The sequence below is a fragment of the Lynx canadensis genome, chromosome C2 (assembly GCF_007474595.2).
Source record: "Lynx canadensis isolate LIC74 chromosome C2, mLynCan4.pri.v2, whole genome shotgun sequence".
Taxonomy (NCBI): domain Eukaryota; kingdom Metazoa; phylum Chordata; class Mammalia; order Carnivora; family Felidae; genus Lynx; species Lynx canadensis.
The window spans coordinates 142,977,326-143,049,414 of record NC_044311.2 but is presented as its reverse complement, the minus strand read 5'-3'; positions in this window follow the sequence as shown (position 1 = coordinate 143,049,414).

The window sequence follows — 72,089 nt, the reverse complement described above, 5'->3', positions numbered from 1 at the left end:
TATCATACTATATGTTATTATTTAATATGTGTGTTAAATATAATATTTATTATAGGGAATTAGCTCACACGGTTATGGAGACTGGCAAATCAAAATCTGCAGAGCCGATTTCCCATCCTTAAAAGAGTTTTTTTTTTTAATTTTTTTTTTCAATGTTTATTTATTTTTGGGACAGAGAGAGACAGAGCATGAACGGGGGAGGGGCAGAGAGAGAGGGAGACACAGAATCGGAAACAGGCTCCAGGCTCTGAGCCATCAGCCCAGAGCCCGACGCGGGGCTCCAACTCCCGGACCGCGAGATCGTGACCTGGCTGAAGTCGGAGGCTTAACCTACTGCGCCACCTAGGCGCCCCTATTTTTTTTTTTTATTTTTTTTTTTCAAAAGAGTTTTTAAGAGTGTTACTGTTTTTGTTTTTGGGTTTTTTTAATGTTTATTTATTTTTGAGAGAGAGAGTGTGATACGGAGATGGGCAGAGAGAAGACAGAATCTCAATTGGGCTCCACGCTGACTAGGGAGCCTGACGTGGGGCTCGAACTCAGGAACTGTGAGCTCATGACCTGAGCCGAAGTCCGACGCTTAACTGACTGAGCCACCTAGGCACCCCAAAAGAGTTTTTAAATATAAGAACTAAAATATTACAGCTGAAGTGGATGTTCGCCTTCAGTTCCATTTTGTAACCCTTCCTCCAACGTAACTGCTGTCATGAATTTAGCAAGTATCTCTCTAGTCAATGTTTTTATGCTTTTACATTCAGATAATCATGAGCAGCATATGGTTTGTATGTTACCAGATTTGTTTCACTGGTAATGGGTTGGACATACGGTTCTTCACATTTTTTTTCACTCAAAATTTTCACTCTATGTTTTCATATATATAAAGTTAGTTTATTCCTTTTAATTGCCAGAGAGAGTATTACATGAAAATATAAATATCCTATCTGGAATGGATAAATATCTATTGGTAAACATTTAATCCTTTCCAGATTTTCACTATTATAAACAACACTGTAATTAACTTTCTCAAACATGGTTTTTTTCTGGGCCTGTACGAAAGTTTCCTAGGATTGAAGCCAGAGTGGATCAATCGTGTTGTATACACATTGTCAATTTTACTAAACATTTTCAAGTTTCCAGATTTCTCTCCAAACTAATTGTGCTTAGTTGGTGGCAGATTTAGTATTTGATTTAATATTATTAGACTTACTTATTTATTTATTTTAAATGGAAATGGTCTAATTGCTAATTAAGTTTAGGCATGTGTTCTATATGTTGTTCATTTGAGTTTCTTTCTGAATTGTCTGTTCATTTTTGCTTATTTTTCCTTCTTAATTTTGTTTTTATTTTCATCAAAGTTGATACATGTGTAATTTAACAGGCCAAATAATTCTACATGATTTCTTACAAAAACCAGTCCACTCTCGTACACCAGTATCCAGTTTCTCATGTGTCTTGCTCCAGTGGTGACCATTTTCAACTTTTAGCTCTTTCTTTGGCTATTTATCCATGTCTATGCATACCAAGCTTATAATGATATTACTTCATTTCTCAATTTTTGCATTTATCTGTTGAGTTCCCGTGATAGAAGGTAAAGTTTGCATGATAGAAGGCAGACATTTGATTCTCCTGCCTCCAGTAAACAAATGTAATTGCCAGGTCCCCTCTCCCTATCTGCCCAATAAGTTTATATCATGATTTATTTATTTGTTTGTTTGTTTAATTTATTTTTACATTATTCTGTCTGTAGAAATGCTCCCTGGAACAGAAATGCTCTCTGGAACTGATATCTGTATGACACCAGTTACTTTTGTCCTTGCGCAACTTTTTGCTTTCCTTAAGGCTAATAATCATCTGGTATATGAATCTCCGTGGTCTGCCATAACAAATGACCACAAACTGGATGGCTTAAAACAACAGAAATTATTCTCTCACTTCTGGAGGACAGAAGTCTGAAATCATGGTGGCGGGAGGGCCATACTCCCTATGAAGGCTCTAGGGAAGAATCCTTCCTTGCCTCTTCTATCTTCGGGTGGTTGGCCGTAATCCTTGTCATTTCGTGGCTTGAGGCATTTTTACCCTGGTCTTCAAGTAGACTTTTTTATTGTATGTCTGTCTGTCTCCAAGCCTCTTTCTTTATAAGAGACACCAGTCATTGGATTTAGGACCCACCTCATTTTAACTTGATTACGTCTGCCAAGACGCTACTTGCAAATAAGACACATGTATGTATATAGGGGCAGGGTGGGGGAGAGTTTAGGATTTCAGCGTATCTTTTTGAGGAATGTGACTTAACCCGCAACACCTAGTAGTAACTATGCCGTCATTTGCGTAGGTTTTTCTAATTGATCACCCCCTGTCTGCCCTCTACCCCATCCCAATACATTTAAAGATGTTGAGGGGCACCTGGGCACTCAGTCTGTTGAGCGTCCGACTTCAGCTCAGGTCATGATCTCACAGTTCATGGATTTGAGCCCCACATTGGGCTCTGAGCTGACAGCTTGGAGCCTGCTTGGGATTCTCTCTCTCCCTCTCTTTCTGCCCGTGTCCAGTTCATGAGTGCTCTCTCTCTCTCAAAATAAACACTTTTTTAAAAAAGAAAAGTTTACTGGACTTTGGGAATGACTCAAAATTCTTAAGGACATAACCCTGGGCAAAGTAGCTCTCTTTCCCAAGGGCAATTCCTGGAGAGAGACTTGCCTGTGAGCTGCCAGCAGCCAACAGGTGGCAGCACTGGTGCCTTGGCCCCCAGGGGGAATCTGGGTAGTGCACTACAGTACCCATTATACCATTCTGCCATTTTGAGAGAAATTCAGGCTTCCAACTAGCATATCCTCTCTTCAGTTGAATATATTCTGCTTTTTGGCTTATCTATTGAGATTTTTATTTGGTAAGCATTTTTTTTCTAATATGGGTTTTGTTTTGTTTTGTTAAGTAGGCTTCACATCCTGTGCAGAGCCCAACACACGGCTTGAACTCATGACCCTGAGATCAAGACCTGAGCTAAGATCAAGAATCGGATGCTCAACCGGCTGAGCCACCCAGGCGCCCCTCTAATTTCTTACAATTAATCTTTTGTTTTATGAATGCAGCATCGGTTCTCCTCCCTCTGAGGTTTTCAGTTATACTCTTTTCAAAGTTTCCATGTGTTTGAAGTATAAATTCTAATCTGGTGACCTTTCCTTTGTTCCTTAGCTTGCACGTTACTCTTTCATGGTATTTGCTTACTTCAGATGTTTACTTTCTGGTTGCGTGCCCATCTTTGTAGTTGAGATTGGGTTAGCCTATGTGTGAAGGTGGTATGTACACCACAGCCAGCCACAGGGATTGTAGAAGACGGCGCGTTTAGCTGCCAGATAGTGCTATACGGCAGCTTCTCTTTGGAAACTGGAGCTCTCCCCTCCTCCGGAGCTTGGCCCAGCCCAACATTCACACCCAGTGCTCCAGTCCCTGCTCTGGTTGTGGGTTGATGAAATCAGCCACCCTGGTAGTTACTGCAGCATTCCTTCCAATAACTTGCGTCCACAGCCTCTACACGTGGAGTTCTTCTGGAATCCCTCCCAGCTTTCCTTTGACAATCACATGCCTTGTACTCTCTTTGCAAGATAGATGGGACACTGTATCACCTCACTGAATATCCTTTCCATCTTTCTTTTAGTATGCCTTCCTGAAATACTGAGGCCGGAACCTTCAGAACTACATTTTTTAGATTTCCTTGAAGCTCTAGTTTTGGATGTGATTTAGGTCCCACTAATCATTTACAACATAGGAGTTTTAGATTTTATTTATTTATTTTGAGAGAGAGAGATTGAGAGAGAGAGAGAGAGAGAGAGAGAGAGAGAGAGAGAATGCATGCACTAGTGGGTGAGGGGCAGAGAGAGAGGGAGACAGAAGAACTGAAGCAGGCTCTTTGGACATCAGAGAGTCCAACACGGGGCTCGAACCTGTGAACTGTGAGATCATGACCTGGGCCAAAGTCAAGAGCCGGACACTTAACCAACTGGGTTTTAAGCATTGCATGAGTTTTAGAAGGCACACAGGCAACACGCTGAGGTAGAGGTTGACTTCTGTTGCCTCTGTTATTTCAACTGGCAAGACAGGTTGTAGAGGAGCTTGATTTTCCTGCAATGACTGTGGCAGGGCTCTCAAAGCTCTAGCTTCATAGGCGAGAGGCAGGGCATAGCTTCTTTATTTTGATGCCGTGGATGGTGTCATAGGTGGCCTGGGTCTGGAGCTAACAGCTGCAGCAGCCAATTGCTTCTGGCACGGCCACAAGCTCAGTTCTATAACGTGGCTTTAAGAGGTATTCCCTGAAGCTCAGCCGAGAGCTGATCTTCTTCAGACCTCCCAATGACTATGATACCCATTAGATATCCTGTAATAAATTCCTTTTAGCTTAACCAAACTGGAGTGGATTTTGTATGCAATAAAACCCTCACTGATACATGAGGATTCGTGGCATTTTCTGGTATATTACAGTACTGCTTTCTTATTTCAGAGATGTTTTAGATTTTAGGGGTATTGCTAGTGGTTTTGGCGGTATGGTATTAGGATCACATGTTTAGGCATTTTGATTTCATCTTCCTAGTGAGGATTCACTTTACTCCGAGACAACAGAGTTTAATAGCATATTGTAACAAGAGATGTTTACTCTTAAAAAGATTTTGGTCCAAGGCTCTTGCAGTATAAAAGGTAATATCTTTCTCCTCCTCCTCCTCCTCCTCCTCCTCCTCCTCCTCCTCCTCCTTCTTCTTCTTCTTCTTCCTCTTCTTCCCCTTCCCCTTCCCCTTCTCCCTTTTTTTGGCAAGAGTTATTTAGCAGGTTCTTATTACACCTAAGCCTGGCTTGCATTTTTAAAAATTTTAGAGAGAGAGAGTGTGTGTGAATGGGGGAGAGGGGCAGAGAGAGAGAGAGAGAGAGAGAGAGAGAGAGAGAGAATCTTAAGCAGGCTCCATGCTCAATGCAGAGACCAATGTGGGGCTTGATCCCACAACCCTGGGATCATGACCTGAGTTGAAATCAAGAGTCAGATACTCAACCGACCGAGCAACCCAAGCATCCCATGGCTTGTCTTTTAGTAGAAACCACAAGTTGCAGCTGGAGCTCTCCATGAATCCAAGAGTGGCCCAAATCTTAACTTGATTACAAGTCTCCTCTTGATATAAGGGGACTTTGTAGGGGGTGTTAGTTAATTCTACCATAGTCTAGTAGTTAGTGAAATAATTCATGAGCCTAAAATGGCTAATATTAAGTACATCTTTAAAAATTATTCTAAATTTTTACAACCAAAGAATTCTTTCTAAATTTTTTTTTTTAATTTCCATAAAGCATCAATCCTTCAAGGTTGATCATTACACTTACAAAACACTATTAACACAGGAGTGCCTGGGTAGCTCAGTTGGTTGACCATCTGACTCTTGATTTTGGTTCAGGTCATGATCCCAAGGTTGTGAGAGCAAGCCCTGCTTTGGGCTCCATGCTGAGTGTGAAACCTACTTAAGATACTCTCTCTCTTTCCCTCTGCACCTCTCTCCCACTTGTGCTTTCTGTCTAAAAACAAAAAAGCAAACAAACAAAAAAACCAAAAACACACTGTGAGACAAATTGGGAGAAAATATTTGCAAAAGACCCAACTGATAAAGGATTCTTACCCAACATATACAGAGAATCTGAAAACTTAGCAATAAGAAAAAAAAAACATATTAAGAAAAAGGGCAAAAGATCTGAACAGACACCTCACCAGGAAATTATACAGATTCCAAATAAGCATATGAAGCTATGTTCAACATTATATGTTATTAGGAAATCTCAAGTTAACAATGGGAGCAATAGGAACTCTCATAGACTGCTGGTGGAAATGCAAAATGACAGTCACTTTGGAAGACAGTTTGGTGGTTTCTTACAAAATTAAACATACTCTTACCATACAATCCAGTAATTACACTCCTTGGTATTTATTTACCCAACTGAGTGGAAAACTTCTGTCTACACAACAACCTGCACACAGATGTTTATAGCAGCTTTGTTCATAATGCCCGAAGTTGGAAGCAACTAAGATTATTTGGTCCTTCAGTAGATAAATGGATGCGTAAAACAGTGATACATCCAGACAATAGACTATTTTTTAGCCCTAAAAAGAAGTGAACTATCGAGTCAAGAAAAGATATGGAGAAAACTTACATGTGTATTAATAAGTACAAGAAGCCAATCTGAAAAGGTTATATATATCGTATGATTCTAATTGTATGACATTCCAGAAAAGGCAAAACTATAGAGACAGTAAAAAGATCGGTAGTTGCTACGGGTTAATGAGGAGAAAGGGATGAAGGTGAGGCACAGAAGATTTTTAAGGCTGTGAAATTATCCTGTATGATACTATAATGGTGAAACATACATACATTTGGTAAAACCTTTAGAATGTACACTAAGTGTGAGCCTTAATGTAACCGATGGACTTCAGGTGATAACAATGTATCAGTGTAAGTTCACTGATGGTAACAAATGTTGCGCGCGCGCACACACGTGTGTGTGTGTGTGTGTGTGTGTGTGTAGGAGGTATATGAGAACTCTTTATTTTACAGTCAATTTTGCTGTAAATCTAAAACTGCTTTAAAATATAAAGTCTATTTAAAGGAAACATTAGGACAAATTAAAAATATATTTTTTAGGGGCACCTGACTGGCACAGTCGGTACAGCATGCATCCATTTGTGGGTTTGGCTTTTGGCTTTGTCCAGCAGACAGCAGAAGAGATTACTCAAGACTCCATGCAAGTTAAGCGAGGTGAGAGGGAGGCTAAGGGAGGTCTCCCCCCGTTGCTCTCAAGCTCCCTTAATTATTAAGCATACATTCAGGGAAACAATGTGCAGTAGGTCAGTGGGCTATGTGCCAGAAAGAGTATTGAAAACGTGCAGAAAAACAAGTTAAGACAGGATAAAATATTCCATGCGATAACGTGGTCTAAGGAATTTATGAGCACAAGCAGTACCTAACCCCTAGATATATATTAACTAGATAAGTGAAACATGACCCACTGTTTTCAGCAAGGCCAGAAAGCAGTATTCTGCTTTGCAATGTGTTCCCTATAATCTCCTAACCCAGGACATAGCTTTTTGATTTTCCACAACTATTGATCTTGGGGTTATGAATTTGAGCCCCTTGTTGGGTGTAGAGGTTTCTTTTAAAAAAATCTTTAAAATTTTTTTTTTTAATTTTTTTTTTTTTACATTTTATTCTTATTTATTTTTGAGACAGAGAGAGACAGAGCATGAATGGGGGAGGGTCAGAGAGAGAGGGAGACACAGAATCTGAAACAGGCTCCAGGCTCTGAGCTGTCAGCACAGAGCCCAATGCGGGGCTTGAACTCACGGACTGCAAGATCATGACCTGAGCCAAAGTCGGACGCCCAACCGACTGAGCCACCCAGGGGCCCCAAGAAAATTTTTTTTAAAGTTTATTTATTTATTTTGAGAGAGAGAGAGAGCAGGGCAGGGGCAGAGAGAGAGAGGGAGAGAGAGAATCCCAAGCAGGCTCCATGCTGTCAGTGCAGAGCCCGATGTGGGGCTCGAATTCACAAACTATAAGACCATGACCTGAACTGAAATCAAGAGGTGGATGCTTAACTGACTAAGGCACCCAGGTGCCCCCAAAATAAAATCTTTAGCATATATAACATATATTGTTGTTTGTTTTTGTTATATGGTTAGACTTACAGGGTAATTTTAAGCATTTTTATTCAAATTATACTTAAAGGTAGAGTTAAAAGATAAGCATGTTAGTTGATAAAATGCCTCTTACTATCACTATTATCATAATAGTTACTATTTTACTTAAAAAAATCCTCAATAGGCTTTAGAAACTTAGAGATCAGTGATGTTCATGTTGAGAAAAAACATATCTATACTTGAAAACATTGCTTTTTGTCTTCTGATGTTGCTATTATTAATATTTTCATGCTATAATGACCTCAGTTAAAAGTGTGGAAAAGAATCCCTCTAATCCAGCATTGGCCAGTACAGTAAAGCTGTATTTACAGCCAGTCGAATTGTCAAGAGGGTTACTCACCCACTGGGTAATTTCACAACCCTCTTCTTAAATTTGGTTGCTTTGGACACATCTTGTCCTGGAAACAAAATCTAGGCTCCATAATACATTCAGAAATAGTGGATTCATGTCTTTTTTCCAGCTGGTCCTGGTAGGGTTTACACATTTACTCCTACACCATAGGAACAGCTGTTCGAAGAGCTGAAGGGTGCATTCAATTCCATTACTTTGGCACAATAGAAGGTCACATAAAAGAGAGACTCTCTCAGCCTGTCCATAGTTGGAAAATTAATTCTTTTAAGTGCTTTTAAAAAATCTCTACAGGTGGTCAGATCTTATGAACTTAGGACCAGCAATGACCTCATCACCTTCAGCTGGTCTAAAAGTTATCTTTGGCTGCTGAGTACTTTATGAAATCTTGTTAATTATGATTGTTTTTCCTAGTTATAAGTCCTTCTGGATAAATTTTTATAAAACATTTATTTTTATTGCTTACATAACTACATAAAATATTTTCATTGGTGTCAAAATGTCATGTTATTGCCAAACAGATTCCATTTCAATTTCTAGAAATTATTGGAAAGTTAATATTCACATTTTAATGGCACCCTTGCTATAGTATTAAATCATGCTTTACTGAAATTTACAACAGAAGTCATAATTACATTCTGTTTATACAGAATAAAGCACAGAATAGACAACCATTCCAGTTAATCTCTATGGTTAATAATTATATTTTCCTTTCTCTTAAAGATAAATCATGAATGAAATTCAGTGTCTTTTTGAAACTGAGTTTTCACGGAAATGATTTTCATGGACACTCATCCTTCACTACTCTTTACAGCACAGTGGTGTTTTAGTTTAGGAATCATAAATTAAATCTTTCTCCTGGTTTGGGAAACCGTACCCTATCCATTTCTACGTCAAGAAAAGAGAAAATATTTTTTTTTATTTTTTTTTAACGTTTATTTATTTTTGAGACAGAGAGAGACAGAGCATGAACAGGGGAGGGGCAGAGAGAGAGGGAGACACAGAATCTGAAACAGGCTCCAGGCTCTGAGCTGTCAGCACAGAGCCTGACGCGGGGCTCGAACTCACAGACTGTGAGATCATGACCTGAGCTGAAGTCAGACGCTTAACCGACCAAGCCACCCAGGCGCCCAGAAAAGAGAAAATATTTTAAAGAGTAAGATTAGGTAGGAAAGTCATAGTGCTACCTAGGCATTTGGTTTCTCCTTAGAGATGTCATTTCAAGAAAACTCAACCTCCATATAGACATCATTTCAGGATGTAACAGTTTGGTTTTTTTTTAATGTTTATTTTTGAGAGGGAGAGTGAGCACGAGTGGAGGAGAGGCAGAAAGAAAAGGGGACAGAGGATCCAAAGAGGGCTCTGCACTGACTGCCTGAGGTGGGGCTTGAACTCGAGAACTATGAGACCGTGACCAGAGGTCAGATGCTTAACCGACTGAGCCACCCATGCGCCCCCAGGATGTAACTGTTCAAGTGCAGAGCTACACTTTTGGGTGGAAACGTCCTTTGGAGTTACACATTGAGGCTCGTTTAGTCATCCTGAGTAATGAGCTTTCAGCAGTAATCATGTTCACTCTTGGTTCCCAGTCTGGGGGAATCCCCAGCAGAGCTGGAGAATAACTAAGGGGTGGACTTGAATCAGGTCTGCCGGAGCACCTGCCGTCATTCTGCAGGTCTTCTTTGCCTGGATCTTGCGTCTCTTCTCCTGTGGACTGAATTGTGCAACCTCCCTGCTTCCCCCTTCATTTGTTGAAAACCTAAACCCCAATGTGATGGCGTTTGGAGGTGTGGCTTTTGGGAGATAAGTAGGTGTATATTATGTCACAAGAGGGCATGCCTTCATGATGGGATTAGTGTCTTGTAAGAGGCGACTTCAGAGAGCCTGCTGCTTCTCTCTCTCTCTGCCATGTGAGCACACAGTGAGAGGTCAGCCGTCTGCAAGCCAAGAGGGAAGCTCTCAACAGAACTCAACCATGCCGGTCCCCTGATCTTGAGTTTCCAGGCTCCAGAACTGTGAGAAACAAATGTCTGCTGTTTAAGCCACCCAATCTACCATGTTTTGTTATGGAAGCGGCTGACTTATCCATCCTCCAAAGACAGGAGATTTGAAGCCTGAGTACACGGGAAAGGTGCAGTGGGGAATTCAGATGGTGGTCTACACAGTTCAGGAACACAATGTTTTAAAAGTTTAGCTATTGGTTCAGTATTCTCTTCTAGTGTATCAATAGAACCACAGAAGAAGATTCAGTTGAAGAGATGGCATTAGAAGGACAGCATTCTGGTGGGATCCATTAAGAGTTTGTAAGTCAATTACCTTTCTGCCTGTACTGATTTTTGATAATGAAAGGAAATTGAAAAAGTAGACGTTATTTATGGGGTGCCTGGGGGCTCAGTCGGTTGAGTTTCCGACTCTTGATTTCAGCTCAGGTCATGATCTCACAGTTCATGACATTCAGCCCCTGACAGCACGGAGCCTGCTTGGGATTCTCTCTCCCTTTCTCCCTCTGCTCCCCCAACCCGGCGGCTCATGCTCTCTCTCAGTTGGTTAAGTGACCGACTTGAGCCACGGTCTCCCGGTTCATGAGTTTGAGCCCTGCATTAGGCTCACCACTGTCAGCACAGCCTGCTTCAGGCTATGTCTTGGTATCTCAGAGCCTGGAGCCTGCTTCAGATTGTGTCTCCTCCTCTCTCTGCCCCTCCTCCACTCACACTCTCTCTCTCCCTCTCAAAAATAAATAAACCTTAAAAAATTTGAAGAAAGTTGAATTTATAAGTTAAGTTATGGAATATTCTGAACTGGATACCATGCCTTCCTGATAATATTCTTATTAAATATTTGTTGATTTGACATAAGTATTTGTTGATCTACTTTATGGCATAAATTTAGCAAAGAATAGGAGTCCTAAAAAAATCTTTATTACATTTTTGTGAGAAAGTATACCTTTATGACTCACTCATACTAGATGTGACACTAATTACTTGGGAGTGAGAGTGAAGATTTGCCCTGGCAAATTTGGAAACACAGCTTAAAAGTAGGTAATACACACCTGGAGACCCTTTCTCTCCAGCCTTGACTCAGGTACCTATTATCTTGACTTTCCCTAAGTCATCAGAGCATATATTTAGTTTGCTTCTCCCCCCTCCCCTTTTTGAGATTTAATTGCCATATAACCCTGCAGTGATCACCACAACGTTGTTAGTGAATGTCCATCACCTCACATAGTCACAATTTTTTTTCTTGTGATAAGAACTTTTAAAATCTACCCTTGTAGCAACTTCTTTATTTATTTATTTATTTAAAAAAATTTTTTTTTTCAACGTTTATTTATTTTTGGGACAGAGAGAGACAGAGCATGAACGGGGGAGGGGCAGAGAGAGAGGGAGACACAGAATTGGAAAGAGGCTCCAGGCTCCGAGCCATCAGCCCAGAGCCTGACGCAGGGCTCGAACTCACGGACCGCGAGTTCGTGACCTGGCTGAAGTCGGACGCTTAACCGACTCTGCCACCCAGGTGCCCCTACCCTTGTAGCAACTTCTAAATATACACGTCAGTATTATTAACTATAATCATTATGTTGTATGTTACATTCCCAGAACATATTTATCTTACAAATAAAAGTTTGTATCCTTCAACATTTTTGCACCTTTTGAATTGGGTGAGGCTGACCAAAGGTACAAACTTCCAGCTTAAATTGCTTCTAGAAAATGCCAAATCCTACTGAATAAAAACAAATGCATATGTTTAATATTTGTCATACTACATTTTTATTTTTATGGAATATTGCTTCAAATAAGCAGGGATTCATCTAGGACATAGCTCTTTTTTTTTTTTTTTTTGGTCATATGCAGATCTGTGTTGTAACTAAATGTTACTAAATGTGACAGAATTCTGCCTATAGACCTGAGTAGGACATATTCCATTGTGATAGAATAAAGGTCCCCAAAGATATCCACATCCTAATCCCCAGAATGGGTGACTATGTTACCTTATCTGGCAAAAGGGACTTTGCATATGTGATTAAATTAATAATTTTGATAGGGGAAGATTATGCTGGATTCTCCAGGTGGGTTCAATATCATCATAAGTCTCCTAAGACAGAAGAAGCAGAGTCAGAGTAGAAGATGTGATGAAAACAGAAGTCAGACTGAGAGGGAGAGAGAGAAAAAGAGAGAAGGGGGGAGAGAAACAAAGATATTGAGATAAAAAATGTTTATTTTTTTATTTTATTTTATTTGTTAAATATCTTTTTAATGTTTGTTTATTTCTGAGACAGAGACAGAGCATGAGTGGGGGAGGGGCAGAGAGAGAGGGAGACACAGAATCGGAAGCAGGCTCCGGGCTCGAGCTGTCAGCACAGAGCCGGACGCGGGGCTTGAACCCACAGACCGCAAGATAGTGACCTGAGCCGAAGTTGGTCGCTCAACCGTCTGAGCCACCCAGGCGCCAAAAAAATGTTTATTTTTGAGAGACAGAGGCACACACGTGTGAGCTGGGAACTGACCCTGCTGACAGTAGTGAGTCGATACGATGCGGGGCTCAAAAGTCACAAACTGTGAGATCATGACTTGAGCCAAAGTCAGATGCTTAACTAACAGAGCCACCCAGGCTCCCAAAGATGTTGAGATTTGAAAATGCTAGGCTGCTGGTTTTGAAGCTGGAGGAAGAGGACAAGTTAAAGAATGTAGGAGACTTTAGAAGCTGGAAAAGGCAAAGAAATGGATTCTTCCCTGGGGCCTCCAGAAGGAACACAGCCTTGCCAACTCATTTTAGACTTCTGACTTCCTGAATTAGAAGAAAATAAATGTGAGGGGTTTTTGTTTTCAAGTAATGTCAACACCCAACATTGGGCTTGAACTCACAGCCCTGAGATCAAGAGTCACATGCTGTGTGGACTAAGCCAGTCAGGCACTCCTGTTTTGTTTCAAGCCACTAAGTTTGTAATTTGTGACAGCAGCAACAGGGAAATAGTGCATCAATCACCACTGATTTCATTTTCTTCACATGGTACAGCTAACACCAATTAAAAGCAATTTACACGTTAGACACTAGTTTTAAAGTCTCTAAAGAAACAGGCATGCTGGACATAAGACTGGCTAATTTACCCTTCTGACATGTACTCGAACATCGAAAGCTGGGAGAGCTGGTAGTGAGCACACAGTACCTGTCCATTACTGCTCAACACGCTTCAGATTCACACTGTTCACCCACCTGGGGCTACTGAGTGCTGGAAATGTGGCCAGTGTGAAAGGAGGTTTGTGCTGCACGCCTAAAATACACCATGGATTTTATGAAGAGGAATGTAAAATAGCTCACTAATAATTTTTTAATATTGACCACATTATCATTGAAATGATACTATTTTGGATAAATTGGGTTAAATAAAATGCATTACTAAATTAAATTTCAATTTCTTTTTACTTTTTGAATGTGAAATGAAAACATTTAAATTACAACTGTGGGTTACATTATGTTTCTATTGGCCAGTGCTGCTCTAAACAGGTAATTCTAGGGGCGCCTGGGTGGCTCAGTTCATTGAGTGTCTGACTCTTGATTTTGGCTCAGGCTATGATCCCAGGGTCATGGGATGGAGCCCTGCATTGGGTTCCACGCTGAGCATAGAGCCTGCTTAAGATTCTCTCTCTCTCTCTCTCTCTCTCTCTCTCTCTCTCTGTCTCTCTCTCTCCCTTTCCCTTCATCATGCTCTCTCTGTCTAAAAAAAAAAAAATTAAGCAGATAATTCTATGTAGCAATGTAATTAACATAATATAGATTATTTACCATGTTGATTAATATATTATTGAATAATGGGGCACCTGGGTGGCTCAGTTGGTTAAGCATCTGACTTCAGCTCAGGTCATGATCTTGAGGTTCATGGGTTAGAACCTCGAGTCAGGCTCTGGGCTGACAGCTCAAAGCCTGGAGCCTGCTTTGGATTCTGTGTCTCCCTCTCTCTCTCTGCCCCTCCCCCTGCTCATGCTCTGTCTCTCTGTCTGTCTCTCCCTCCCTCTCTCTAAAAAATAAACAAACATTAAAAAATTTAAAAAAATGTATATTATTGAGTAATGAGTATAACAATGCAGCTGAGTTAATGGATTTATTTTCATACATTTTACACATTTTAAAACTAATTATCTACATTTTTTATAGTCCCATCCTCCTAGAATCTGATCTCCACAATCTCAAGTTAAATTGTGGTGAGTTAAGTCAGACTTTAAAGAAAATCTAGACGGAGAACCTGAGGGATGTGGGAAATACTATTAGCAGTTCAAAGTAGCATTTTTGCATGAGGAAAGGCATTCTTTTCTGTGATGGATGAAAGTGATCTTTGCACATGTTTTGTTGTTGTTGTTTTTCCAAGAAAGGAAAGGTGTGTGTTAAATTGAAGACATTGTTACTAGGAAAGCCTCAATTTTAGGTGATGTTTCTTGTAACAGCCGAAACATGTTTTTCCTCTGATATAGGAATACTCACAGCGAAGGTTTAGAATTAAAAAGAAGAGGCAGGTTGCCTGGATAAAATAATCCAATTGAAGCCATTCAGAAAAAGCTAAATCCTCTGGGCTCAGGAACACAGACGTGTCTGGATGAAAACAGAACAGGCTGTCAAATGAGTGATTAGGTTAGAGATGCCTAGACCATTGGTTGATTTCTATATAGTTTAGGAATATGGAGAAAGCCAGTATAACAGCTTCAACATTTGGGATACATATGCCTTTTTACCTGCAGATAGTATGAGTATTTCTGTCTTCATGGACATCACATCTTTCTCTTCCTGAAGAAATACAATTTCTTTTGAAATCCAGTTAATGTTTCATGAAGGCATCTAGCCAGTGTAATTTCCTGGAACAGATTAATGTTTGTAAGATCAAGAAATCTTAGGAAACTAGACAGAATCTGTAAGCAATTATATTTGGGGTGATGATTACCTTAGAGTTCAGAGAGGAAAAAACTATATATGTGTATTAGGAATATATATATATATATATATATATATATATATATATATACATATATATATATGGAATATATATGCTTGTATATATAGAATATGCGTATGTTTTAGAATTAAATATACATATATCAATGCATATATATCATGTATATGTACAATATATGGGTATGCGTATATATGTGTGCACTTGCATATGTATATGTATGTATATATATATATGTATATATATATAATATATATGTTCCTAACACATACATATATACGGTTATATAAGTTCAAAAGCAAAGTGATGAACATTTGGTAAAAGACAAAGACAGATTTTGCCTCCTGGGTCCTTCGTGCCATATTCAGAATGCCAAATATCATGTAGGATATGAGGATCATGCTTTGACCTTCAGCATGAGCAAATCGATATATTAAATTATTCCAACTTTAAAATTTCAATAAGTGAGTAAATGTTATAAGTCATTCTCAGTGGGAGGATTTCTCTGTAATTTCTTGGATCAACCTCCCTCATCCCCATTTCACTGCCTTATTGTGTAAGGGCTGCCTCACCCAGTATCTCCCATGTGGTGTAGGTATCGACCATCTCAAGTGGCCTATTATGAAGCGGTAGCCTTGGAAAAGCTTTCCCTACTTCCTGATAATATCCCTGTGTATATATGTCATTGTGATACATGTACAGGAAAATTATCAGGGAATAGGAAAAGCTTTTCCAAAGACTACTGGCATTGGATGGAAGTCAGCTATCAGAGGCTTATATCCAAGCGGACTTCCATCGGCAAATGTCCTTGTTTTTTCCCTCGTTGGGAGTGGAGTGTAAATTTCCTGGCTTGCCAAGGATATTAAAACAGCCCATTCATTAAAATAACTTAGTTTTCAGACTTGAAAGAAATAATTTTTCTGATTTCTTAGATAAGATACCGACTAGATATAAATGCCCTTAGGCAGGACCTCTTGCCAGTTGTTATGCCAAATCCAGAACTGTTTATGTTTGCAAAGCAGGCACTTCAAAACCTGAGTACTGTTGTTTAAAATTGTCAAGTTATGAGGCTGAGTGAGGACATACCAGATTTACCTGCCTTGGGGCCCTACTAAGACCGGTTGGCTCTCTCTGAGCCATAAAACTTTTTATTATTTTTTCTGCATATATTATGCCATGGAACCGTGTAGCCTTCTGGGACTTCTGCTGCTTGTAAAATGGCCCAACATTTTTGTTGGCTCAAGTGCAGGGTGAGAATTGCTCATCACCCTTGCAGAGCAACTGGAGACCTCTTTCGGAGTTCATTGGTTAACCTGCACTGGAGAGCAGTTAATAAGCCAGGGAAGGAAATGTTAACATTAAATTAAAATATGTGAAGGAGGATCCCTGTAAGCGTCAGATAGGCTAGATGCAGTAGGTGCACTGAAAGTCAGAATTCAGGGAAAGAACCAAGTACTTTGTTCTTTTTTTTTTTTTTTTAATGTTTTTATTTATTTTTGAAGGAGAGAGAGAGAGAGAGAGACAGAGCATGAGCGGGGGAGGAGCAGAGAGAGAGGGAGACACAGAATCAGAAGCAGGCTCCAGGCTCTGAGCTGTCAGCCCAGAGCCCGATGTGGGGCTCGAACCCACAAACTGTGAGATCATGACCTGAGCCGAAGCCGGATGCTCAACCGACTGAGCCACCCAGGCGCCCCCCAAGTGCTTTGTTCTTTTCCAAGGCATGCAGAAGTCATTATTGTTGATGGAAATGAAATCCACAAGGCTGAGTGCCTCAAATAAGTCAGGGGTTGGAAATCTTTGGCTCAACTTTTTTGGCCAAAGAGTTTCTCTAAAGAGAAGCTTGCTTACCCTACTGCGAGAACATTCATTATAAATCATATATAAATAAATAATATTTAATAAATATTATTATAATTATTTCATAAACAATCACCACACATCTTTCTATATATGGTTTTATCACATTTTCCCAAATCTGGCTTCTTAATGGTGAAGGTATGGATGGATTAAAACCAAATGCTTCAAACTTACTCCCAGAGAATATGGAATTGGTCTTAGAAGGAAGTAATCTTTGGGCTGATAGGTAAGTCATGGACTAGACGTCTCCTCTTGGTAGATCCTATTGAATTCTTAAGATTCTCAATGGTTATAATCGAGCCAGTTGGAGTAGCCAAAAGGGTGACAGAAAGTATAATATAGCAATGATGAATCAGGCCTTGTAATCTGCAGACCATGTGCCAAATCCCCATTAACTTCAGTCTTATTTGAAAAATAAAATTTAGTGGTATATAGTATAACAAAATGATTGTGCAGAGTTTTATTTAGCTGTTTGTGTTGTAAAGACTAGAGTCACGTATCCCAAAAATTTTTTAAAGGCTTAATGTAGCAGTAGCCATATATTGCTTGGGAAGATAGTGTCTCAGAAACCCAAGAACAGGGTTCAGAGTAGAACAATCCCTGTGGAAAATGGAACAGGAACTAGAAAATGCTTTGGGATCAAAGACAAGTCTGAGGTTCTCAAAAGTAGGAGCCTATTAATTTCACTCTGGGTGTCCAACTTTAAGGTGAAGTCATTATGCATCCAGTGTCTTCTCTATGACTACCAAATGGCTGGCCTTTTCTGTATATTACTATTCTGATTCCTGCAAGAGGCATTCTGGTCTGTTTGGGTAAGCATTTATGGGCAAGGCCAATAAGTCTGCTAGTCCCCGGGAATTTGTTGTGGTTGGGTTTGATCTATATGCCCAGCATTGATCTAAATGTTGTGATTACATTTCTCCACAATCACTGAGGCACAGGTGGAAAAAAGACAAAGACCCTCTTTATTGGAGAGCACATCTTTTGAATGTCTGTGAATGTCAGTGAAACTCAAGATGCCTTCTCTAGGTCAGACTCAACCTATTAACCTGTCTACCTCACAGTTGAAAACCATAGATTTCCTACAGGTAAGTGACAGAGCAGAGCCAATCTTAGGCAAAGGGTCAAGTAGGCAATGAAGTTTTGTTGTCAGGGTCATTCTTCTCAAACCCAGAGCCATTTTGTATCCTAGTAAATTAAAGGCAGCTGTAGTTTTCTAGGAAGAGGATGTGACTTAGTGTCAGGAGATACCCTTACACCACACCTTTGCCCATATTCAGTAGCCTTGGGTAAATCAACAAGCTTCTCTGAGCCTTAGTTTCCTCACTGTAAAATGTAACTATCATATAAAGTTGTTTTAAATAATGTATGGAAGAGATGGGGACATGGTAGATCATTATTTAATATCTACTTTAAAAAAAACAGAGGTTGGGGCACCTGGGTGGCTCAGTCGGTTAGGCATCCGACTTCGGCTCAGGTCATGATCTCACAGCTTGTGAGTTCAAGCCCCGCATCGGGCTCTGTGCTGACAGCTCAGAGCCTGGAGCCCGCTTCGGATTCTGTGTCTCCCTCTCTCTGCCCCTCCCCTGCTCCTGCTCTGTCTCTCTTCCTCAAAAATAAATAAACATTTAAAAAAAAAAACAAAAAAAAAAAAAAAACAGAGGTGGAAGGAGTACCTCATGCTCCATCTTCCAGATGTGGAAAGTGGGGCCCAGATTTCACTTAAGTCAACACTAAAACCCAAATCTCTTGACTTCTGCAAGTTCCCTCTAGGTTTTTACGTAATTCTCAAAACTTGCTCTTTAGAAAGTACGTGTGTATGTGTGTCAAGTTAAAGCTTTCAGTTTCTTGCAATGAATAAGACATATTTTTTTAAAAGGACATCATCCCTTTTTTTTATGTTTATTTATTTATTCTGAGACAGATAGAGACTGAGTGGGGGAGGGGCAGAGACAGAGGTAGACAGAGGATCCCAAGCAGGCTCCATGCTGTCAGTGCAGAGGCTGACTTGGGGCTCGAACTTATAAACCGTGAGATCACGCTGTGAGCCCAAACGAAGAGTCAGACACTCAACCAAGCCACCCAGGCTCCCCAAGACATATTTTTGTAATTAGACTAAGAATTCCTAAAGTTCTTTTTTTTTTTTTAAAGAAAGAAAATATCTGATTCTTATTTGCTGTGAAGAGGGAATGAAAATTAAATTGGCTACATTACTAACTGTCCTTGAGGAACATGTGTAATTCAAATCTTAAAGAAGTGAAACTCTTCAGCTAGGTGTCTCTGGGCCTCCCGCAGTCACTCTGGCCACATTTTTGCCTCCTGTGGCTCTAAGGTCGAGAGCAAAGCCGAGCCTCTTAACTGGCAGTCAGATCATACAGACTGAATGGCCATGAAACCCAAGGTGATCTGGGCTCACCTGGCTGAACCCCACAATCCAGAAGTATGCTCCCTGCCACACATTCCTCTGCCTTGTGAACAAAACATGGCATGGTGCACTGGAAACTTTGTGTAATCCATTCAAATACCAAGCAGTTGACTTTTAAGAAATGTGAAAACATTAGATTCCAGATCTCCTTAGCAGAATACCATTGGTTTGTCCACATAATTACTTAATTTGCCCAGGGGTGAAGCAAGACTGTCGAAGCATGTCTTCCTTCTTCCACTCATTAGGATTCCTTTACAAATACCTATTGTCTCTTTTGTGCAAAGCACCCTGGGAGATACAAAATGGTATCTGGTGCACTCTTTCCTAGCGGAACCCATTTTCTTATTGAGATGAGAGTGGAGGCTCCTTGAGGTCTGGAAACTTGTCGATCTTATGCACTGTTAGGGTACAGAGTCTAGAATGGTATCTGACACAGACTAGGCACTCAGGAAATACTTGAGGAATGCAGTAATAGATATACCTATATGAGACAATAATCATAGTTAACATTCATGCTCAATAGTTTTCTCAGTGCTGCCTCATTGATCCTCACAACTCTGTGAGGTGGGAAGTATTAACATTCCCATTTTGGAGATGGGGAAACCAAGGCTTAGGGAATTGAGTGACTTTCCCAATGGTGACCTGGAGCTTTGTACCAAAGTCTTCTGGCTCTGAAGTCCATGCTCTTAGCCACTAGGCTCTGTTGCCCTGTGTGTTATGCTGCCATTTTGCTCGGGGCAAAAGGGACTCATTCCATGGTTTTAGAACTAAAATCAAGGAATGTTTACAATGGAATCACATTTGTGGTATAAACAACAAGAAAGTTAGAAAGTTTTGTAGAGTCTGAAACAGATGTGGGACCAAAACTGCCCGGGAGGGATAGGAAGGACTTAAAAGGTGAAAAGTAGAGTTCATCTCCATTTGATTTCTAGGAGATGACCTTGAAAATCCTCTTTGTAATATGATTATATTATAAATGTATACAACATTATGATATTATTTTTTCTTCTTTAACCCCATTTCATCATCTTAAAAAATTTGTGTGGGAGAGAATCCAGTCTTGTTTATACTTCTATTCACCCTCAGTACGTGCATGGCACCTATCCATTGATTTGAAAGGAACTGAATTATCACTAAGATGGTAAGCTTGATGGACTGGGGAAGGCTAATTACACCAAAATATCCTAGCCAAATTTGAATTCTGATAAGCTTGCTTCTTTATGCATTTCTCCAATTTATCCCCTTCTTTCCAAGAAGTCCCAAAGAAGAAGAAAAAAACCCACAATTATTCATATGAAATCATTTTTGACGTTTTCAGAGATTTCTCTAGGTTCTGGTCCAAGCCAGACTATTGTTCAATTCTACCTACATTCTTCCTACACTTGAGAGATTTCAAAAAATGTACTTAATGATTTGGACTTGTTTTAATTTTCTCTAAGTTATTTGTTTTCTCTTGGGGTTAAGAACATTTTGTAAATTTGCAAATACCAAAAGTATTTTGCACACAACGAGTAGGCTTAAAAAAAACAATCGGATCAGATTCAGAATATTTCCTCATGGAAAGGAAGTGCACAAAATAGGCAAATGATTAATTGAAAAACAAAGCAAAGGAACTAAAATATCTCCCTGAACTAGTTCCTAAGGTATGCTCTTTTTCCATTATGAAACACTAACTAGTCTGCACTGTTTGTTTTTTGAAGTAAAACTTTGATGGAAAAATTAATAACTGAATCCACTGTGTATTTCACACTAACATTAACATTCTTTTTCTTGCCAAACATTTTGCTATGAGCTCAGGCATTTGTGCTCGATACGTTTTCCAGCCTCTTCAGGTGTTCATCTTTCTTGTTCCCATAAATACTCTAGTAAATTTTCAAGTGAAGCTCCTTGAAAGTTAGAACATTACCATATTTTTGTAGAGATTGATAATAAAGGCAGATTTTCTTTTGTTGTCCATAAGAATATAGCACAAACTCACGATCTCGCGGTCCGTGAGTTCGAGCCCCGCGTCAGGCTCTGGGCTGATGGCTCAGAGCCTGGAGCCTGTTTCCGATTCTGTGTCTCCCTCTCTCTCTGCCCCTCCCCCGTTCATGCTCTGTCTCTCTCTGTCCCAAAAATAAACGTTGAAAAAAAAAAAAAAAAGAAATAGCACAAACTCCTGATTTGAATTTCATTCCATTAAGTAGGGTCTCCACAGTATGAAGATCTGATGTTGATAAACAAATCATTTTTGGAAATGCTTGGTATCCGGAGAAGAGTGACAAACTAGGCATGACTTAATTGATAAGTTGATAAATTGATTAAAATTGCTAAACTGACAAGATGACTAAAGTTGACAAATGTTTCTTGAGCACTATCTGCAAAGCCAACTTCAAATTTTTCTTTTTTAATGTTTATTTATTTTTGAGAGAGAGAAAGAGAGAGAGAGAGAGAGAGAGCAAGAGGAGGAGAGGCAGAGAGAGAAGGAGACATAGAATCCAAAGCAGGCTCCAGGCTCTGAGCTGTCAGCACACAGCCCAATACGGGGCTCAAACCCATGAACTGTGAGATCATGACCTGAGCCAAGGTCTGACACTCAACCAACTGAGCCACCCAGGCGCCCCTGCAAAGCCAACTTCAAATTGAGATTTGCTATTTATTAAAAGAGGTGAGGATGGAGGGTCTTGAGATACAGACCTAGTTAGGGATGTGCTTCCTGGTAACTTGCCAGCAAATCATGGACAAGAACCAGCTCTTCGTAGCTTGTTGTTCTTTCTAACTTACAATGACTGGGCAAGAATTTGACTTTCACACCCAAATCAGTTCCTCAGTGTAACTGACACCTTCGAATGGCAAGCAGTGCCACCATAGAATATTACTCTTGGCTTATGTTGGAGTTAACACAAACTTTTCTTTCTCTGGATCTCATCTTGCTAGGGAAACATTCCCCATGCCTGAAAGATCTAATTATGTCTATTTGCATAAGTTACACTCAAACATGTTAATAGACATTATGAGTCCCTTATGTCAGGGACTCAGGAGACTGTAAAGAGATACGACCAACATTCGCAGAAGCAGCAGTAACAATAGTAGTAAAAGTAATAAGAATGATGAAAGTGCTAGTCAGTATTTGCTGAATGCCTTCTCCCTGGGCACTGCAGTAAGCACTTTACATGCAACAAGGACTTCATTTTCTAGAACAAACCAAAACTCAGAGAGGTGAAATAACCTGCCCCCAAACTCACACAGTCCTGGGGTGGACCTGAGAAATGATTTTTCCATGAAGTTGAGCAGAACTTATGTGGGAATGTTTTTTTTAAGAGGGGAAGTCTATCATTTCAATATCCCACTTTTTATTGGATAGATTTTCTTCTCTGGGTTTAAAAGCTATACACTCTAGGGCACCTGGGTGGCTCGGCTGGTTAAGCGTCCAACTTGAGCTCAGGTCATGATCTTGTGGTCCGTGAGTTCGAGCCCTGTGTCGGGTTCTGTGCTGACAGCTCGGAGCCTGGAGCCTATTTCAGATTCTGCGTCCCCCTCTCTCTCCGCCCCTCCCCCACTCATGCTCTGTCTCTCTCTCTCTCTCTCTCTTTCAAAAATAAATAAACATTAAAAAAATAAAAGCTATACAATCTATTTTTTATTTTTACTGTGGTTGCTCTTCACTGAAACCCATTGTCATGTTTATTTTTTCTATTGAGTTCTGAAATTCTTTAATGTCCATATTCTCCCTGAACCAGATAAGTAATTCAGTGTATTTTCCCATAACTTTGTTTTCTTCCCCAACCATTACCCCACATCTTATGCTGATATTTTCTAGAATAATTCTGGGTCACTGAGGGCATATATTATCTTTTTCTTTGCTTTTGTCCTACCTTTTTGAAAACCACTTTCATGATGTTTAAATCCTCTACACCTTTATTGATTTGCTTTTGTCATTTTGCTCTATCATACAGAAAGAGATGTGCTAAAGTCTCCCACTAGGATTGTGAATATTCTGGGTTTTTTCTTTCAGATTTTTTCATTTTTGCATTATAGATTTTGAACCTCTGTAAACAGAGGATCACATTTGCAAATAAATATGTATTTCCAGTGAGTTGAATCTTTATCATTGTGAAAGGTTTCTTTTAGTAAAGCTTCATTCTTTAAAGACTTTTAAAAATATTTATTTTTGAGGGAGAGAGAGAGAGAGAGAGAGAGAGAGCAAGCAGGGGAGGGGTAGAGAGAGAGGGAGACACAGAATATGAAGCAGGCTCCAAGCTCTGAGCTGTCAGCACAGAGCCCGGCATGGGGCTCGAACTCACAGACCACGAGATCATGACCTGAGCTGAAGTTGGATGCTTGTTCTGTGTGATATTAGTATAGCTAAACCAGGTTTTGTTTGATTGATGTGTAGCATGTTTTGGCTTTGTCCATCATTTCACTTTGAATTTTTTTGTATTTTTTTTTTAGCTTAGGTATATGTTATAGATTGAATGTTTCTGTCCCCCACCAAATACATATATTGAAGTCTTAACTCCCAGTGTGGCTGTATCTGGAGATAAGGCCTCTAAGGAAGTAATTAAGGTTATATGAGGTCATAAGGGCAGGGGTCTGATCTGATAGGATGAGTGTCCTTATAAGAGACACACTTTTTGCTTGTTTATCTATTTATTTTGAGTGCGCACGAGAGACAGAGTATCTGAGCAGGGGAGGAGCAGAGAGAGAAGGAGAGAGAGAATCCCAAGCAGAATCCCCACTGTCAGTGCAGAGCCCAACATAGGGCTGATTCCACAAACCACAAGATCATGACCTGAGCCGAAGCCAGGAGTTGTCCACTTAACCCACTGACCCACCCAGGCCCCCATGTTCCAGTGTCCTGGGGAAGGTAGAACTTGTGAGCAATGAAATTGGATATTTAGCGGAGGAGATGTCTAAGCAAAGCGTTGGAAGAACAGCTTGGTTTCTCTTTACTGCCAATAGTAAAAAAAAAAAAAAAAAAAAAAAAAAAAAAAATAGAGAGCAGAGAGATACATTGAAGGAACTGTTAAGCAAAATAGAACTAGAACTTGGGGCACCTGGGTGGCTCAGTTGGTTAGGTGTCCAACTCACGAGTTTTGTTTAAGTCATGATCTTACCATTTGTGAGTTCAAGCCTGACATCAGACTCTGCACTGACAGTGTGGAGCCTGCTCAGGATTCTCTCTCTCTCTCTCTCTCTCTCTCTCTCTCTCTCAAAATAAATAAACAAACAAACAAAAAAAACAAAACAAAACTAGAACTAGAAAATTTGGAAAGTTTTTAGCCTATCCATACTGCAAAAAGTGAGGAAGTGTGTACTAAAAGAACAATAAGGGTGTAGCTGAACAACCATTTAATAAAGAGATTATGTGTGCTTCGAGGATTTAATCAACCATCTCTGGAGAAGCCAGGGATAAACATGGGATTATACCAGTCAGACACTGCCAGTTCGAACTAGAGGGGACAGAGAGAGTGGAAAGGAATATAGGAAGGCTGCCAGAACTTCTGGAATTCTACAAGCTGGGGAGATAGAACTCTTCAGCTGCAAATACAGTTTATTCTTCAAGCAAGGTGAAGTGTAATCCTGAAGGCTATTCAGAGAACTCAGGGTTGCTACTCCACCACAAACCCTGGGGTAATACTGCTTCCTCCTTGACTTCAGAGAGTTTGGCCCCCTGCTCAGTTTTGGCAGGCCAGTTGTGTGAGCCTTAAATTCAAAGACAAGTGTTCTTAAATAGTGAGGCACCAAAGATTACTCATTGAGACACAGAGGAGAAGGCAAAGTAGCTACAGCAGCAGATGTTAGACTGATGCGGCCATGAGCCAAGGAAAGTCTGGAGCCTCCAGAAGCTGGAAGAGGCAAAGAATGGATTCTCCACTAGAACCCTGAGAGGGAGCATGGCCCTACTGATACCTTGATTTTCAACTTCTGGCCTCTAGAATTGTGAGACAGTAAGTTCTGTTTTTTAATGACACCAGGAATTTGGCAATTTGTTGTTAGCCCACAACAAGAAACTAATATGCCCCACAACCCTTCCTGAAGTGATTCTCCCCTCTCCCCTAGCCATCTTGTGATTCCATTATCTTTTTTTCCCCACTAAGTTTTGCATGTACTTGTTTTATTTTATTTTATTTTTTTTTCATTGCAATAAGTGTGCTGTCTTTAATCCCCATCTCCTATTCAACAAACCCCCCATCCCATCCCTCTGGTAAACATCAGTTTGTTCTTTATAGTTAAGAGTCCGCTCCTTGGTTTGTCTTTTTTTTCCCTTTCCTTGTTTGTTTTGTTTCTTAGGTTCCACATATGAGTGAGATCATATGGTATTTGTCTTTCTCAGACTGACTTATTTCGCATAGCATAATACTCTCTAGTACCATCCATGTTGATGCAAACTCGTTATCTTGTTTATCTCACCTTGAACATGACTTACTTCTCTGGGTCTCAGCTTCCTCCTTTATAAAGTGAGGTGGTTGACTTAGATGTAGTGCAGTAGGAATTTGCCTGTTAGAAGGCATAAGCCCAAATACATGACCTCTTCCAACTGTTTCTATTTTATCAGAGTATTCTACTCCCAAATTCAAACAACCTTACAAAAAGCCCGTTAATTTCACATGAAGCAGTTCTTTTGTTTTTATTTTTAATTTTTTAAAGTTTATTTATTCACTTATTTTGAGAGAGAGAGAGAGAGAGAGAGAGAGAGAGAGAGAGAAGGGAGGGGCATAAAGAGAGAGAGAGAGGGAGAGAATCCCAAGCAGGATCTGCACCATCAGCACAGAGACTGAGGCAGGGCTTGAACTCATGGACCATAAGATCATGACCTGAGCTGACATTAAGAGTTGGATGCTTAACTGACTGAGCCACCCAGGTGCTCCAGGTTTTTTTGTTTTTAATTTATACTTTTCATATGAAAGAAAGTGCAGGTGATCCTTGAATAATGTGTCAGGGGCATTGACCCCCCTGCACAGCTGAAGAGTTGCATACAACTTTTGATTCCCCAATAACTTAATTAGTAATAGCCTACTGTCAACTGGAAGCCTTATCCATAACATAAACTGTAGATTAACACATGTTTTGTATGTTATATTATATATTGTATTCTTACAATAAGATAGGCTAGAGAAAAGAAAATGTTACTAAACAATAATGAGAAATACATGTACAGGATTGTACTGTATTTATTGAAAAAAAGATCTGCAAATAAGTGGACCTATGCCATTCAAACCTTTGTTGTTCAAGGGTCTGTTGTAGTAGGAAAAACAGTTCTGTGTTCTCAGCCTCTGTTTTTGGTCTCCAGTTTTTGGCTCAAGGACCATCAGCCTCTAAAGCCCCAAGGATCACCTTTTAGGAGTTTTTTGGTATTGCTAAATTCTCCTGGTGAGCTTATTGTACAGACCAGGATAATGGGAGAAAATTTGGGAAAATAGGAATTGGCAAAAGGAAGGAATAATTCATAAAAGAGATAAAGGAGAGAGAAGTAAAAGAAGCCAGTATAGGGAGGAGAGATTGGAAAGTAGTATTTTATGAAAAGAAACATGTGATGACCCTACTTCAGGTGTGTGGATTACTCCATTAAAAACAGCACCATTGTCGGGGCGCCTGGGTGGCGCAGTCGGTTAAGCGTCCGACTTCAGCCAGGTCACGATCTCGCGGTCTGTGAGTTCGAGCCCCGTGTCGGGCTCTGGGCTGATGGCTCAGAGCCTGGAGCCTGCTTCCGGTTCTGTGTCTCCCTCTCTCTCTGCCCCTCCCCCGTTCATGCTCTGTCTCTGTCTCAAAAATAAATAAAAACATTTAAAAAAAATAAAAATAAAAACAGCACCATTGTATTAAATTATGTTATGAAAAAAGGGCATTTCAGGAACATCAGGTTGTTGAATCATGAGAGGTACAACTGGCTTAACTCTTAAGGGGCATGGGTTGTGTGAAAATCTGCTTCTTCCTGGCTCTGTAACCTTAACTTCTTTAAACCATCATTTCCTCGTCTGTAAAATGAGCACCTTAATAGAGGCCACCTCATAAAGTAGTTCTGAAGATTAAATACAATATTCACAGTTGAGATTTTGGCACACTGTAAGTCCTCAGGAAGTGTTACCTGCTTTCAATGTTGTTATTGTTGTAACTATTATTGTTGACATACTAGGTCAGCAACACAAAGTTACAGGCCTGTTTTAATTCAGCCCTAACTAGTTAGAGATTATAACTCACTCTAGCAGCTACGAGTGTCAATGAGCAGTTTAATGAAGAGCTAGTTGTCATAAAATTTAAATTATATCTCTTTGTATCTAGTTTCTCCTTTTTTTTTGCCTAAGTCTGCTAAGAATGGAAAAGAGCTTTCCTGAAATAGTAAGTTTTGTTTAATAGTTTTCAGGACCATTGATTTCTACCTTTGAGATGTTCTGACTTTAAATGTGGTTGTAGAATATAACCTGTGTGCTTGCTATAATTGTCTTTTATGCGAAGTTTCACTGGCTTATTATATGGTTAAAGTAAATTATATTTATTAGAATATATATTAGATTATATATAATTATATATTATACACAATTATTCATAATATTTTATATTATATTAATTATATAGTATATATTAATTATAATATGCTTCTAATAATTACATTTATTAGAATTATTATTTATTAGAATGAGTTTGCTGTAGGAATTACATTTGTCCACCAAGTCTTAAAATATTCAAACCAGCACTGTAATCTTTAGCTTCACTATCCATAATTTCTGATTTGAATCTGGGACTTCATTAGAATATCAGTGACCTTTGTTTTTATAGGCATATTTGTAATAAACTTAATTAAAGTAGACCCCCTTAGGTGCGGTTTTGCCTTCTCCTGCCAACTGTGGTCCAGAAACAGATAATCTTCCTTGTGACATATGGTCAGAAGGCTAATAGTAACCCAATACTATGCCACAAAGCCTGTGGCATTTACCTCACTTCATCTAATCATGTAGGCATTTTATCATCTCATCTCATCACAGATGAAGGGTGGGTACAGGACAAGAAGATATTTTGAGAGACCACACTTACATATTCTTTATTACAGTATATTGTTATAATTGTCCTATTTTATTACTAATTATTGTTGTTAATCTTAATGGTGCTTAATTTAGAAATTCAAGTTTATCATAGGTATATGTGTAAAGGAAAAAACTGAGGATGTGTAGAGTTTGATACTATCCGTGGTTTCAGGCGTCCACTGGGGATCTTGGAACATATTCCCTGTGTACAAGGAGGAACTGCTGTGTTTTAACAGATTTAGTTGGTAAAGCAAATACAGACAGCAAATACAGCATTCTAGAAATAAGTTTGTGTCTTTGTGAGATGTTTCGCAAGGAAGGTAATTCTGTAAAAATTCCTTTATGTCATCACAATATATACTAGGGGTGCCTGGGTGGCTTAGCCAGCTAAACTTCTGACTCTTGATTTCAGCTCAGGTCATGATCTCACAGTTTGTGAATTCGAGCCCCCCCATTGGGCTCCATGATGACAGTGCAGAGCGTGCTTGGGATTCTCTCTCTCCCTTTCTCTCTGCCCTTCCCCTGCTTGTGCTTGTGCTCTCTCTCTCTCTCTCAAAAGTAAATAAATAAAATTAAAAAAAAGTATATACTATTATTCTGGAGTGGAAGGTTATTGTTCCTTTTTTGCCAAAGAGTACATGGGGATCATGGGCTTCATAAAAACCAATAGCTGCTCTCCAATGTGACTAAGACTGTAACATTTATTACAAATTCTCTTTCCAGTGTATACCATTCCTGCACAAAATTAAAATACTTATGTAACACCAAAAAACCACAAAAAAAAACCCCAACCTAGTAACTCCTAAATTAGCTGTAAACCCTTTAAATAGTCTCTAGATATGAATGCTACTCAGAAACTAATAAAGATTATTTGCCCTATTGGATGGAATGCTAAGAAGCTATTTTCGTTGGATTGTGAAAATTCATTAAAGTCTCTATATGAAGAGCAGTAAAAGTGTGCTATCTATTAAAAGTTACCTATTTGCTGACTTTGCCCACCATTTTGAGATATGAGCTTTAGCGTTTCAACAAAATTAATGACCATCTTATTTTGGGTCCCCAATCCTTTGCAGATTATTATTCCCCATAAATCTCCCTGGTTCAAGTCTTATCGCCCAACTAATTCTTTAAGAAAAAGTAATGACTGTGAATAGGTGTAATAACTCCATAAAGTCACATGAAATAGATGGGAGCTGCCAGTGTTCGATAAACTAAGAGGATAAATGAATGGTTTATATGTAAAAGAGTAAATGAATATCACTAAGAAGTAGTACCTTTACCCTTCCACCTGCCAGAAATATCACCTTTGGTGGTTGTGGGTAATGCCAATTATTGAAATAATTAAGTGACTCTGAGAGAAATCCATAGACTAAAATATTGAACAACCAATCAATGTGTTAATGTCTATTCTGTGTATGACATTTCCATAGGTTCTGTGGGAGGTAAAGATATGTCTAAGGCACAGCTGCTATATCTAAAGACTTCATAATTTGATTCAGAACGCAATATTTGATACAGAAATAATAGAATTTTGGAGTATGAATCAAATGGAGGAGTTTTTATAACTGGAAGAGAACTTAGAGATTACTTAGGCTAACCTTCATGATTAAAAAATAATTTAGTGAGGAGCACCTGGGTGAGTCAGTGGGTTGAGTGTCCGACTCTTGATTTCAGCTGAGGTCATGATCCCAGGGTTTTGGGATTGACTTCCCTCCCCGCCTTCCGCCCCACATTGGGCTTGGAGCCTGCTCAAGAGTCTCTCTCTCTTCCTCTACCCCTCTTCCCTGCTCATTGCTTTTTCTCTCTCTCACGAAATAAAATAAAAAAAAAATAATTTAGTGAGACTTGAAAATGAGTTGGCTCCTTACAACTGTAACTGACATGACAGGCTCACTCCTTTTTTATTTTCTCGCTTCATACTGAGCACTTTGCTTTCAGTTTACCATATATATTGAGTTATGAATTCAATTCATAATTGAGTTATGAGTAAGAATGGACTTTTCAGTCCGTATGTTGAAATCCTAACCCCCAAGGCAAAAGCATCAGGCGGTGGGGACTTTGGAGGGTGATTAGGTTATAAGGGTGGGGATCTCAAGAATGGGATGAGTGCCCTTACAAAAGGGATCTCACAGAGCTCCCTTCTCTTCTTTCGTCATCTACCAAAACTGTCCCTTTACGTTGGAAGCCTTTTGGTTTTAGATACCTCTACAAACTTAAAAGGGGGGGTGAGTGGGTAAAGTTCAAGCTTCAGAATGCTAGCTCTTTTGCTGCCGTGGCTTAATGCCTGGATTGGCATTTAAGGACAACTTTAAGGACAGCTTTAAGGACAACCTCAAGGCACAAAGTGAAACCCTGAGTGAAGGCGGCTTGGGGGGGCAGCCAGAGCCCCAGCCGCAGGGCAAAGTTGGGGGGAGGGGATGGGAGGGTTGTTGGGGGTATGCGCGCGTGCGCGCGCAAACCGCACAAGCGCTTGCGCACAAGTGAGGCCACGCCCATGGGGGGGTTCCCTCCGAGTCCTTTGCGGGGATTGTCACGTGCTCCACTGCCCCTCAGGCTTGCAGATTGTAGGGGATGGCCTCCTCGCCTGTGCCTGGAAGGGGACCGTGGTCTTTAGGGACCTCCGTGTTCAAGCGCGTGCCACCCCGGGAGGCCTTCAGCTTCGAGGTGGCCGTGGTCGCCTCCGCCATGCGCTGCGCTAACCAACCCCGCTCACGTCCAAGGCCTTCCTCCCCGCAGGAGCGAGCAGCGAGACACAGGGCCAGGCTGTGGCACTCGGAGATGGTGCAGGCCTCCTACCTCGGCCTCAAGAGCCTGAAGAGCAGCGGTGGCGGCGGTGGGAAGGCGGGGAGTGGGGCTGGCCGCCCCCCACCACCGCAGCTTCCCGGCTGACCTGAGCCAGAGCTCCGGAGCGCTGGGCGGCGGGCCCGCGGCGTGGACGAGGAGCCCTGGGCCGGATGTTCCGGAGGCTCGCCCCGCGTGCAGGAAATGGTGCCCTGGTTTGCCTGCCCCCGGTCCACCTCCCGGATGTTCGTTCCCCCCTCCGCCTCTCCTCACGCAGCCTGCATCTCGGGTGAATGAGCCAGAGGCCAGGGTCAGCCCTCCACACTGGGAGGGCCAGGCCGCCGCCCGGCCACCTGCACCTCCACGGGTGTCCAGCTTGAGACTGGTCGGTGAAATCAGCTTCCGGCCTTGGGGATCCCGCAAAGTGCTGCCCTGGGGACTCCACGGAGGTGTCCTGTCCCAGGGGAGCACAGCCAGGACAGCTTTTACAGATAAGCTTCCTTGAAACCATCGCTGAGGTTCTAGAACCACCTGCAGCCTCCCTCTAGCCGGACTCCTTCAAAGTGGCTGTAGAACATTGTTTGTTTCATTGAGTGAATCCCAAGCAGGCTCTGCGCTGTCAGTGCGCAGCCCCATACAGGACTCAAACCCACCAACCCCTGAGATCATGACCTGACCCGAAGTCTGATGCATAACCGACTGAGCCACCCAGGCGCCCAGTGGCTGGGGAATGTTTTAAGCAAAACTAACTCTGCATGGTGGAGTAGAGAGCAGGCAACAGACTTGTCACAGTTACTGCTGGCTGTCTTATTTTCCCCCCCGCAGGGCAGGGCCTGTGCCTGTAAGCGGCGACCAGCTGGGTGCTTCATCCATTATCTGCAAAGCAGCCAGGGCGGGTAAGGGGTGTGAAAGGAGCAATTCTAATACTGAAGAAAAAATGTAGGCAACCTGGGTGTATGATTTGAGGATTCCTACCATGTCAATAATTGGCATTTTTAAAGTGAAAAAAGACCTGATAGAAGAGAAGCAGAATTAACTTCTAGAAAGACATTTTCTGAAGTAAATAAATTCCTGAAATTGTGGATTGTAAAGGCTGCCCAAATTATAGGCTTTACTGATGAGAAAAGACACATACTTGGACATATATACTAATAAAGTCCTGGAAGTTAATTTTTTAATTTTTTAATGGTTTTTATTTATTTTTGAGAGAGAGTGAGAGAGAGAGAGACAGACACAGCTTGAGCGGGTAAGGGGCAGAGAGAGAGGGAGACACAGAGTCTGAAACAGGCTCCAGGCTCCGAGCTGTCCTCCGCTCAGAGCCCCATGCGGGGCTTGAACTCACGAACCTTGAGATCATGCCCTGAACCAAAGTCTGATGCTTCACCGACTGAGCCACCCAGGAGCTCCAGTCCTGGAACTTTAAATAATGAACAGACCATTATAATGGAATATTATGATGAAGACAATATTATAATAAGAGAGTATTTTAAGTACCTAAGGTACTCTCAAATAAGATATCATTGGCCTGAATGATAGAGTGAACATAAATGAGAATTCAGGGCATATCAACTATACACCTTAAAAAAAAAGTCCTTGTGAAAATATCACTAATGAACCACAATGGAAATCTCAAGGTGGGGAAGATAGAGGCAAGACAACAGTGGTGAGCAAAAATAAATATCCCTCCCTCCCTTTCTCCCTTCTTCCTTTCTTATTTCCTTCTTTCCTCCCTTCCTGTTTCCATCTATGCATCTATATGAATAGAATTTATTACCTTGAAATGTGATCTGTAAGTAATATGCAAGGTTTTTGAAACAGGAAGAATATGCTTTAAGGAAATATCCTCCCTCCCTCCCTCCCTCCCTCCCTCCCTCCCTCCCTCCCTCCCTTCCTTCCTTCCTTCCTTCCTTCCTTCCTTCCTTCCTTCCTTCCTTCTTCCTTCCCCAGCAAGTCTCAAGAACAAGGAATAAACCTCACACTGAAGAATTCTACCCTAGTGAATGTGGCATTTCTCCTGACCTGTAAGTGCCTCTTTTCTTTGTTTTTAAACCACTTTATAGAGTATATATATTTAATGTATACAACTTGATCAGTTTGGAAGTACACACTTGTGAAACCATCCCCATAATCAATACATAAACATATCCGTCGCCTCTAAAAGTTTCCTCATGCCTTTTTAATTTTAATTTTTTTATTTTTGTGATTTCGTGATCATGTGGTATTTGTTCTTTTGTGTCTGGCCTATTTCACTTAAGGTAATATCCTCTAGGTTCATTCATGGTGTCACATATGACAGAATTTCCCTCTTTTTAAAGGCTGTATACTATTCCATTGTATTTATATACCATATTTTCTTTATCCATCTGTCAGTGGACATAGGGGTTGCTTTCATGTCTTGACTATTGTGAATAATCCTGCAATGAACATGGAAATACAGATTGTCTCTTTGATATATACACAATTTTAATTCTTCTGGATACATGCCCAAATATGAGACTGCTGGATCGTGTAGTAGTTCTATTTTTAATTTTTTGAAGAATCTCCATACTGTTTTCCATAGAAGTTACGTCAATTTACATTCCCACCCACAGTGCAGAAAGATTCCGTTTTGTCCACATCCTCACCAACAATGCTATCTTTTGTTTTATGGTTGATAACATTTGTTGATAGACATCCTAACAGGTGTGAGGTGATATCTCATTGTGGTTTTGGTTTGCATGTTTCTGATGATTAGCGCTGTTGAATACATTTTCATATACCTGTTGACCATTTGTATGTCTTTTTTGGAGAAATGTTTGTTCAGATCCTTTGCCCATTTTTAAATTGGGCTATTTGAGGTTTTTGTTTTGTTTGTTTGTTTTTTCTATTGAGTGGTTTGAGTTCCTTATATATTTTGGTTATTAACCCTTTATGGGTTTATATATGGTTTGCAAATGTTCCTTCCATTCTGTAGGTTGCTTTTTCACTGCGTAGACTTTTTTCCTTTGATGTGCAGAAGTATTTTAGCTTGAAATTTTTAATATTTACTATGCTAACTCAGAAAAGTCTAGGAATTGGTGACTGTGGAGAGTAGCAGGAAGTAGAAACACTCCATGGTTCTCATTGGGGGCAGAAGGTCAAAGAGGAGAGAGGGAGATGAGCACATTCTAGGGGCCTCATCTTACTGGGGTTGAGGGAAAAGTAGAGGTGCAGCAGAACAACTAGGTAGAGATGTAGTTGATAGCGAGTGTAGACTGGGCTACAAATAAAATGTAGCTGCATACTACTTACAAGAAAACAAAACCTCATTTAGGCAGTGTTAAAAACTAAAATGAACGATTGAACATGTAGATATGAGACAAACTCAAGTAAAAAAAAAAGAAGCGTATAGTGGAACTTTGTGGCTGTTATGTGGTCCAGTCACATAATAACAACAAGGATAGAAGGTCCTCACAGTGGGATTACAGGCTGCATTGGGTCAGCATGACCTCTGAAACAAGAATCTGTTATTGTCTAAAAGTAAAAACCAACCACAATACCTGATGCAATCTGGATAGTGTTTTAATGAATATCCGAACACTCAAGAACATTGTTCCTAGAACATATATAGCATAAATGCATGCTAGTTAAACACTGTACAGGCTTCTATGGAGAGTAGCTCATAAAATGCCTTTCCCAAAAGGAGGACATTCTCTGGACATTATATATAAGCCCTAGAACATCTATTTTCTGATATATGAGTGTAATTTGTTTTATGCATCAAATGGCGATACTGAAAGCAGACAAGGTCAAATTTAAAGTTAAATGCACTGAAGAGTTATATTATGTAACAAAAAAAGAAACAGTTCATGAAGATCATGTTACACTTATAAGTTTGTTTGTACCAAACAACATAGCAGTTAACTATACAAAGCAAAATATTTTAAGAATGGAGGCAAAATTTGAAAAAAAAAATAAAATGAATGTGGAAGGCAAAATATTCTTCTTCCAGACTGGACAAGTCTAGTTCAAAAAAGGACATATAGGAAAGAATGAGATAATCAATAACATTTATTTAATAAATGTATAGGAAACCTATGTTCTTCTAAGGGAGGATCCACATTTTTTTTGCATATGTTCACATAAAATTTATGAAATATGTCTTTTTCTTGTACTGTACTTGGTCTCAGAAAACCTCAATAATTTTTAGAGTAAAAATTTTGTAGTTCAAAATCTCTGATCAAATTCAGTAAAATTGAAGAAAAATAAAAAGTTGGCCTAAAAATTTAGTCTCTTTGGAAATGAATAAGCATGCTTCTAGACAACCTTTGGGTCAAATAAAATATTAAAAGGGAAACTACAAATTATATTGAAAACTGAAAAGGAGGACACTTCACATCTAGCTAAACTTTTGGAAACCATCAAAATATGATCAGAGGAAAATATTTTCAGGGGAAAATGTTTAGCTTTTAATTTCATCCGTAGTAAAAGAAGAAAACCAAACAGATGGAATGATGAGTCCACTTAAGAAATTAGAAAATGAAAAACAAAGTATAACAAAGTCATTTTATAATGGAGAAAATCTGAAATTAATGAATAACAGAACAAAAATTAGAGAAAAGGATAAATGAATCCAAAATAATTTTTAATATACCCATTAAATAGATGAAGATCTACAACCCTGATCAAGGAAAAGAGTTAGAAAAAGGGTAAATTATATTAAGAGTAAGAACAGAAATAATTAAAGAGAAAAGTTCAAAATAATTCTAATTTAAGGATGCATGGGGGTGCCTGGGTGGCTCAGTTGGTTAAGTGTTCGGTTCTTGGTTTCAGCTCAGGTCACAATCTCACGGTTTGGGGGTTTGAGCCCCACATCAGGCTCTGTGCTGATGGCATGGAGCCTGCTTGGGATTCTCTCTCTCTCCTTCTCTCTCTGCCCCTCTCTTGCTCATGCTGTTTCTCTCTGTCTCTCTCTCTCCCCAAATAAATAAATAAATAAACTTCATATATTAAAAAAAAGATGCATGTGACTCTAGGGTAATAAATTTGAAAAACCTAGAAACAAATAAATAATTTCCTAACAAAATAAGAGGGTAGATTAGGAGTGACCTAAGTGTATGGGGCACCTGGGTGGCTTAGTTGGTTAAGCGTCTGACTTTGGCTCAGGTCATGAACTCACTTTCATGAATTGGAGCCCCACATTGGGCTCTGTGCAGAGAGCTCAGAACCTGGAGCCTGTTTCAGAATCTGCATCTCCCTCTCTCTCTGCTCCTCCCCTGCTCGTGCTCTCTCTCTTTCTCTCAAAAATAAACACAGATTAAAAAAAAATTAAAAAAAAAAGTGACCTAAGTGTAGGTTAACTCTTAGAGGTAGCATAGGAAAGGTGATTTAACATTGAGAAAGGCACCACGATCAGATGTTTTCATAACCAAGATTTAGCTAATCTTTAGAGAGTGGGTAATTATACAATTTATTTGAATTGCGAAAGGAAATCTTTCAAATTAATTTTATCAAGCCCAAATCATTTAAAAACAAAACCTATTAAACATGGCCAACAAATAAAACCTTATATCATTCTGTCTAAGGAATGTGGAGGGCGCAATTCTTAATAAATTTTATCAAATAATATCTGCAGTGCATTTCCACAGCAGATTTCCCCTCCCAGATTTTTAGGAGTTGTCTAATATCAGAAAATCTGTAACATAATCTATTGTGTCAATACATTGAAGGAAAAAAAATGTAATTATGTCAATAGATGCTTAAAACTCATTTGGCAGAAACCATTAGCCATTTCTTTTTTTTTTTTTTTTAATTTTTTTTTTTCAACGTTTATTTATTTTTGGGACAGAGAGAGACAGAGCATGAGTGGGGGAGGGACAGAGAGAGAGGGAGACACAGAATTGGAAACAGGCTCCAGGCTCTGAGCCATCAGCCCAGAGCCTGATGCGGGGCTCGAACTCACGGACCGCGAGATCGTGACCTGGCTGAAGTCGGACGCTTAACCGACTGCGCCACCCAGGCGCCCCCCATTAGCCATTTCTAATAAAATTTCTTTTTGTAAAAAATTTTTTTAATGTTTATTTATTTTTGAGAGAGAGAGAGGGAGAGAGAGAGAGAGAGAGAGAGAGAGAGAATGAGTGGGGGAGGGGCAGAGAGAGAGGGAGACACAGAATCTGAAGCAGGCTCCAGGCTCTGAGCTGTCAGCACAGAGCCTGACGTGGGGCTTGAACTCACAAATTGGGTGATCATGACCTGAGCTGAAGTTGGACGCTTAACCAACTGAGCTACCTATGCACCTCAAGCAACTTGATTTTGGCTCAGGTCATGATCTTACTGTTGTGAAATCGAGCCCCATGTCAAGCTCTGTGCTGAGTGCCGAGCATGTTTAGGATTCTCTCTTTCCCTCTCTCTCTACCTCTCTCCTGCTCTCTTTCTCTCTCTCTCTCTCACTCAAAAATACATAAATGTTAACATTAAAAAAAAAGGAAAGAAAAAGAATGAAAAATAGAGCCCAGTGCAGATGATAGTTTAATGTATTTTTGAGGTTAGTAGTTCATTTTAGTGGGAAATGGATCAGTTATTTTACAAATGGTATTTGGACAACTGACTATCCATCTGGAAGAAAAGAGAAGTGAATCCTTACCCTATTATACATTTAAATATAAATTCTAGGTGGATGAAAAGTTTACATGGTAAAAATAAAATAGACTATATGTGTATAAAATGTATAAATCTATAGACTGTATAAAATCTATCGACTGAGAAGCATCTTTTCCAGAAGCTATAGAAGTCCAGAAGCTATAAAAGAAAAGAGAGACATACTTAAATTTATAAAAGCTAAGAACCTTGATATGACAAAAGATCTTATAAATAAAACAATAGACATTCAGTTTAGAACAAAATAATTTGTAACTGATTTGTCCAAATAGCCAAACATTTGATAAAAAAAGAAACAACTCAATTGAAAAATGGGCAAAGAATAGTGGATCTAAATGGCCAAGAAATTTATAAAAAGATTCCTAAGGGGCACCTGGGTGGCTCAGTCAGTTAAGCTTCCGACTTCAGCTCAGGTCATGATCTCGCGGTTCACGAGTTTGAGCCCATCATCAAGCTCTCTGCTGTCAGCGTGGAGCCTGCTTCAGATCCTCTGCCCCCTTCTGGTGCCCTCCCCCACTCACTCTCTCTGTTTCTCTCAAAATAAATAAATAAACTTAAAAAAATTCTCAAATTCATTATTAGCAAGGAAAATTCAAATGAAAGTAAAAACAAAATGTCATTTTACACCAGACTGACAAAAATGGAAAAGAACTTTGATAACACTTACTGGTGGTGATTGAGGGAAAGGATTACTCTCATGGCTGGTAGAAATATGAAGTGTTATAGGTTTTGGCAAATCCATTTGCCAACATCTATTAAATTTTTAAAAATATGTATACTTTTTGGCCCAGCAGTTCCAGTCCTTGGACTCTTTCCCATAGAAAGGAAGGCACCAGTATGCAAGGCCATGTGTTCGTAGTGGCAAAAACCTCATTAGAAATAATGAATCAGTGCTGCAGCTCTTGACTTGCAGTGATTTCCACAAAGTAGTTTTGAGAGAGAAGAGCAAGAGGTGGAAAGGTTAAGATCCTCTTTTGTAAAATGACCCATACTACTCATATATGTAGACCTATTTCATGTACATTTCCCTATAGAATTACATGGCCAGGGATTATATGGCAGTTAGGCCAATGTGAGGAATGGAGAGAAAGAAGACGGATTCCTAAAGGAAACGATCCCTTCTCCACTCGCAAAGGATGAATACTAGCCACAGTTGGGGAAATAAAATTGCATGATATTGACTGAATCAAATTCCCAATGCCGAGGGGCGCCTGGGTGACTCAGTCGGTTGGGCATCTGACTTCCGCTCAGGTCATGATCTCGTGGTTCTTGAGTTCAAGCCCCACCCGCGTTGGTCTCTATGCTGACAGCTCAGAGCCTGGATTCTGCTTCACATTCTGTCTCCCTCTGTCTCTTCCCCTCCCCCACCCATTCTCCCTCTCTCTTTTTCTCTTTTTCTCTCTCTCTCTCTCTCTCAAATAATAAACATTAAAAAAAAACTAAAAAAAAAAATCCCAATGACAAATTCAAACAATTGAAGCTTGTCAAATCGCCTACTTTGGAGGATATAGGCTTTTGGTATTTGTGTGTCTATGTGAGTATATAATTTTTTGGTTATGTTTACTTACAGTCTCACGTTTTTGGAAGTAGGTGTTATATAACCCATAAATAAGCAGTAGATTTTTAAAACCTTTTTTCTACAACAGTCATACCTATAATACCCTAAATAACATTTATAAATATGTTTTATATTTCATTTTAAATAGTTGGTGGAAAACTGAAAGTAAAAGATTTACCTTTCATATTAGAAAACAGTCTGTTTTAGACTGATGAAATAAAATAAATTTTTTCTTCTTACATTTATATAGTGATTGTTTGCTTCATTTCTTTTATCTCCATGTTTGAAAAATCCTCTGTTGAAAATTAAAATGGGACAGTGGAATGCTTTTGAAGGAACATGGAGAATGAAAGTCAGACATTTTCTAGGACACAAATGTCCTGCCAGCATCAACGTCAAAAGACCTTCTTTGGGAGAAAAATTAGGGATGCTCTTTTGCTATCTGTCTGCTAATTATGTAAGGTATTTGAGAGCTCAGCATTGTTCAGAGAGGTTTCAACATTTAGAGCTGTCAACTCTTAAATTCATATTCCAGTTTCCGAAGTAAACTCAAGTTTTGGGCCAAGGTATGGGATATAGAATTTCTGTTCATAGTTATCAAGTAAAAATCTTGTCAAACCTCAGTTGAGGTAGTATGACGTCGGTGTGGACTTCTTCCACTTCACCTCCAACTCCTCACCACAGTAATGAGAAATGTAGACACTGGTACATTTTTCTTTGGTAAACACCTTGCCTTTCATGGTCAGCAGTATTGAATTTCAAAGAAGCAGATATTGCCAGTTTTGACTACTGAAGAATAATCTATGGGAGAACCAGCATAAATCTTCAGAAACAATTCAAATATTAGTAACCATCTTTGGAACAGGTGACCTAAAACTAACTTTGAAGAGGAAATTAAAATGTTTAAATATTGGAAGTGTACCCAATGTGCTCATAAGATGCATGCAAATTCAGATTATGGTATCATTATTCTCCAACTAGTGTGGCACTGACAAGTGCATATTGACAAAGGTATGGAAAAACAAGAACTCTGAAGTTTTGCTGGTGGAAATACACTTTTCCAACTATTTTGGAAGGTAGTTGCCAATATCTACATTTAAAATAAATAGAATCTTCAACCCCAAATTCACTCTTCTGGGATTTTTCTGCAGATAAACTGTTACATGTATGCACAAACATGTTTATTGCAACATTTGTTTGAAGCAGCAAAATATTGGAAACAACCTGAATGTCTGCCATATGGGACTTGGTTAAATAAATTATGGTATATCTATAAAATGGAATATATGTATCATTTATAGAGGAAAGTGGAAAATCTACATGTGCCAATATAGAAATATCTTCAAAATATTTTAAAGGAGAAAGTGATATGTGTAGTGTGTGCTTATATTTAGAAAAAAGGAAAATGTGATACATATCATATAAATGTGTCCCTAAGTATATGTGTGTATGTGTGTGTGTGTGTATGTACATAGACTATCTATATATACATAGAATATATGAACTGATACTAAGAGTTATCCCTGGGAAGGAGAACTGGGAAACTGGAGGGCATGGATGGGTTTAATTATATATTCTTTTATAGTATTCGAATTAAAAAAAGATAGGTGTTTATTTAGCACTTAGTGTATTCCAGATTTTATGCTCATTTTATGGATGAGGAAACTGAAGCCCATTAAAGCAAGATGCTTGTGTTTCTGTAGCTAATAAGTAATGGAGCCAGTGTTTGCATGCGGAGAGTGTAATTTCAGAGCTTGTACCCTACCTACACCTGTATATATGGCCTCTTTCCACAAATTAAAACAAACAAAAAAAAATTAAAGTTAATTCACCAAGTTGGAAATTTCAAAATAGTGGAGCCAAACAAGTATAATTTAATTTCTGCTTGTTTAGTTGGGAAATGGCTTCTTTTTGGTTAAATTGCTAGGTTGCACCTGATAAATCATTCTCAGTCTCCCGTATGTTGTGAGAGTCACCTAGAAAAATCTTGAAACTGTGTAGCTGCTATTGCTGGACTACATCACATCCATCTGTTTATGTGTCTCTGCTCTAAAGTTATAAGTAGTAGCCTTTGGTCCACTGTGCTCCAAGGAACTGAAAAGATTTGATGTCATGGACCATGTCTCTGGGGTTGGCATTTGCTTGACATGGTGTCGACTAATCTATCAGCCCATGGGCAAAACTAATTCCGTCTCCATTTTATTTATGGTTAAACTGTAAGTGGTTTTGCTTCTTCCTGATCATTCTTTTACACAGAGTAGGGAAGTTAAGGCATGAGCATAAGACGGAAACTATTACCAACTGGAAAGAGCCAGAGGACTTAGGACCAAAAGACTAATTTTAAATGTTGGCTGATTATATGATTTTGGACGAGTCACTTAACTTTTCTGAGTCTCCGTTTACTATCTGTAAAATAAGAATGCTAATACCTACCACAGAGGTGGTTATGAAGATCCAATGAGGTAACATACCAAAGTAACTAGCTCAATACCTAACAATGATGGTTTCCTATGTAAATTGAAATGTTCAGCTTAATACCTAAAGCATGGTTGTTTCTTGAAATATATGAACTGAATCAGAATTTGAGTTTCCTGAGAGCAGGCAGTCAATCCATAGTTGTTGCTGGAATGTGTGTTGTGGAATGTGTTGTTGCTGGAATGTTGTGTCTCTAATGGTGGATAGTGAACCAGGCCAAAGACCCAGAGTGTGAATATTTGTCACTGAGGTATGAGCATCAGAGAGGTAATGGTTCTTAGATGGAGTATGATATTTTGATATTTTGAGAGAGTTTTAACACCCAGTGGATACTTAAGAATATTTTTTTAAAAGTTTATTTATTTTGGGGGGGGAGGGGCAGAGAGGGAGAGAAGAGAATCTTAAGCAGACTCTGCACTGTCAGCACGGAGCCCGATGCAGAGCTCGAACTCACAAACCATGAGATCATGAACTGAGCTGAAATCAAGGGTCGGACGCCTAACTGACCGAGCCACCCAGCCACCCCTAGAACAATTTTCTTAATTAATGTCAGAGTTCAGGTTCGTTGGTGCGGTAGAATCTGCCCTCAATTCACTGATTCATTTGTTAGTTTACTACTGTTATTGTATTTGTGTTCAAAAGAGCTCAAGTGTTCCAAAACCTTTGCTTCTGGCTCTTATTACTAATTATTTACATCAGTGGTAACTGAGACTCTGGGAGAGTTACAGAGGGAAAACAGCAGGAAGAGCCTAGGTATTGGGGACACACTCAGGACAACTTCTGATTTTCATTTCCTCTCTCAACCCAGTCTTGTGATCTTATCTCCTTTGGCTGAAACCACACCCTGAAACATGACTGTGCCTCTTTGTACTGGCTCAAGAGTGTTTGTCCTACGATGTGAGATTTTGTGCCCCTTCCAGGGAAGGAGACTTAAGTCCAGCGCTGATAATAAGGCAGAGTGACTCCAGGGAAAAATGCCCAGTGTCTGGGCCTGGCTATGTTGGGTTTATGCTGAAAAACTGAAAAGCAAAAGCCTTAAGCACAATAATTGTGCTTTTAAATTCTGGAAGCACTACGTAAATATATGAATCCTGTTAAGAATAGTTTAGTTAGTAAATTCCCCCTAGCAATTTGCTGATAAATTAAATCCTGGTGCCCCTACAGCTGTTTTTTTTTTTTTTTTTTAGTAAACAATTATACTATACATATCACTTTATTTTTTTTAAAGAATCTGAACTAAACCGTTTTTTTTTTTTCTGGTAATTTGTGCACAGATGATGAAAATGACATAGAATACAGATAGTCGTGGACATGAGTCCGACAATACTTGGCCTACTGAGGTCAGGGATCAATCACTGTTTGAAAGGTGATACCGTTATTTTCTTTAACTTTAAATTATCAAACTGTTGCTGTTTTTGTAGCTGTGGCATCACATTACATCTCTTTTGTCCCCACGAACTAATTTCTACTCATTTACTAAATACCAGTGATCCATGGCTTATAGACCCATAAAGTTGAGTCCCAAAGAAATTAGAATGAAAGATAATAGACATTTTTCAAGTTTTTTTCCCTACTGACGGATGGAATATTAGTTTTTCTCTTCCTTCTGGCCTTCTTTTCTCACCCCTTTCTACCTTCTAACCCACCCATTAAACAAAAATATTTTGAAGATTTTTCCTGCTACAAGTGTAGGGATGTACCGTACCCAGGATTCTTGGTTTCAAATAACAGGATTTGACAATGATTCACTTAGGTTAGGAAAAGAAAAATTTAATGAGTCTGTATGGGATAACTCACAGCCTGGAGGACAGAGCTCTGGCAAGAATTCGAGGAGGCAGATCCTGGCTAAGATCTTGATGGAAGAACGACCCACTGTCCAACTGGGAAAGATCTTCTGTCTCTGAGGCTTCCCTACCAGGAGGTGGGATCTTTACCTGCCTCCTTTCTAGATATTTCCTCCAAATGACTAGAACTTTTCATGATAGTTGGACTAATGAAATATGTCTTACACTGAGTACCAATGAGGCTTTTGCTCTGATGGGAGCCACATCTCTGTTTTCCAAAGTTCTAGGAACAAGTAGAGAGCGTGGGTTCTTATACTGATGGGTCTAAGGAAAGTACCTCCTTGAGAGGACACACCTAACTCTCCCTGTCCAGATGACTTAACATCCATGGAGCTACAGCTGAGAATGGGACGCCAAGGAGCAAATCATGACTAACAAGATTTGGGTGATGGGAGATGCTTACGAACATATTGTATGTATGATTGGAAATTTCACTGTTCCAGGGGCACCTGGGTGGCTCAGTGGTTGAACGTCTGACTTCAGCTCAGGTCATGATCTCACGGTTCGTAGTTCGAGCCCCACCTCGGGCTCTGTGCTGACAGCTCAGAGCCTGGTGTTTGTTTCTGATTCTGTGTCTCCCTCTCTCTCTGCTCTCCCCCTCTTGCATTCTCTGTCTCTCTTTCTCTCTGTCTCTCAAAAATAAATAAACATTAAAAAAAATTAAAAAAGAATTTCATTGTTCTAAAGAAGGATTCCTCCAGAGGCAGTCACAGACATCTTCATCAAAATTATTGCTAAAAATGAAGATTCTTGAGGATCCCTCCAGGCTCACCACATTAGAAGCTCTGGGAGTCGCCTAAGGGTTGGCAATTTTTACAATCCCCTAGATGAACTTCAAGTTCACCAGGTTTGAGAAACACTTGGAATGTAGGTCCAAAAAAAATTTGTTACAGTTCTTGTTACAAGCGCTCAGTTTTAGCTTCTCCTTTCCCCATTTACACTTATCTGCATATGTGTTTTTATTAAATATTGCATTTATACTTTATGAAGAAAGATGCTATTCTAAGGCTTAGTGAGTTTTAAAAATCAAAACATGTTGTTGCTGTTGAATGAGCCTCTTCAAAGGAAGATAGAGATTTGTAAAGTGCTAGACTGTTATTTGGGTAAAAGGTCAGTGAGCCCAGTGGAAACTCTTAGAAGGTGAGCGGGTGTGGAGTTTCTGGAAGGGAAGGGCACATTTTCTGACAGTAGTTGGGCACTGAACATTTCTCCACTCCATCTGAGTTATGGAAGACTGACAGTCCAAGGGCTCCCTAAACTCAGTGGCATAGAGTCTGTCTATGATCTGTTTTACCTGCTTGGTGTCTAGTGCTTCTCAATTAAAGAAAAAAAAAGAACATGAAACTTTAATTTTTCCCCCCAAATGTGTTCTCCAGAGCCGGTACCATAATTGTGAGTGTTCACCTGGTGGGCCTTAGGGCTGAGCAGGTGTTAGAACCACCTTACTCTCTACTTTTCAGTGGTGCATCAAGCATTAAAATGTAAGATTCAGTGTCTGGTGCGGGGCCTCTTCCTGGTTTGCAGATGGCTTCTTCTTGCTGTATCCCCATGGGACAGAGACAGAGAGCAAGTTTTCTCATGTTTCTTCTTATAAGGGCACTAATCCCTCTATGAGATTACCCCCTAAAGGCTTAATCTCCAGATACTGTCACATTTGGGATTAGGATTTCAACATGTGAATTGGTAGGGGAGGCAAAAACGTGGGTGTTCACAGCACGTCAGGTATGGCATTCTGGTGGCACCTAATAACTGCTTGCTGAATGAATGATTGCGTGAGTGAGCAAACTTGTGTTTCTTCTGTCATTCTCTCCCAGATTTTCTGGGAAATATTCAATCTTCTTCACTCTACTCTGAACTCTCTCCCTTAGTCTCTGAGAAGGTGTCCTTGTTGGATCCTTCTGTTCCAGCTCATTGGATGATGTGGCTCATTCAGGACGGACATGGTGCATGTTGGAGACCCTGGTTAGGCCAGTGTCTTCTCCATCATCAAGACTTAGCACATTGGAGCACTCTTCTTTCTAACCCACTTTGGCTGAAGTTCATCACTGTAAGTGAATATTTTAAGTGTGATTGAGGAGATTGTTTCCGAATGAGCAGCATTTAGCAGATTTACCTAGTTTCTGGGAGGAATAGGCAAGGTCTGGGTTTTGCCTGCCGATTCTTTATGCTAATTCGAGTACTCTCCTTGGTGATGAACCTTGTTACTGTTGGAAAGTTTTCTGTTACTAATTGATTTTTATACAGTGTGTGGAAGACCTTAAACAACTGTCATTATCTGCAGGATGTGCTGTTGTCAATAGTCACCGTCCTCATTCTGGTGGAATGTTAATTAATATTTGGTCATGGGAGAGACTTAAATGGCTCTGGCATGCTAGCTGATGTCACTAAAGATTTTACATATAATCCATATTCCCACCAGAGAGATTTTTGCCCTGGATTTAAATGTTCTTTAGTGTTTCGATCATCTTAAAGTGTGTGTTTATTCCACTTAGCTTTTAAAAAGTTTTTAATGAGGGAAACCAAAATAATGTGGGACACTGCCAGTATTTACAATTTTTTTCCTATTGGGGTGTGTGTGTACATATCAGAGCCCTTTAAGACTATACTTACAATGGGATCTTAAGTGTGTGTGTGTGATGATTTTCAAAAGGCAGTGAGGGTGACTTCCATCTACGGGATGTCTGGTTTGCTCTGTTTGTACTGAACTTTTCCACTTCCATGAGTTTAGAAAAACTGCAGGCCTGTGGAGTTGTTTTACGTTTTTTGACCATTTAAAGCAAATACCTTTCATCATTTATAGAGTACTTTTCTGGTTGCCCTTTTCCTCTCCCTTGAAAGTCACAGGCTGAAATGGCCAGTCTGGTGCTGTGCCCATCTCTCCAACTGGCCCCTCTTCTTTCCATGTGTTCTTTCTCTCTTATGGCTGCAGCCACCTGATCAGGAGATGTGGGTGGATCTAGGCTCCAGTCTCCTGAGATTACTTTTAGGTGACCAGCTGTTCTGAAACTTTCCAGACCCTGGCTTTACAGTGCTAAAAGTCAGGGAAGTACTGGGAAAACCAGGATGGTTGGTGACCCTACTTTTATTCTTGTCAGAGGATCTTTAAGAATTCCTAATTCAGTGGCTCTAGTGACTGGACATTAAGTCTGTGACCTTGCACTGTTGCCCCAACACTGAATTTTGCCTTGACCTAAGGTCAAGAGCCCACCTTGCACCTCCACTGAATACCAAGGTCTGGCCATCTACCTACCTACCTTCCTTCCTTCCTTCCTTCCTTCCTTCCTCCCTCCTTCCCTCCCTCCCTCCCTCCTTTCTTTCTTTCTTTCTTTCTTTCTTTCTTTCTTTCTTTCTTTCCTTCCTTCCTTCCTTCCTTCCTTCCTCTTTTCTTTCTTTCTTTTCTTTTCTTTCTTTTCTTTCTTTTCTTTTCTTTTCTTTTCTTTTCTTTCTTTTCTTTTCTTTCTTTCTTTTCTTTCTCCTTCGTTTCCCTTCCTCCCTTGCTTGGAGAGAAAATCTTAAGCAGTCTCCATGTGCGGAGCCTGATCTCACCACAGTCCTGAGATCATGACATCAACTGAAATCAAGAACCGATTGAGCCACCCAGGTGCCCCTGGCCATATTGCAATGGAAGTCCTGTTTTGATTATCTGTCTTATTCCTTGTAGCCTGGGTCATGCTTTGTTAGCTTAGATTGGCTCAAGGCGGAGAGTCCTGTCCTTGGTCCTCAGCTTACATCTCCACCTGATGTGGACTGCTTCTAGGTCTTTGTTGCCAGGATACCACCTGCACCACCTGTTACCTATGTTACCCAATTGGAAGTCTACTTAGGACTTAGAGCAGTGGTTCTCAAAGTGTAATCTTGAGACCAAGAACATCAGTATCACATGGGAATGTGTTAGAAATGCAAATTCTCAGGCCCTACCCTAGCCCTGCTGTATCAGGAACTTTGGATGTGGGGCCCAGTGAGCTGTGTTTTAACCAGCCCTCCAGGTGACTCTAATATATACTCTAATTTGAGAGCCACTGCACTTTACCTTCCCAGCTAGACCTTGAACCCCAAAGGCAAGTCTGCCTACCTTGATGAATATTTATTGTCTTCCTGTCCATTAATGGTGTGGCCTATCTCCTTCCTGGCCAGCCTGAAGTTCTCATTCCTATGTAGATCCTTCCACTTCTGATAGAGACTGTCTGGGTTTGTCCAGGACTGAGGGGTTTACTGGGCATGGGACTGTAGTACTAAAACTGGGAAAGTTCTGGGCAAACTGGGCAGATGAAGACCCTAACTGAAGAGCCCAGTAACATATTCAATGTTTGTTCACTTACAGAGGGAAATAGAAGGAGGGTTATTACTCCCTTCAGGATATCCCCTCATTTACAACCAAAAGAATGAATAGCCAAAAGGAAGACAGTCTATTACGGGGTATGAGTGTACTAATTGTATATTGGGATAATTTTCAGAATCGAATAGGTTACATTTTAACCAGGACTATTTAAAAAGTCTTTTTTTCTTTTTTCCTTTTCTGGAAAGTGAATGCAGCAGAGTTAGATTTTTAGCATGAACTTACTGTATTATCTCAGGCAAAGTAATTGTCTGCTTTATCTGTAATTGATGCAGCAATAAATTTTTCTACTAATTACGTTAGAGGGGATGAATTAAGGATACATGAGATTAAGTGGTGTTTATAAAAATATTGTTTCTTGGATGGATGCTGTATAAATATGTCATTTTGTTAGCAACAATAAGCCCATTTACAGACACTGTCCAAAGAGAACATAATGTCTTTTGCAAGATATGAGAAGAGCTAAAGGTAGCATCTGACCTCCCCAGATGGGAATTATTTCTCTCTATCGTGAATTCCTGGAGGACTTACAGTCCAGGCTGGTTCTCAACCTTGACTGTGCTTCAGAATCACTTGGGGATCTCTTAGAAAATAAAAAAAATACTAAGGTCCCTCTCCCGCCACAGGGTATGTGTGAATTGATCTGCTACAGTACAAGGTTGTCTGTGGCTTTAAGTTCACAGGTGATTCAAATGTGTAACCAGGTTTGAAAGTCACGGATTTAGAATAGTTCTCAAATATTAGTCATGAGAATCACTAAGGAGCATGTTAGAAATACAGAATTATTCCATCCATCAACTTGGTTAAGTAGATCTAGGGTGGGATTCAGGAATCTGCTTAGTTCTGATGGGGCTGGTTGGAGATCTGGTAACTTGCAGAAATCTTCAACTCTTGACATGTGTTTTTTATTTTTTGTCTAGTATATAGCACATGGTTGGGAGGGTGTCTAACATGGGGCGGGTATCTAATAAATGTGTACTGAATGAGGCTTGCTGGTTTGTGTCCACCGAGTGACAGTGATTTCAGCTCTTGGATTGTAGAGCACCAGGCTTTAGGACCTGGGGGCTACTTTTAAAATTACCTGTGCCTCAGTTAAGCTTGACACAGATGAGGTAATATAAGAGCTCAGTATATATCTCCATAGTGTGAGAGCCTTACCCAGCTGGAAAACGTCCCAACAGTAGAAAGATAACCCCACACTGTGCATTAGTTTGTAACTCAGCCTTGTGATTCCGTTTTTGAGATGGTTCAGCGGAAACAGAGATCTGATGCCCATTTTTAAAAAGGACCAGCCAAAAGAAATGAGTGGAGTGCACCGTGATATCCAAATTAATGATTTTATTCCGTTGTTTTTTTTTCTCTTAGAACCTAATTTCTAAGCTTGGATTCAGCCAACAAGGATCTATTGAGTTTGCTAAGTGTTATCATGGCCTCAGAAATGAAAAAGTCCCCTCCCCAGGCACTTTTAACTTTCCTGCTGAAAAATCACAATAGAAAAGCAAAGCCTTCAGATATAAAATTGTCAAAAGTGCCTTTGGATATAAAATTGTCGACTTGGCAGTTTAACAAGGCCCACCCTGTATGCGGCAAAGGCTAAAACTCCAAGACAAGCAAAGGCCTGTGGCAGTCACTTAACAGAATTAACCCCACTGCCCTGTTCACATTACATTGCCTTTGTGAAGCTCGATAGTGATCTCGCTCTTCTTGGATGAACCAACTTTTTTTTTTTTTAAAGTTGACTTTTGTTTTCTGAGCTATGCCAACATTCCAGCCACATGAGAAAGCCTGAACAGATTTAAACCGTGCTTTCAAAGTACTGTTTGTACTACAAACATATTACAGTTGTCAGTGAGCAGTTCACAAACACATTGGGGGGGAGGAGAGGGCATGGAAATTGAATGGACATTAATTTCTGGGATTAGCTGCCAGGTGGAATGCTATATTTCAGAAGGTCTATCCAAACTGTAATAGCCTTCCGAGTGGTGTAGTTTGAGTCATCATGGGACACAGCTTTGTTGATGCTAATTACAGCAGCTCAGCTAGATAATTAAAGCAAACCTTCAGTAACAATTGGGGAAAGGAAAGACTCCAGCTGGAGTTCTTCAGCTCTCTCATAGCAAAGTTCCTCTAACAATCCAACAATTAAGAGGGCCCAGGGACATTTATATATACATAAAAGTGTGTTATAACCACTTTTATGGTGTGGCTCATTTTAAGGAAATAAACTAGAGAAATTCTTCACATATTTTATTCCACAAATGTTCTATAAAATTCTTGCTGCAATCAGTCCGTTTATAGTGTTCTTTTAGAACATGGGCCAAGAAATTGAGCATTTTTAAAGAAAATTACTATTTCATATGATTTGTGATTTACATTGTGTGTTGATATTGTCAATAGGACTTAAAACACAAATTGCCAAATGTTTTAAATAATTTTACTTTAGTTTCTGCTTAATTTGGACTGATACCATTAGGTAAATTTGTAACTGCTAAGGAAATGAAAAAATACTTTATTTTCTTTGTCCCAGATGGTATATAAGATATCTCCCCAAGGGCTTCTAAACTCATTGGCTCCACTATAATTTTGAGTGGGAAAATGACTTTTCAGAGTGTGGCTAAACTATTGACTGGAATTCTGAAGGACAAAATGTCCATAAAAAGGGAACAGAGAATGTGATACTCCACAAGATAAAATAGCTCTCTTCTTTGCAGTTGTTTGCCCAAATTCCCTTATTCAGTTACCCCAATATTTGTGTTTATGTCACTTTTTGGTCTTCCAGGATGTATTACTAGAGCAAGCTTCTAATATGTAGCTCAAGAAGCAGACGGTGAAAATAACTGGAAAAAATTACTAAGTGTTCCCGTCGGCAAATAGAGATAGGACAAAGTCCTGAAATACTTTCTGACTTGTATACAAAATACTACATTATACTGTGATTTGAATACATTTGGTTATATTAAAATTTTATTGACAGTTGAGTCACCACTGTATTCTAATGGTAAATAACTGTCAGCTCTGTTCTGTTGGTCTTATCATTAACAATTGAGAGGAGGGGCAGTGGAAATTCTTGGTAAGAGTATTTTGGGTTGTCTGAGACTGTGGACACTTGGCAGAGGATTTTAGTGTTTTTTTTTTAGAGACACATTTTAGCCTTTTTTCTTTGGTACTCTGCCCTTGAATTTGCATACAGATTGTGAAGATAAAGATTTGTGGAAGTCAAGTGATACGAGTTTATAGACACAACGTTGTCGTTCTTGCTTCTACATTCCTTAAACTAGGGAAGAGAAACGAGAGTTTATCAAGCATCTACTATGGTCCATTTTCTTTCACATAGGTCATTTATTTGTTTGAAGATGGCCTTGTACTATTATTTCTGTTTTTACAGATAGGAAAATGGAGGCTCAGAGAATGTAAGATCTTGCATGATAACACATCAGCACTAGAGGCGGCAGAAATTCAAACTGAGTTTGCTGATTCCACTGTGGTACACTGTGATGCTAGGTGTTTGAATAGGCTTTGGATAGAGGCAGGGTGAGGATCCGTAAGGAAAAGAGAACAACTGAATGAGTCCCAAGTCACATTAAAGCTACATTGCCGGCATTCCATATCTGAAGCTTTACTCTGCCAGTATCTTAAGAGTTACAGCCTTTGGGGGCACCCGGCTGGCTCAGTCCATAGACCATGCAACTCTAGATCTTGAAGTGGTGAGTTTGCGCCTCACAATTGGGTGTGGACATTACATCAAAATAAAATCTTAAAAAAAAAAAAGAGTTACAACCTTTTAAATACAAGGAATGAAAACATTTGGTTTGAGGAAACCTGCAAAGGAAAAACACACTTATTGTGGGTGGGAAGTGTGAAGTCAGCGAGCTACATTTGTAAATTTATTCTCTGATGTAGGTATATGAGGACAAGCCTCTTTACTTGGGTATTTTGTGTGGGAGGCTAAACAAAAGCATACAGGATTGCTTTGGATTCCCTGTATTTTAGGTTCCCCACATTTTTATTAGATAAAATCCATTATCATAAACATTAAAAAAAATAAGTGCTAAGAATACAATCAACCCTACATGCTTTAAAGCATTTGGACATCATGATGACATCTAGAACTTTTTGTACACTTAACATTTTTATGAAAAGGAGGTAAAGTGCCAACACAAATTTTTCTGGATTTTTAAGAGTATACATATGTCAACACTTACGATGGACATGCTGTCAGTCTAACTTTCCATATTCTATGCCTAGATTCATACAATTTACAATAAACTGAAAACCAGAAGGATATTTCTGAGGCATTTTTTTTTCAGAGAGCCTATTTTTATTCCTGTTTGAGACCTTGAGTCTTGTCTCTTCTTATTTATTTATTTATTTATTTAATGTTTATTTCTGAGAGAGAGAGAGAGAGATTGAGATCGTGAGTTGGGGAGAGGCAGAGAGAGAGGGAGACACAGAATCTGAAGCAGGCTCCAGGCTCCGAGCTGTCAGCACAGAGTCCAATGTGGAGCTCGGACCCATGAACCGTGAGATCGTGCCCTGAGCCAAAGTCAGACACTTAACTGAGCCACCCAGGTGTCCCTCTTCTCTCCATTTACAAGGGCACAGCAGTGTCAGGGAGCAATGAGGTCAATATCTGTTCCTCACCAAACCACCCCACCAGCCTCTAGACCACTGCTGTGATGCCAATCGGATCTGAGCCAGCCAGCTTTCCTCAGGATGGACACTGGCTTCATGAGAAACACAAGCATATTTGCAGTGAAATAAGGATTCTCTAGCTTAACCAGAAAGAGGATGCAAATGGTGGCATCTCAGGCACTGAGGCAGGCTAGGGGAGATGGGGGTTTGGGGATCAAGAGTCTCCCACTGTGAGGGGAGGGACTGTCCTCCCCTCTATGTGTTGTTGCTTGGTGTGGTGGGAGACAGTCTCTGATCCCAGGCCAGGCTGCTTCCCACGTACACTCCTCTCAAAAAAGTACCAAGTGTGCTGGCAACCACATAAGGTGCCTCTGAAACCCCCTCAGCAGACCAAGAAGGTGGCCACAGGTGTGACACACAGTCCCCAGATCCTGCTCTTCTTTTAATACTGTAGCAAAATAGGATTGTCTGAAAGGAGCTAGAAGAGGAATGCTGCTCGATGGCAGACGCTAGAGCGGTGACGTTCAGCCCTGTCAGGTAGCCGGCCAGGGGGATGCGAGGACAAGACCCAGAGAGTGTCCATCTAAGCTGCTTCAAGTTGACCAGGACACTTGGGTGTAAAATCTGAATGGGGCTGATCCCAGTGTCCGGGCCTGAGGCCCCGTTGGAAGGAGCTTGGGTCTCACCTCTGTTATCTGAGTCTGTGCATACCCTTCAGGCTGAGGACCTGTGTCCCAGCAGCTTCCTCTCCACCTTTCCTGCCCTTGGAATGGCCTGTCCTCAGGACTGGACCTGCCTCCATGGCCTCCCTCAGACCCCACCTAGCAGAGCACCTCTGCCTCCATCCCTACCCCGTTTGAGAAGGGAGAGGTCAAGACCTCCCTGAAGTGGCTCCCCCACAGGTGGGAGGAGACTGGGCCAGGGTCCACATTAGAAGACCAGTCTATGGAAGTTGCCACCATTGCCACCTGCAGGATGGAGGTCTCCTGCAGAACTTGGTTGAAGCTTCTCCCCCAATGCGGGGATGCAGGGAGCGCAGAGATTCAGGCCACCCTGCTCCATGCCTTCTCCTCCTGAAGTCAAGGAGGTTGTCTTTGGAAATGGCCTCCATCAAGTCTTCGTGGAGAGTGGGCTCTGTCCCATCTGAGGCATTTTTTTTTTAATGCTTATTTATTTTTTTTTGAGAGAGAGAAAGAGTACCAGTGGGGGAGGGACAGAGAGAGGGAGAGAGAGAATCCCAAGCAGGCTCCACATTGTCAGTGCAGAGCTCGACATGAGGCTTGATCCCATGAACCATGAGATTATGAGCTGAGCTGAAACCAAGAGTCAGTTGCTTTACTGACTGAGCCACCCAGGTGCCCCTCATCTGAGCCATTTTAAAATAAGAAGTTATTGGTAAAAATAGTTGTCCTCCTTAAGCATGATGTACCTATTGAGTCAAGGACCTGGGATGATTTTTTAAAGAAATCATTGGAAAATAAAGGTGGAAGGCTCAAGGACGATAGGGGTAAATCCTCCACTAACTAGGAATTCAATAAGCCAAAAAACTGTACAAATATTCTCATGTATTTGTTTTTTAATTATTGACTTTTACCTATGATTAAATTAAAAAAGTTAATAAATGTCTTCACATATAAAGTAAATAAAAATACATAAATGGCATAAATTTAAATGCTTATGATTTTTTGAAGTTAATAAACTATATGGTTGTTTTTCGACTTAGATGGCACATTTTGACTCTGCAAGACAGAAGACTTTGTGTATCCTTGTACCATGCATATCCAACAATACCCGTCTAGTTTTATTTGAGGTTTTTCTGTACCCTATTATTTGTTGGCTTTTTCTTGAGTAACTACCAGATCCTCAAGAATTCCCAGTTTTTTCAAGTATTCACTGACTGAAGGCAACTAAAACATTAATGACTGATTACAAATAGTTCACAGTTCTAAGGCTTAGAAGTGGTAAGGAAGTGACAGATAAGGAGAAACACTTAAACAACACAACAAATACAGGTGATGATTCAACATAAACAACAACTTTTAAATCAGCAACAACAGGCCTCTGTAATTCTGTTACTTTTGGCATTAAGAAATGAGTACTGATGCCCTTCTCTGTGGTCCTGTCCCCTTCTTTTCTGGGAGCAACCCAACATGAGTTGGAGGATTTAAAAACAATAATTCTTAATCTAAAGATGGTGGTGATCAGTGGTGAAGCAAGTTGATGTTGCCTGGGTTTCACACCAAGCCCCCTGGGCTGTGGTGAAGGTCCTATGAGGTTCTGGGAAAGACACAATAGGGGCCTGGCTGTGGCAAGCTCACCATGACAACTTATCTCTACAACTGTTCCAAAGTTTGGATTCACTGAAAATTTCTAAGGAGAGTATGAGTAAAGAAGAGGAAGAGAAAAGCAGAAGGAGGGGGAAGGTCCCAGTGATATCAATATCACTCTATATGTCTGTCCAGAAGTGCAGATGATGGGTCATCAAGGGAGGCTTACCTTATTTTATTTAACGGCATAGCAATTTTACAAGGTGTTTAGTTCCACTTAAACAATGAACAAACCACAAATCCAAGAAGGGAAGTATGGTGAAGAAGGTCACACAGCCAGTAAATGGGGAGCTGGGACTTTAGCCTCAGTCTATACTGTTGATCACTGTTGTGTTTTTTTCCCGACACAAATGGCCATTGATGGAAGGGGCAGCTGAGGAAGTTCATTGGTCTCTGTTCCTGACATAAACCTGTTCTTTACTCCATCAGACATCTATTCGTAGCTATTTGGTATAATTACTAATCTCAATAAGATCCCTCATTTCCCTTCTTTTTCTTTTAATTTATTTTTGAGAGAGCGCAAGCCAGAGAGGGGCAAAGAGAGGGGGACAGAAGATCTGAAGCAGGCTCTGAGCTGACAGCAGAGAGCCCGATGTGGGGCTCGAACTCACCAACCTTGAGATTGTGACCTGAGTTGATGTCCGATGCTCAACTGACTGAACCACCTGGGTGCCCCTTGCTGTCCACATTTTATTGTATTTCACATCTTTTTCTTTCTTATATTTAGTTTTTAATTCTTTTTGGAGTGCATCCCTTGAGAAATTACTTCAGAAACATAAGTTTTCTGAGTTCTTCTGTATCTGATCATGTCTTTCTTTTGCGTTTCCATTTGAAATTTGGTTGGCATAGGATTCAAGGTTCACTGTTGCTTATTTGTAGAATTTTGAATATGGTAATCCAACATCTTCTCACATTCAGTGTTATTGTTGAAATGATAGGTAGTAATCTAATTCCCATTCCTCAGTTGATAATCTTTCCCCTGTCTCCAGAAGTATTTAGGATTTTCTTTTTATAATCGGATTTTTGAAGTGTCATGGTAGATGTGACTTACTGTGGTTCTTTTATTCATTCTGATGAGCACTTCATGGGGCATTTGAATGAAAAGTCTCATGTATTTCTTAAGCTCTGGGGAAGTTTCTGCAATAACTTCTATGCTATCTCCTCTTTTCTGTTATCTCTGTTTTCACCCTGGGATACCTGTCAGACAGCTTTTGAAAGTCCTGGATATGTTCTCTGTGTCTTTGAGTTCTTCCTTTGTGTGTTCTATCTCATTTTTCTTTTGTGCAACATTTTGAGAGAATTGCTTAGTTTCCTTTTTCCTCTTCCAGTTCATTCTTCAGCTATGTGTATTCTATTTAGGTAACTTAAAAAAAAATTCAACAATAACATTTTCAATTTCTGAAACTCTTTAGTTTTTGGAGTATTTTGGGGGGATTTTTTGGCAATATTCCCTGATTTCTCTCTGAAAACACCATTGTTGATTTAGCTTGCGAGGGCTGCCATAACAAAACCATAGAATAGACTTGGTGACTTCAACAGCAGAAATTTATTTTCTCACCGTTCTGGAGGCTGGCTTCCTCTGAGGTCTCTCTCCTAGGCTTGCAGATGGCTGCCTCTTGCTATGGTCTTCCTTCTGTGCCTGGGCATATCTGGTGTTCCATTTGTGTCCCAAGCTCCTCTTCTTATGTAAGGACACCAGTCAGATGGGATTAGGGCCCATCCTGATTACATCACTTAACTTAATTACTTCTTTAAAAGTCTTGTCTCCAAATACAATCACATATTATGATATTGGGATTTAGGGCTTCAAGATACCAATTTTAAAGGGACACAAAGGGGCACATGGGTGCCTCAGCTGGTTAAGCATCGACTTCAGCCCAGGTCATGATCTCGTGGTTTGTGAGTTCAAGTCCCACATTGGGCTCTCTGCTGTCAGTGAGGAGCCTGTTTCATATCCTCTGTCTCCCTCTCTCTCTGCCCCTCCCCTGCTTCTTCTCTCTCTCTCTCTCTCAAATAAATAAACTTTAAAAAGGGGAAAAAATAAAGGGACACAATTCAGTCCGTAAAAATTATATATAAATTTTACTGAAATTCCTTTCCCTTGCGATTATTCTATTATTTTCTCAGCTGTTAGTTACTTGGTTGGTTGGATTTGGTGCCGTTCTTTGATGGTGTTGCTTTTACTCAAGTGTTTGGTAATTTTTGGTTGTTTTCCCATCTTTGTCCTTGTCCTGTGTGTGAGAATGCTGATTGTGGTAACTGTAGCTCGCTCATCTTTAGTGATCGTGTGGGAGAGATGGAGTGCACAGTTGGCTGATAGGTGCTATGTAGGGAGGTTCTGGGCTCTTCCTTGGGTTAGTTTCTTCCTGGAAACCACCTTGGTCTTGGGCCCTAATGTCAGTGTTTTAGCCCAGTTGCCAGTATCTCTCCTGGCAGCTGTTCAGCAGGATGTGGGAGTGACTAGCCAGCTTTGAATCTTCAAAGCTGCCTTCAGACCCTTCCCTATTATTTTATCTGTTGACTCCAGAACTTTCTGAGCTGCATGTAGCCTTCTTCTATATGTGTTTTCTATTGAGGCTCTTTTCGGTTTTGTGACTCTAGAGATAGGATTCTCTCGGCTGATCACCTTTCAGAGAGTCCTCAAAATGTATTCAGATGGTACACTTTCTTTTTTTCTAACATGATGGTGGTAATTTATCCTCATTTATGTCTCTTTTGGGGCTTTTCATGAAATTTGGGGTTGAAGTGGTAATACTTAAAATTGCTCCTAAAATTTTGTATCATTATGAAATAAACCTGGAAATACCATTATTCAGTATATGCAATAAGTATTAAAATACTTTAAAAATGCCATCAATTCCTCTGGCTATATCACCATTAGTTGTTGCCTAGTGCTCAATAATCTTCATTTCTATCTTCATGGAAAATCTTTTCTTATTCCATTTTCCCCCCACATCTCTCCTCCTTCCCCTCCTCCTCCTTCTTCTTTTTTTTGAATTTTTAAATGCTTTTATTTATTTTTTGAGAGAGACAGACAGAGTGTGAGCACGGGAGGAGCAGAGAGAGAGGGAGACACGGAATCTGAAGTAGCCTCCAGGCTCTGAACTGTCAGTACAGAGTCTGACGCAGGGCTAGAACTCACCAACTGTGAGATCATGACCTGGGCCGAAGTCAGACGCTTAACCAACTGAGCCACCCAGGTGCCCCTCCCACATCTCTTCTTAAATGGATCCATAAAACATCTTGGTCTGAGGATTTATCCATTTAAAAAAAATCACTATTTACTTATTGAGAGGAAAAGATTTAAAGAAATAAATGAATTTTATTTTGGATATATGTATTTGAAGTGATGAAGTGATATACACACAGGAACATTGAACAGCCAGTTGGAGATACGGTAGAACACTTTTTAAGCTCCATCTTCCTATTCAATTTATTCATGGAAATCTTGCTATATAGTTGGTATCACATTATGCAGCAGAGATACAAAGATTAGCCAACCATGATACTTGCACTCATGTAGCTCACAATACAGTGAGAAAGTCAGACACATAAGAGAGTCAGACACATATTGAATTACTATAAAAGATATGTGTGCAGTGGGCGTGGAGGATGAGTGGAATAATGGGGATCAGACACAACAAATCTCTACCTACTCTGTGGATTCTTTTTGAGTTGGAATATTCTGAACTAAAGTAATGTACACACTTCTTGATTGTTTGTATGTACTAGGCTGGCTAACTGGAGCACCGTTCAGTATATTTTGCACAACCTATTATTTTCATGTTAGGTGTTTCATCTTGAGTTTAGTGAAAGCTTCTCCACACTATTTCTCCCCTACCTCTTCACCCACAATAGCCCACACACCGTTATTTGAACTCTGGAAAAGTAGCTCTTTGGAAGATGAGGCACGGTTTCCAGGGGGAAGCAGATATGGTTACAGGTAGGACCGGAAGAACACAGCATAGGGAAGGAGGAGCACTGAACTGAATCTCTGGAGGGAAATCATCATGATGAGAATACCATGAAGGAATGAGTCTGGATTTCCTGGGAATGCTTTTAGCTGTGGATTGTGAAGAGAATAAAGGTGTGCTGGATATTGGTGTTTGGCAATGTCCTTGCCTTTCGAAGCTTCTCACTGCATTGTAGGGAATGCTAAAAATTACATTTCCCAGTTTACCTTGTCAGCAGGTTCCAGCTTATATTCCTTCGGTGTGAGGCATGTGTGTGAGTTTGGGAAAGCAGAAGAGAAGGAAGGGTCACTGGTCTTTGGCTGCAGGTGACTGAGCACCAGCAGATGACAGAAGTGAGATTTTGCAAATGGCTAGTGGGTGTTCTGAGATTTACTCACTCTGATGCTGGTGGAAATTTCTTGGGATTTCTGCCTTTCCTGATTTACTGAATGTAGATAGAGGCTTCCATGACTGTCGTTCCCTTAGTCCTTTAAACAGTTTTTCAAGTTTCGGAATCCCTTTATTAAAATAATTTCTTGGCTGAAATACTTAGAGTGGCTTCTGTTTTCCTGGCTGAACCCTGATTGACCGAAGGGAAATTACTGCTGCTTGAGCTGGCACAAAAGGTGTGTGTGCTGTTGGGGAGCCTAATTTAGGGCTCTTTCCAAAAATGGTCTTCCCAAGAACCAGAGGGATGGATGCTAGTAGGTAGAGAGGAGTGCATTTCTGGCAGGGCAGGGCAGAGCACTGGCACTGGACTGAGGGAATCTCTTTTTGCACCATGGCCACGGTGGCTCCAGGCATTCAGATTTGTTGGGTTTTGTAATGTACCATTTCAGTAGTCTTGTAGACCATGAGACTATGTGGGAGATCAAGGCAATGAGAGAATGTAAGAAGATTTATACCCAGATACTGATAAAACTACTTGAAGCATTTTTCTGAGTCTCTCAGACTTTTTTTTTTTTTTTTTTTTAATTTCAAAGATGAAATTCTTTTTGGGTGGCACTTAAGATAGATCTAACCCTTGGGGTGCCTGGATGGCTCAGTCGGTTAAGCGTCTGACTTCAGCTCAGGTCATGATCTCATGACTTGTGAGTTTGAACCCTGTGTCAGGCTCTGTGCTGACAGCTCGGAGCCTGGAGCCTGCTTCGGATTCTGTGTCTCCCTCTCTCTGCCCCTCCCCAACTCGTGCTCTGTTTCTCTCTCTCTCTCAAAAATAAATAAACATTAAAAACAATTAAAAAAAAATCGAACTCCTTATAAATTCTCTCTGTAATTAGTAGCTTTAGAATGAATTTTCAGCACACTATATCAAAGCATTTTAAGAAAACCTTTAGAATGAAAGACTTTTTTTCCTGAACAATTTCATCCACATGGCAGAAGTGCTTCCTCTTTTTGGAATATTAATTTTTTTTAAATGTTTATTTAGTTTTGAGAGACAGAGGGAAACAGAATGTGAGTGGGGAGGGGCAGAGAGAGCGAGAGCAGGAGCGAGAGCGAGAGCGAGAGCGAGAGCGAGAGCGAGAGAGAGAGAGAGAGAAAGACGCAGAACCTGAAGTGGCTCCAGGCTCTGAGCTGTCAGCACAGAGCCCGATGCCGGGCTCAAACTCACAAGCCGTGAAATCATGACCTGAGCCAAAGTCGGACGCTTAACCCAGGTGCCCCTCTTTTCGGAATGTCAAATGTATGTTAGACTTACATTAAGTCATTTTTACAACATAGAATCTGATATGGGCACTTCCAGCTATGTTATTTTAAATGGAGTTATCAGGATGTCATCAGGAACATTACTTATTTGGCTTTGCATAAACACCGGCACAGAAAAACCGTTCAACCCTTATGTGGACTGCCAGTGGTAATGTTATTTATATCTATGATCTCCTCTCAAAGTTCTGGCTTTCCTGGACTGTGGTCTAGTTGGGAGATTGCCTCTTGTCCTGCTTTCCTGCTTGATAACCTTTAAGTAAGTAGAACAGGAAATTCAACCCGAGTAGCTAGTCATGTGAGACCTTCTGCCGGTAGTTGCCAGTATTCCTTATAACAATTTGATTTGGTGTCTGTCTCTACCTTTGGAACATATTTTGCGTATCTCTCCATCTGTACTTTTGTTTACTCTGTTTCTGAATCTTTCCTACTATTAATCTGAATGCCACTCTTTTTTCAAAGGCTAATTCAGATGTCTTGTTCTCCAAAAACATTTCTTTGCTTTACGTGACTGACTAGCAATCCCTCCCAGCTTTTGAAGTTACAACTTCCATATCACTTCTGTAGTGAGTTGTGAATTCCTTTAGGGCAATTCATCTAAAACAGAATCTTATTCTGCTTTATTGCCACAGGAATAGAGTACATAAACATTTGCTGAATTCAATGACAGTTTTAATCTTTAGCCTTTGAGAGCTTTAAAAATGACATCTTGGTGAAAATTTAAAATATCATTCTCTTACTTAAAACCTTTAAATTGAATTGGTTAAAATGCATTTATGTAAAAGACAAAAATCAGAAGAAAGAAGTGGAGCTATTTCTATTTGTAGATGATAGGATGGTTTACATAGATAATCTTCAGGAATCTATAAAGATGTATAAAATGTATAAAGTAGAATACATAAATGAATTTAACAAGTTTGTAGGATATAAGGTTAATGTTAAAAAATCAGTTGTGTCTCATATAATAGCAGTAAAAAATTGGAAAATGAAATCAAAACAATTCTGGTTATAATAATATCAAAAAGCATAACACATTGAACAACTAACTGCATGCCAACAAATTGGATAACTAGATGAAATGGACAAATCCCTAGAAACACCAAATGTACTAACAGTGAATTATGAAGAAATAGAAAATATGAATAGATCTATAACTTGTAAGGAGGTTGAAACAGTAATCAAAAATCTTCTAACAAAGGAAAGTCCTGGATCTTATGAGTTCACTGGTGAATTCTATTAAACATTTGAAGAATTAATGTCAGTCCTTCTCAAACTCTTCCAAAGAATTGAAGAGGAGGGAACACTTCTTAACTCATTCTGTGAAGCCAGCATTACTCTGATCACAAAGCCAGAAAAAGGCACTATAGGAAAACTACAAAGCAGTATCCCTCATGAACATTGATGCAAAAATCCTCAACCAAATACTAGCAAACCAAATTTAACATCACATTACAAGGATCACATGTGATGACCAGTGGGATTTATTCCTCAAATGCTGCAAAGATAGTTCAACATAGACTTTTTTTTTAGTTTCAAGATTTTATTTAAATTCTAGTTAGTTAACATCTAGTGTAATATTAGTTTCAGGAGTAGAATTTAATGATTCATCACTTACATATAATACCCTGTGCTCATCACAACAAGTGCACTCCTTAATACCCATCACCCATTTAGCCCATCCCCCTGCCTACCTCTCTCCATCAACCCTTAGTTTGTTCTCTGTAGTTAAGAGTCTCTTATGGTTTATCTCCCTCTCTTTTTTCCCCCCTTCCCTTATCTTCATCTGTTTTGTTTTTTAAGTTCCACATATGAGTGAAATCATATGGTAATTGTCTTTCTCTGACTGGCTTATTTTGCTTAGCATAATACTCTCTAGCTCCATCCATGTTGCAAATGGCACAAATGTGCAAATACCACGTCTTCTGTATCCATTCATCAGTCAATGGATGTTTGGGCTCCACATAATTTTGAGTTTGGGCCTTTCCATAATTTGGCTATTCAACATCGGAGAACCGCTCAACGTAATACACTACATTAACAGAATGAAACCAAAAAAACCATAATCTCAATTGAAGCAGAAAAAGTTTTTGACAAAATTCAGTACCCCTTCATGATAACATTCAACGAAATGGGTAAACAGAGAAACTACCTTAATATGATAAAAGCCATATATTTAAAACAGTGAACATCATACTCAATGGTGAAAGACTGAAAGCTTTTCCTTCAAGATCAGGAACAAGGCAAGGATGAGTGCTTTCACTTCTTCAATTCAACCATCTTCTACATCTTAGATGTAGAAAACCTTAAGGAATCCCTCCAAAGGGAGGGATAACCAATAAAAAGAACCATAACCAATAAAAAAATTGGTTCTGTCATAACCAATAAAAGAATTCTTTGAAGTTATAGGATATGAAATCAGCATACAAAAATTAGTTTTGTGTTTATATACTAACAGTGGACAATCCAAAAAAGTAATTAGAAAAATAGCGTCATTTATAACAGTATCAAAATAATAAAGCACTTAGGAATAAACTTAACTAAGGAGATGAAAAACTTGTACACTGGAAACTATAAAACATTGCTGAAAAAAAATTAAAGAAAACACAAATAAATGGATAAACATCCTGTGCTCACTGGTAGACCTAATTTGATTAAGATGTCCATATTATTCCAAAGCAGTGTATACCTTCAATGCAATCCCTATCAAATTCCCGATAATGTTTTTTACTGAAATATTTTATTATAAATCTCCATCTCACAGTGAGTCTCTCAGGGAACTGACCTGGACTTATTTTGGAGGTAGAACTTAAGAGGACACACAAATGAATTGCATATGGTAATAGGGAAGGTAGAGGACGACTCCAGTGTTTTAGCTTGAAAAACCTAGTAGATGGTGATATCATTTACTTAGCTGGAGTAGACTACGGGAAAGTTGGGTGGGTATTGAATTCAAAATCCTGCTTTGGTCATGCTAATTTTGAGATGTCAGTAGACAGTCAAGAGGAGCTATCCAGGGAGATTTGATTCTTGAGCTCTGGGAGAGGTCATGAGTATGGATAATACCTTTGGAAGTCATATGATATAAATGGCATTAAACCCTTGAGCTGGATAAGTTTACTTAAAAACGGATCTCAGTTCAGTTCTGGTCCCTCTGACGTTTTCCAGCAGTCACAGATGCAAAAATATGAGCAAATGTACCTTGGAACAGGGTATCTTGGAACAATAGAAATTTATTGTCTTACAGTTCTGGAGCTAGAAGTTCCAAATACAGCTGTAAGGGGCCATGCCCCCCTCTGAACCATCTGGGAGAGGATCTTCCTTGTCTCCAACTTCCAGTGGCCGTAGGCATTCTTTGGCTTGTGGCAGGGTAACTTTAATCTCTGTTTTCATCTTCCCATGATTTTTCTTCTCCCTGTGTGTCTCTTTACATAATCTTCCCTCTGTACATGTCTGTTTCTGTGTCCCAAGTTTATCCTTTTTGTAAGTACACCAGTCATACTGGAGTAAAGTTCCAACTACTCCAGTGTGACCTCGTTTTAACTAATTACATCTTCAGTGACCTTGTTTCTAAGTAAAGTTGTATTCATTCTGAGTTACTGGGCATCAGGCCTTTAGTGTGTGTGTGTATGTGTGTGTGTAGTGTGTTTCTCTTTTTTAAAAAATTGAGATATAATCAACATACAACATTATATTAGTTTTGGGTGTGCAACATACATTTGTATACATTGCAAAAAGGTCACCATAATAAGTCTAGTTACCATCTATCCCCATACACAATTACAGATTTTTTTGTCTTGTAATGAGAAGTTTTAAGATTTACTTTCTTAACAACTTTCAAACTTGTAATACAATATTATTGACTATATGACTTAGTTATTTTACAACTGGAATTTTATACCTCCTAATACCCTTCACCCATCCACCAACCCTGCTCCCCTCTGGCAGCCAACAATCTATTCTCTACATCTATGAGTTTGATTTGTTAATTTGTTTTGTTTTATAGATTCCATGGATCAGTACAATCTTATGGTATTTGTCCTTCTCTGACTTATTCACTTAGTGTAATACACATCTTCTTTGTTCATTCATCTACTGATGGACACATGTTTCCATATCTTGGCTATTGTAAATACTTCTGCCATGAACATAGGACTACATATATCTTTTTGAATTAGTGTTTTTTTCTTTCTTTGAGTAAGTATGCAAAAGTGGAATTGCTGGATTATATGGTAGTTCTATTTTTAATTTTTTGAGGAACCTCGATACTGTTTTCCACAGTGTCTGCACCAATTTATGTTCCTACCAACAATGCACGAGGGTTCTCTTTTCTCCGTATGCTTGCCAACACTTGTGATTTTTGTCTTTTTGATATTATCCATTCTGACTGGTATGAGATGATATCTCATTGTGGTTTTGATCTGGATTTCCCTGGTGATTAGTGATGCTGAGCATCTTTTTTATGTGCTTGTTGGTATCTGTGTATGTCTTTTTTGGAAAAATGTCTATTTAGAGCCTCTACTCATTTTTAATTAAATTTTTTTTCATTATTGAATTGTAGGAGTTCTTTATATATTTTGGATATTAATCCCTTATTGGATACGTGATTTGCAAATGTCTTCTCTCATTCAGAAGGTGATTTCTCTTTATTTGTGTTTTCCTTCACTGTGCAGAAGATTTTTAGTTTGATGTAGATTCATTTGTTTAATTAATATATATAGAAAGTATCTGAGTAGGAGAGAGGGGCAGAGGGGGAAAGAGAGAGAGAATCTCAAGCAGGCTCCATGCTCAGTGTGGAGCCCAATGAAGAACTTTATCTCATGGGGGATCATGACCAGAGCCAAAATTAAGAGTTGGACGCTCAACCTACTGAGCTATCCATATGTCCCAACATTTGTTTATTTTAGTTTGTTGCCTTTGCCTTTAAAGTCAAATCCAAATAAATTTTGCCAAGAGCCAAGTCAAGAAGCTTAATGTCTATGTATTTTTCTAGGAGGTTTCTGGTTTCTGGTCTTACATTCAAGTCTTTACCCCATTTTGAGTTAATTTTTGTGGATGGTGTAAGATAGTGATCTGGTTTCATTCTTTTGTATGTGGCTATCCAGTTTTCCCAACGTCATTTACTGAAGAGACTATCCTTTCCCCATTGTATATTTTCACCTCTTTGGTTGGAAATGAACTGACCATATATGCTTGATTTTATTTCTGGGCTTTCTATTCAATTCCATTGAACTGTATGTCTGTTTTTATGCCAATACTATATTGTTTTGATTACTATAGCTTTGTAGTGTAGCATGAAAGCATGGAGCATGATACCTCCAGCTTCGTTTTTCTTTATGAAAATTGCTTTAGTTATTTGGGGTCTTTTATAGTTCTATACAAATTTTAGGATTGTTCTATTTCTGTGAAAAATGTCATTGGACTTTTGATAGGGATTGCATTGAAACTATCGATTGCTTTGGGTAATGTGAACATTTAAAAATATTTATTATTTTGATCTGTGAGCATGGAATATCTTTCCATTTATTTGTATTGTCTTCAGTTTCTTTCATCAGTCTTATAGTTCTCAGAATTTAGGTCTTTTACCACCTTTGTTAAATTTATTCCTAGATATTTTATTTATTTATTTTTTGATGCAAGTATAAAAGGGATTGTAGTCTTAATTTCTGTCTCTGATGGTTCATTGTTAGCATATAAAAATACAACAGATTTTTGTATATTGATTTACCCTGAAACTTTCCTGACTTCATTTATTAGTTCTAATATTTTGTTTTGATGGAGTCTTTAGGGTTTTCTATATGTGAAATCATGTCATCCACAAATAGTGATAGTTTTACTTTTTCTTTCCAATTTGAATACCTTTTACTTATTTTTCCTGCCTAAGTGCTCTGGCTAAGACTTCTAATAGTATGTTGAATAAAAGTGGTGAGAGTGGGCATCTTTGTCATGTTCCTGATCTTAAGGGAAAGCTTTCAGCTTTTTGCCAGTGAGTTTGATGTTAACTGTGGGGTTGTCATATATGGTTTTTATTATGTTGAGGTATGTTTTGTCTATACCCATTTTTTGAGAGTTTTTATCATAAATGGATGTTAGATTTTGTCAGATGCTTTTCTGCATCTGTTGAGATGATCATACGATATTTATCTTTCATGTAATATATCACATGGATTGAATAGTGGATATTGAATCATCCTTGCATTCCTGTAATAAATCCCACTTGATTGTGGTATATGATCCTTTTACTATATTGTTGAACTTGGTTTGCTAATAGTTTGTTGGGGATTTTTGCAACTGTGTTCATTAGGGATATTGGCATGTATTTTGTGTGTGTGTGTGTGTGTGTGTGTGTGATCATTGTCTGCTTTGGTATTAGGGTATGCTGGCCTCATAAGATGAGTTTGGGAGAGTTTCTTTTTCTTCAATTTTTTGGGAGAGTTTCTGAGAGGGATATGGGTTTTTCCTTTCTTTTTTATTTAGTTTCTTTAGTTATAAAGTTAGATCGTTTATTTGAGATTATTTATTTATTTATTTATTTATTTATTTATTTATTTATTTAGAGAGTGCAGTTTGGGAAGGGGCAGAGAGAGAGGGAGAGGGAGAATCCCAAGCAGGCTCTGTGCTATCTCAGTAACCATGAGATCATGACCTCAGCCGAAATCCAGAGTTGAACACGTAATCAACTAAACCACCCATGCACCCTGAGATTTTTCTTGTTTCTTTGTATTGTGGATGAGAGTGACCTGGGAGGTGGGGCCACAACAGCAGCACAGGGTGGGGGACAGGGTGCTCATCCGTGGCTTATGGTAGTGCTGCAGCAGCGGTATGGCGGGGGCGGGGGGAGGGTGCAAGCAGGGTAGAGAGTGCAAGAATGGCATCTACCAGCCCTGGTGCCGCAAGGTAGAGGGACAGTCTAAAAATGGTGCCTTCCAATGTCTTCATTCTTGGAGAGATTCCCGGCAGACTTTGCCCCTCTGGCAGAAGCTTTAAAATTAGCAAATAAATTTCCATTGCATATTGTGTTGGTTCTTTTCAAACTACTGCTTTTGCTCTGGGTTCTGGGGCCAGTGAGTCTGCATGTGAGACTTTTTTTTCGGAGTGGAATCTTCTTTCTCTGCAACCCTATGGTTCTTCTGGAAGCAAGCCCTTTTGGTTTCCGAAGCCAGACGTTTTGGGAGCTTGTCTCTCCAGTGCAGGTTCCCAGGGCTGGGTGCCTGATGCAGGGCACAAAGCCCTTACTCTTCATGGAGAGGTTCCATATTTGTGAGATCTCCCCTGCTTGTGGATTCCCATGCAAGGGTGGGTTTTTTTGGTGAGACCACATCTCTGCCTCACCTACCTGGCTTGATGTGGCCTTTTTATATCTTTTGTTGTGGATGTTCAGGAGCTCAGATTCTTTTCAGAGGAAACTGTTCTATATGTGACCGTAGTTGTCTTTTGTTGGTGGGAGGAAGTGAGTTTAGGATTTTCCTATGATGCCATCTTGAACCACCTCCTGGCTTTTATTTTTCTTCACGTATCTTTCTTGAGGGGACACAATTCATCCCATAAGAGGCTCCTACAATGATTTTTTACCAAGTTTACAGAGTTAAAAGGATATTCTTAAGTTACAGTCATGTTACACATGGTATATGACATTTTACATTAACCAGAGTATTGAATGTATTAAATCCTTGCATTGTACAACCATTCTGAATAAATGAGAGCCCATAATTAACCATCCTGTCAACTTCCCTTAGAAAAGAAACGAACACTTCAGAAGCCTCACGTGCCAATGAGGACAGTCAGTGTGGAGGCATGGAGATGTAATTCCTGGAAAACACACTCGGATTCCATGAATACAGTACTTTACCAAATTTGTAGATAATAGTCGAACAGCTGACTCATGTTTCTGGATTTTTGGAAAACAGACACTGCGCCACAGTACATACTGATATGTGTACTCAAAAACAAATGAGGGATAAGAGCTCACAAAACTGCTGTGGATTCAGAATGGGCAGAAACACTATGTACTGGCTGAGTTCTTGGACAACTTCAGTTTCAACTTTGTGACAAAGGTTTTGCTTGTTTCAGCGTCACGTTATTTTTCATAGTTATACACTTTTAAGGCATGTAGCACCTAAAAATACACTAGCTTCCAAGATAAGGAAGCAGAACTTTTAAATAAAACAATGTAAAGTCATGCAGATGAATCTATGGAGATATTATGCAGCTGAAGGGTCCAGGGACTTGAGACTGTATTTTGTCTGAGAAACAACTTAGCTAAGGGAAGCCTCCAGATTCCTAACAAGTTTTGTCTATTAGAAACTGCTAGTTATAATTTCCAAACGTTTTGGTTTTAACCAACTGTTTTTTTTTTTTTCCTTTATAGAGGTATAGTTAGAGATAATTAGGAAATATCATATGGTACTCATTAGTTTGTCTTTTTGTTCAAGCTACTAGGCAAAATTCTACTATTTAAGAACGAGGAATATAATGCAAGAGCCTGTAATGCTGGGTATCAGGAGCAGGTGATGGGAAGGGAAAAAAGGCCACAGGGAGCTAGAGCTGCTGTAGACATACACTGGGGCTACTCTTGCAGGCACAGTGTGCAGATGGAGTTTTATTGGCCTGTGGCATGCCGTAGTGATAAAGTTGGCTTCGCAACCCACTTCCCTGAGACTGAACACACACGTTGTGCGCTTGGGTGTCCTAGAAAATTAATTTCTCAGTACTTCAATTTTCTTGCTTTTGTAAGACAGGAATAATGACCATCATTTCACAGCAATGCAGTCAAGAGTAAGTTTTGTTAAAAGCACAGATTCTTGGGCCCCAACCCGGCACATCTGAATCAGAATTTCCAGGGGGCAATGCCTGGGAATCTGTATATTAAATGACAACCCTGGTTTCTGTATATTTAACCCTCAGGGTATTTTGAGAAACATGAATTACATATGATATGTAAAGTGTCTAGAATTGGGCATGTGGCACCTGACAAACGGTAGTTTTCTCCCCACACCTTCCCTTAGTAAGTATGCAGGGATAAGGGCAGTGTGTTTAGGTGGTGTGGTTATAGTTGAGCCTGGCAGCAGAATCATTCTTTCTGTGCCTCTCTAACTTAAAATTATGAAGGGTTCTGAGTGCTAAGACTTTTGAACAGGATTATTGGTTTATGATCCATTAGCCTACCAAGTGCCATGATTTCTTCACCACAGAGTTTATCATTGTTGGGACATACATTTTAAAATGATTTAGGGGAGCCTGGCTGGCTCAGTCAGTTAAGGGTCTGACTCTTGGTTTTGGCTCTGGTCATGAACTCACTGTTCGTGGGTTTAAGCCCCACGTTGGGCCCTGTGCTGACAGTGTAGAGCCTGCTTAGGATTCTCTCTCTCTCCTTCTCTCTCTGCCTCCTCCCACTTGTGCTGTCTCTGTCACTCTCAAAATAAATAAATAAACTTAAAAAAAATGTAAAGTGATTTAATATTTACAAATATTTTCAACATTCAAAAACGATTTCAACATTTTAAATTACGTCACATATTCAAGTTGGTTACTGGAATTATTTTGTTGTTAGTTAAAAAAAAATCTGGCTGTCATCTTTATTTTGAATTACAAAATGTTTAAGGGTTTTTGTTTTTGTTTTTTGCACTTTAAAAAAAAATGCAGTACCTTCATTTATCTAAACTTCAGTGGTACCAGAGTGCCATACGGGCAGTCCATGGGCTCGTTTGGATTGCACAGAAGACCAAGTAAATTTATCAGAGCCTCTGATTATAGAGGCTCTAGAGGAAAAAAAAATCTGGTTCATAGACATTTCATTTAGAATGTTGACTTCATTTTTTTTAGACCTTGTTAGAACACGTGTTCTTCATTACTCCATTCCCAAACAATTTTCAGCTGTGACTTTTCCTCAGGAATATGCTGGGCTTATTTTGTGAGAACTTCTGTTAACAGCAGTGTTGATAACTGTAACAGGGACAAAAATTGTGAGTGTGCACCACTTTGTTCCCTTCTCTTGCCACTGCAAAAAAAATTCTGGCATTGCTGGAAGTTCCTGCTCCCCCAGTCCGGCCCTTAATTATTCAGATGTCTGTAATGGGGTGCTCAAGAAATGGACATGGATGATGCACACTTGAACATGCAAGAAGATGATGGTAGAAAGAAATGAAGTAGAGAAGAAAAATCCTATGTGGGTGTGGGATGGAGAGTAGTGGGCAGGGAGAGACTTTCGCGAAGTTATCCCAGATGCTTGGAGGCAGAGGCAGTAATGGAGGGGACTTTAAAGATGTCTGTCTGGGTATTAAGAATGTATTTCCTTCTTTGGCATTTCCTTAGAAGGCTGAAAAAAAGAAACCCCCAAATCCTTCGAAGTTTTTTTCATTACTTTTTGGCTGCCAAACTACAGTTCTTTGATTGCGACACTAGGCTGAGCTTGGACCACGTTAGGCTCTGGGGTTTATTTAGTTTCAACAACTTAACTGAGTGCAGTAAAATGAAAACTTTGATTATTTCAGAAAAAACCCTGACCTTGTCTACAATACCATTTATGAAGATTCTGTCATTTTGGATGAGAAGAAATTTATAATCCAAAATGTGTACGGTAATCCCATTAGATTAAAATCAGTGCATATTCGGGTTAATTGTTTGGGAACCATGAGGACATAAAGTATGTGAGAAATCAGGGGAAATAAATGTTAGGATGTCCTTGGAACCACAGTAGAGGGGTCGGCCATCTTGCCAGCGCAACCCAACGAAAAGCCCCTAGTAGCGTGCCAGAATGAATTGGAGGTCAACCAATCACCGAGCGACAGCACGACCTGACGCGAAAAAGGCCCACCCGGACCTAAACACTGGAACCGCTGCAGCTTAAAAACCCCACCCCACCACACGTGGGAGCGACTTCCCTGACTCCCCTCTCTCCCTCTCTCTCTCTGTCTCTTTGCCTGAGTCAGGGAACCTCGCCCGAGAACTTAGTTCCCAAATAAAGCCTTTGACTGCTAAAATTTTTTAGCCTCTGACTCCTATCTTTACCCTGCCTTATGCCTGACCCTAACAATAAACTTTTCTAAGATTTCTGCTGCCTGGGACTTTAGAGAAGCAAGTTGTTTTCCTTTGGGAACTACAACAGTATCTTGAGTTCTTTCTGCTGGCAAGTATGGTCATGTATACAACAAGGGCCAACTTCTTGTGTGACTTGTAGTCTCACACGCCCTGTGTTTAGGAGGGTCACCCACTTGGTTAATGCTCTGTTGCTGACATCTTGAAATTCTTAAGAATTTTTTAACAAGTGGCCCCACTGTTTCATTTTTCATTAGGCCTCACAAACTATGTAGATGAACTGGTATATGACTCATATAAATGGACATCTACTCCAGATTCTTTATTAATCAACCACAAGACTTATTGGTTGGTTGGTTGCTTTTACATTTTTTGAACAGGTAATACGTTCACCTGGTTCAAAATTATTCAAAGATTGACAAGGAAAGGTATTTCATCTCAGTCTCCAATCTACGTAGTTCCAACCCCTTTCTACATAAATGGTGTTATTGATTTCTAATGTAGTATCCTTCCAGAGTTTCTTTATGCACAAAAGAAATATGAATT